Genomic DNA, 70,383 nt, shown 5'->3' with positions numbered 1-70,383 from the left:
CAGGTTAATCTCACTCTGAGCGTTGTCCGAAGCCCCAGGTGGCGCCGATAGAGACTGCGTGGTTGGGAGATGCGTGGGTGCGGGACTAAGGGTTTCCGATATGGAGGCCATGAGGGACAGTACCCCGGAGGCAGAAAGTTGGGGAAGCAGGCGAGCGTTCCAGACCGGACTTCGTGATGGGCCTGGCGCCATGGTAGAGCGCCAGGGATGGGACCCCTGCAGGCCGAGGATCCACGGGCGTTGTCCTCGCTGCAATCCATTTGTGGAGTGCCTCCTGGCGGCGATCGGGTGCGGGCACTCACAATGCCCTTCAAGGCCCCGGGGGCGGTGGCCGCCCAGCTGACGTGCGGCGCCCGAATGACTTCGCCGGGCGTTTTCCGGCCAATTCTCACGAGCGTTCTGCCCAAACCAGGATTGGTTTGGGCAGAACGCTCGTGAGAATTGGCCGGCGTAGGGCAGCCCTGCGGACCGCCCTGCTCTCCATGGCCCAGGGCCCTTTCTCGCCCAGGGCATGTTGCTGCCGCCAAGAAATGGCACGGAAAAGACACGGGACACCCGGGATCCCCGGCGCAGGAAAGCTTTTCCGGATCAGAGTTGAAGGACGGTAGTTGGCCTGGTGTGTGCCTCCGTCTTTCGGGTAGATGGGGCGGCCAAGAATGGGGATGACCTCATTTTGGTCATACAGGTTTATCTCACTCTGAGCGTTGTCCGAAGCACCAGGTGGCGCCGATAAGGACTGCGTGGTTGGGAGATGCGTGGGTGCGGGACTAAGGGTTTCCGATATGGAGGCCATGAGGGACAGTACCACGGAGGGAGAAAGTTGGGGAAGCAGGCGAGCGTTCCAGACCGGACTTCGTGATGGGCCTGGCCCCATGGTAGAGCGCCAGGGATGGGACCCCTGCAGGCCGAGGATCCACGGGCGTTGTCCTCGCTGCAATCCATTTGTGGAGTGCCTCCTGGCGGCGATCGGGTGCGGGCACTCACAATGCCCTTCAAGGTCCCGGGGGGGTGGCCGCCCAGCTGACGTGCGGCGCCCGAATGACTTCGCCGGGCGTTTTCCGGCCAATTCTCACGAGCGTTCTTCCCAAACCAGGATTGGTTTGGGCAGAACGCTCGTGAGAATTGGCCGGCGTAGGGCAGCCCTGCGGACCGCCCTGCTCTCCATGGCCCAGGGCCCTTTCTCGCCCAGGGCATGTTGCTGCCGCTAAGAAATGGCACGGAAAAGACACGGTGCACCCGGACACGCCGCCGCAGTGGAGCGTTCCCAAAGCAGAGTTCTAGGACGGGTGGTGGCCTGGTGTGCGCCACCATCTTTCAGGTAGAGCCGGCAACCAAGGATGGGGATGACCTCATTTTGGTCATACATGTTTATCACACTCTGAGCGTTGTCCGAAGCACCAGGAGGCGCCGATGGAGACTGCGTGGTTAGGAGATGCGTGGGTGTGGAACTAAGGGTTTCCGATATGGAGGCCATGAGGGACAGGACCCCAGAAGCTGAAGGTTGGGGAAGCAGGCGAGCGTTCCAGGTCGGACTTCGTGATGGGCCTGGCCCCATGGTAGAGCGCCAGGGATGGGACCCCCGCAGGTCGAGGATCCACGGGCGTTGTCCTTGCTGCATTCCATCTTGTGGAGTGCCTGTTTGCGGCGATCGGGTGCGGACACTCACAATGCCCTCAAGGCCCCGGTGGGGGGCGGCCCAGCACACGTGCGGCGCCCGAATGACTTCGCCGGGCGTTTTCCGGCCAATTCTCACGAGCGTTCTGCCAAAACCAGGATTGGTTTGGGCAGAACGCTCCTGAGAATTGGCCGGCGTAGGGCAGCCCTGCGGACCGCCCTGCTCTCCATGGCCCAGGGCCCTTTCTCGCCCAGGGCATGTTGCTGCCGCCAAGAAATGGCACGGAAAAGACACGGGGCACCCGGGATCCCCGGCGAAGGAAAGCTTTTCCGGATCAGAGTTGAAGGACGGTAGGTGGCCTGGTGTGTGCCTACGTCTTTCGGGTAGATGGGGCGGCCAAGAATGGGGATGACCTCATTTTGGTCATACAGGTTTATCTCACTCTGAGCGTTGTCCGAAGCACCAGGTGGCGCCGATAGAGACTGCGTGGTTGGGAGATGCGTGGGTGCGGGAATAAGGGTTTCCGATATGGAGGCCATGAGGGACAGTACCCCTGAGGCAGAAAGTTGGGGAAGCAGGCGAGCGTTCCAGACCAGACTTCGTGATGGGCCTGGCCCCATGGTAGAGCGCCAGGGATGGGACCCCTGCAGGCCGAGGATCCACGGGCGTTGTCCTCGCTGCAATCTATTTGTGGAGTGCCTCCTGGCGGCGATCGGGTGCGGGCACTCACAATGCCCTTCAAGGCCCCGGGGGGGTGGCCGCCCAGCTGACGTGCGGCGCCCGAATGACTTCGCCGGGCGTTTTACGGCCAATTCTCACGATCGTTCTGCCCAAACCAGGATTGGTTTGGGCAGAACGCTCGTGAGAATTGGCCGGCGTAGGGCAGCCCTGCGGACCGCCCTGCTCTCCATGGCCCAGGGCCCTTTCTCGCCCAGGGCATGTTGCTGCCGCTAAGAAATGGCACGGAAAAGACACGGTGCACCCGGACACGCCCGCGCAGTGGAGCGTTCATAAAGCAGAGTTGAAGGACGGGTGGTGGCCTGGTGTGAGCCACCATCTTTCAGGTAAGCCGGCAACCAAGGATGGGGATGACCTCATTTTGGTCATACATGTTTATCTCACTCTGAGCGTTGTCCGAAGCACCAGGAGGCGCCGATGGAGACTGCGTGGTTAGGAGATGCGTGGGTGTGGGACTAAGGGTTTCCGATATGGAGGCCATGAGGGACTGGACCCCAGAAGCTGAAGGTTGGGGAAGCAGGCGAGCGTTCCAGGTCGGACTTCGTGATGGGCCTGGCCCCATGGTAGAGCGCCAGGGATGGGACCCCCGCAGGTCGAGGATCCACGGGCGTTGTCCTTGCTGCATTCCATCTTGTGGAGTGCCTGTTGGCGGCGATCGGGTGCGGACACTCACAATGCCCTCAAGGCCCCGGTGGGGGGCGGCCCAGCACACTTGCGGCGCCCGAATGACTTCGCCGGGCGTTTTCCGGCCAATTCTCACGAGCGTTCTGCCCAAACCAGGATTGGTTTGGGCAGAACGCTCGTGAGAATTGGCCGGCGTAGGGCAGCCCTGCGGACCGCCCTGCTCTCCATGGCCCAGGGCCCTTTCTCGCCCAGGGCATGTTGCTGCCGCCAGGAAATGGCACGGAAAAGACACGGGGCACCCGGGATCCCCAGCGCAGGAAAGCTTTTCCGGATCAGAGTTGAAGGACGGTAGGTGCCCTGGTGTGTGTTTACGTCTTTCGGGTAGATGGGGCGGCCAAGAATGGGGATGACCTCATTTTGGTCATACAGGTTTATCTCACTCTGAGCGTTGTCCGAAGCACCAGGTGGCGCCGATAAGGACTGCGTGGTTGGGAGATGCGTGGGTGCGGGACTAAGGGTTTCCGATATGGAGGCCATGAGGGACAATACCCCGGAGGCAGAAAGTTGGGGAAGCAGGCGAGCGTTCCAGACCGGACTTCGTGATGGGCCTGGCGCCATGGTAGAGCGCCAGGGATGGGACCCCTGCAGGCCGAGGATCCACGGGCGTTGTCCTCGCTGCAATCCATTTGTGGAGTGCCTCCTGGCGGCGATCGGGTGCGGGCACTCACAATGCCCTTCAAGGGCCCGGGGGGGTGGCCGCCCAGCTGACGTGCGGCGCCCGAATGACTTCGCCGGGCGTTTTCCGGCCAATTCTCACGCGCGTTCTGCCCAAACCAGGATTGGTTTGGGCAGAACGCGCGTGAGAATTGGCCGGCGTAGGGCAGCCCTGCGGAACGCCCTGCTCTCCATGGCTCAGGGCCCTTTCTCGCCCAGGGCATGTTGCTGCCTCTAAGAAATGACACGGAAAAAACACGGTGCACCCGGACACGCCGCCGCAGTGGAGCGTTCCCAAAGCAGAGTTGAAGGATGGGTGGTGGCCTGGTGTGCGCCACCATCTTTCAGGTAGAGCCGGCAACCAAGGATGGGGATGACCTCATTTTGGTCATACATGTTTATCTCACTCTGAGCGTTGTCCGAAGCACCGGGAGGCGCCGATGGAGACTGCGTGGTTAGGAGATGCGTGGGTGTGGGACTAAGGGTTTCCGATATGGAGGCCATGAGGGACTGGACCCCAGAAGCTGAAGGTTGGGGAAGCAGGCGAGCGTTCCAGGTCGGACTTCGTGATGGGCCTGGCCCCATGGTAGAGCGCCAGGGATGGGACCCCCGCAGGTCGAGGATCCACGGGCGTTGTCCTTGCTGCATTCCATCTTGTGGAGTGCCTGTTGGCGGCGATCGGGTGCGGACACTCACAATGCCCTCAAGGCCCCGGTGGGGGTCGGCCCAGCACACGTGCGGCGCCCGAATGACTTCGCCGGGCGTTTTCCGGCCAATTCTCACGAGCGTTCTGCCCAAACCAGGATTGGTTTGGGCAGAACGCTCGTGAGAATTGGCCGGCGTAGGGCAGCCCTGCGGACCGCCCTGCTCTCCATGGCCCAGGGCCCTTTCTCGCCCAGGGCATGTTGCTGCCGCCAAGAAATGGCACGGAAAAGACACGGGGCACCCGGGATCCCCGGCGCAGGAAAGCTTTTCCGGATCAGAGTTGAAGGACTGTAGGTGGCCTGGTGTGTGTTTACGTCTTTCGGGTAGATGGGGCGGCCAAGAATGGGGATGACCTCATTTTGGTCATACAGGTTTATCTCACTCTGAGCGTTGTCCGAAGCACCAGGTGGCGCCGATAAGGACTGCGTGGTTGGGAGATGCGTGGGTGCGGGACTAAGGGTTTCCGATATGGAGGCCATGAGGGACAGTACCCCGGAGGCAGAAAGTTGGGGAAGCAGGCGAGCGTTCCAGACCGGACATCGTGATGGGCCTGGCCCCATGGTAGAGCGCCAGGGATGGGACCCCTGCAGTCCGAGGATCCACGGGCGTTTTCCTCGCTGCAATCCATTTGTGGAGTGCCTCCTGGCGGCGATCGGGTGCGGGCACTCACAATGCCCTTCAAGGCCCCGGGGGGGGGCCGCCCAGCTGACGTGCGGCGCCCGAATGACTTCGCCGGGCGTTTTCCGGCCAATTCTCACGAGCGTTCTGCCCAAACCAGGATTGGTTTGGGCAGAACGCTCGAGAGAATTGGCCGGCGTAGGGCAGTCCTGCGGACCGCCGTGCTCTCCATGGCCCAGGGCCCTTTCTCGCCCAGGGCATGTTGCTGCCGCTAAGAAATGGCACGGAAAAGACACGGTGCACCCGGACACACCCGCGCAGTGGAGCGTTCATAAATCAGAGTTGAAGGACGGGTGGTGGCCTGGTGTGCGCCACCATCTTTCAGGTAGAGCCGGCAACCAAGGATGGGGATGACCTCATTTTGGTCATACATGTTTATCTCACTCTGAGCGTTGTCCGAAGCACCAGGAGGTGCCGATGGAGACTGCGTGGTTAGGAGATGCGTGGGTGTGGGACTAAGGGTTTCCGATATGGAGGCCATGAGGGACTGGACCCCAGAAGCTGAAGGTTGGGGAAGCAGGCGAGCGTTCCAGGTCGGACTTCGTGATGGGCCTGGCCCCATGGTAGAGCGCCAGGGATGGGACACCCGCAGGTCGAGGATCCACGGGCGTTGTCCTTGCTGCATTCCATCTTGTGGAGTGCCTGTTGGCGGCAATCGGGTGCGGACACTCACAATGCCCTCAAGGCCCCGGTGGGGGGCGGCCCAGCACACGTGCGGCGCCCGAATGACTTCGCCGGGCGTTTTCCGGCCAATTCTCACGAGCGTTCTGCCCAAACCAGGATTGGTTTGGGCAGAACGCTCGTGAGAATTGGCCGGCGTAGTGCAGCCCTGCGGACCGCCCTGCTCTCCATGGCCCAGGGCCCTTTCTCGCCCAGGGCATGTTGCTGCCGCCAAGAAATGGCACGGAAAAGACACGGGGCACCCGGGATCCCCGGCGCAGGAAAGCTTTTCCGGATCAGAGTTGAAGGACGGTAGGTGGCCTGGTGTGTGCCTACGTCTTTCGGGTAGATGGGGAGGCCAAGAATGGGGATGACCTCATTTTGGTCATACAGGTTTATCTCACTCTGAGCGTTGTCCGAAGCACCAGGTGGCGCCGATAGAGACTGCGTGGTTGGGAGATGCGTGGGTGCGGGACTAAGTGTTTCCGATATGGAGGCCATGAGGGACAGTACCCCGGAGGCAGAAAGTTGGGGAAGCGGGCGAGCGTTCCAGACCGGACTTCGTGATGGGCCTGGCCCCATGATAGAGCGCCAGGGATGGGACCCCCGCAGGCCGAGGATCCACGGGCGTTGTCCTCGCTGCAATCCATTTGTGGAGTGCCTCTGGGCGGCGATCGGGTGCGGGCACTCACAATGCCCTTCAAGGCCCCGGGGGGGTGGCCGCCCAGCTGACGTGCGGCGCCCAAATGACTTCGCCGGGCGTTTTCCGGCCAATTCTCACGAGCGTTCTGCCCAAACCAGGATTGGTTTGGGCAGAACGCTCGTGAGAATTGGCCGGCGTAGGGCAGCCCTGCGGACCGCCCTGCTCTCCATGGCCCAGGGCCCTTTCTCGCCCAGGGCATGTTGCTGCCGCTAAGAAATGGCACGGAAAAGACACGGTGCACCCGGACACGCCGCCGCAGTGGAGCGTTCCCAAAGCAGAGTTCTAGGACGGGTGGTGGCCTGGTGTGCGCCACCATCTTTCAGGTAGAGCCGGCAACCAAGGATGGGGATGACCTCATTTTGGTCATACATGTTTATCTCACTCTGAGCGTTGTCCGAAGCACCAGGAGGCGCCGATGGAGACTGCGTGGTTAGGAGATGCGTGGGTGTGGGACTAAGGGTTTCCGATATGGAGGCCATGAGGGAAAGGACCCCAGAAGCTGAAGGTTGGGGAAGCAGGCGAGCGTTCCAGGTCGGACTTCGTGATGGGCCTGGCCCCATGGTAGAGCGCCAGGGATGGGACCCCCGCAGGTCGAGGATCCACGGGCGTTGTCCTTGCTGCATTCCATCTTGTGGAGTGCCTGTTTGCGGCGATCAGGTGCGGACACTCACAATGCCCTCAAGGCCCCGGTGGGGGGCGGCCCAGCACACGTGCGGCGCCCGAATGACTTCGCCGGGCGTTTTCCGTCCAATTCTCACGAGCGTTCTGCCAAAACCAGGATTGGTTTGGGCAGAACGCTCATGAGAATTGGCCGGCGTAGGGCAGCCCTGCGGACCGCCCTGCTCTCCATGGCCCAGGGCCCTTTCTCGCCCAGGGCATGTTGCTGCCGCTAAGAAATGGCACGGAAAAGACACGGTGCACCCGGACACGCCCGCGCAGTGGAGCGTTCATAAAGCAGAGTTGAAGGACGGGTGGTGGCCTGGTGTGCGCCACCATCTTTCAGGTAAGCCGGCAACCAAGGATGGGGATGACCTCATTTTGGTCATACATGTTTATCTCACTCTGAGCGTTGTCCGAAGCACCAGGAGGCTCCGATGGAGACTGCGTGGTTAGGAGATGCGTGGGTGTGGGACTAAGGGTTTCCGATATGGAGGCCATGAGGGACTGGACCCCAGAAGCTGAAGGTTGGGGAAGCAGGCGAGCGTTCCAGGTCGGACTTCGTGATGGGCCTGGCCCCATGGTAGAGCGCCAGGGATGGGACCCCCGCAGGTCGAGGATCCACGGGCGTTGTCCTTGCTGCATTCCATCTTGTGGAGTGCCTGTTGGCGGCGATCGGGTGCGGACACTCACAATGCCCTCAAGGCCCCGGTGGGGGGCGGCCCAGCACACGTGCGGCGCCCGAATGACTTCGCCGGGCGTTTTCCGGCCAATTCTCACGAGCGTTCTGCCCAAACCAGGATTGGTTTGGGCAGAACGCTCGTGAGAATTGGCCGGCGTAGGGCAGCCCTGCGGACCGCCCTGCTCTCCATGGCCCAGGGCCCTTTCTCGCCCAGGGCATGTTGCTGCCGCCAAGAAATGGCACGGAAAAGACACGGGGCACCCGGGATCCCCGGCGCAGGAAAGCTTTTCCGGATCAGAGTTGAAGGACGGTAGGTGGCCTGGTGTGTGCCTACGTCTTTCAGGTAGATGGGGCGGCCAGAATGGGGATGACCTCATTTTGGTCATACAGGTTTATCTCACTCTGAGCGTTGTCCGAAGCACCAGGTGGCGCCGATAAGGACTGCGTGGTTGGGAGATGCGTGGGTGCGGGACTAAGGGTTTCCGATATGGAGGCCATGAGGGACAGTACCCCGGAGGCAGAAAGTTGGGGAAGCGGGCGAGCGTTCCAGGTCGGACTTCGTGATGGGCCTGGCCCCATGGTAGAGCGCCAGGGATGGGACCCCTGCAGGCCGAGGATCCACGGGCGTTTTCCTCGCTGCAATCCATTTGTGGAGTGCCTCCTGGCGGCGATCGGGTGCGGGCACTCACAATGCCCTTCAAGGCCCCGGGGGGGGGGCGCCCAGCTGACGTGCGGCGCCCGAATGACTTCGCCGGGCGTTTTCCGGCCAATTCTCAGGAGCGTTCTGCCCAAACCAGGATTGGTTTGGGCAGAACGCTCGTGAGAATTGGCCGGCGTAGGGCGGCCCTGCGGACCGCCCTGCTCTCCATGGCCCAGGGCCCTTTCTCGCCCAGGGCATGTTGCTGCCGCTAAGAAATGTCACGGAAAAGACACGGTGCACCCGGAAACGCCGGCGCAGTGGAGCGTTCCCAAAGCAGAGTTGAAGGACGGGTGGTGGCCTGGTGTGGGCCACCATCTTTCAGGTAGAGCCGGCAACCAAGGATGGGGATGACCTCATTTTGGTCATACATGTTTATCTCACTCTGAGCGTTGTCCGTAGAACCAGGAGGCGCCGATGGAGACTGCGTGGTTAGGAGATGCGTGGGTGTGGGACTAAGTTTTCCGATATGCAGGCCATGAGGGACAGGACCCCTGAAGCTGAAGGTTGGGGAAGCAGGCGAGCGTTCCAGACCGGACTTCGTGATGGGCCTGGCCCCATGGTAGAGCGCCAGGGATGGGACCCCCGCAGGTCGAGGATCCACGGGCGTTGTCCTTGCTGCATTCCATCTTGTGGAGTGCCTGTTGGCAGCGATCGGGTGCGGACACTCACAATGCCCTCAAGGCCCCGGTGGGGGGCGGCCCAGCACACGTGCGGCGCCCGAATGACTTCGCCGGGCGTTTTCCGGCCAATTCTCACGAGCGTTCTGCCCAAACCAGGATTGGTTTGGGCAGAACGCTCGTGAGAATTGGCCGGCGTAGGGCAGCCCTGCGGACCGCCCTGCTCTCCATGGCCCAGGGCCCTTTCTCGCCCAGGGCATGTTGCTGCCGCCAAGAAATGGCACGGAAAAGACACGGGGCACCCGGGATCCCCGGCGCAGGAAAGCTTTTCCGGATCAGAGTTGAAGGACGATAGGTGGCCTGGTGTGTGCCTACGTCTTTCGGGTAGATGGGGCGGCCAGAATGGGGATGACCTCATTTTGGTCATACAGGTTTATCTCACTCTGAGCGTTGTCCGAAGCCCCAGGTGGCGCCGATAGAGACTGCGTGGTTGGGAGATGCGTGGGTGCGGGACTAAGGGTTTCCGATATGGAGGCCATGAGGGACAGTACCCCGGAGGCAGAAAGTTGGGGAAGCAGGTGAGCGTTCCAGACCGGACTTCGTGATGGGCCTGGCCCCATGGTAGAGCGCCAGGGATGGGACCCCTGCAGGCCGAGGATCCACGGGCGTTGTCCTCGCTGCAATCCATTTGTGGAGTGCCTCCGGGCGGCGATCGGGTGCGGGCACTCACAATGCCCTTCAAGGCCCCGGGGGCGGTGGCCGCCCAGCTGACATGCGGCGCCCGAATGACTTCGCCGGGCGTTTTCCGGCCAATTCTCACGAGCGTTCTGCCCAAACCAGGATTGGTTTGGGCAGAACGCTCGTGAGAATTGGCCGGCGTAGGGCAGCCCTGCGGACCGCCCTGCTCTCCATGGCCCAGGGCCCTTTCTCGCCCAGGGCATGTTGCTGCCGCTAAGAAATGGCACGGAAAAGACACGGTGCACCCGGACACGCCGGCGCAGTGGAGCGTTCCCAAAGCAGAGTTGAAGGACGGGTGGTGGCCTGGTGTGCGCCACCATCTTTCAGGTAGAGCCGGCAACCAAGTATGGGGATGACCTCATTTTGGTCATACATGTTTATCTCACTCTGAGCGTTGTCCGAAGCACCAGGAGGCGCCGATGGAGACTGCGTGGTTAGGAGATGCGTGGGTGTGGGACTAAGGGTTTCCGATATGGAGGTCATGAGGGACAGGACCCCAGAAGCTGAAGGTTGGGGAAGCAAGCGAGCGTTCCAGGTCGGACTTCGTGATGGGCCTGGCCCCATGGTAGAGCGCCAGGGATGGGACCCCCGCAGGCCGAGGATCCACGGGCATTGTCCTCGCTGCAATCCATTTGTGGAGTGCCTCTTGGCGGCGATCGGGTGCGGGCACTCACAATGCCCTTCAAGGCCCCAAGGGGGTGGCCGCCCAGCTGACGTGCGGCGCCCGAATGACTTCGCCGGGCGTTTTCCGGCCAATTCTCACGAGCGTTCTGCCCAAACCAGGATTGGTTTGGGCAGAACGCTCGTGAGAATTGGCCGGCGTAGGACAGCCCTGCGGACCGCCCTGCTCTCCATGGCCCAGGGCCCTTTCTCGCCCAGGGCATGTTGCTGCCGCTAAGAAATGGCACGGAAAAGACACGGTGCACCCGGACACGCCGGCGCAATGGAGCGTTCCCAAAGCAGAGTTGAAGGACGGGTGGTGGCCTGGTGTGCGCCACCATCTTTCAGGTAGAGCCGGCAACCAAGGATGGGGATGACCTCATTTTGGTCATACATGTTTATCACACTCTGAGCGTTGTCCGAAGCACCAGGAGGCGCCGATGGAGACTGTGTGATTAGGAGATGCGTGGGTGTGGGACTAAGGGTTTCCGATATGGAGGCCATGAGGCTCAGGACCCCAGAAGCTGAAGGTTGGGGAAGCAGGCGAGCGTTCCAGGTCGGACTTCCTGATGGGCCTGGCCCCATGGTAGAGCGCCAGGGATGGGACCCCCGCAGGCCGAGGATCCACGGGCGTTGTCCTCGCTGCAATCCATTTGTGGAGTGCCTCTTGGCGGCGATCGGGTGCGGGCACTCACAATGCCCTTCAAGGCACGGGGGGGTGGCCGCCCAGCTGACGTGCGGCGCCCGAATGACTTCGCCGGGCGTTTTCCGGCCAATTCTCACGAGCGTTCTGCCCAAACCAGGATTGGTTTGGGCAGAACGCTCGTGAGATATGGCCGGCGTAGGACAGCCCTGCGGACCGCCCTGCTCTCCATGGCCCAGGGCCCTTTCTCGCCCAGGGCATGTTGCTGCCGCCAAGAAATGGCACGGAAAAGACACGGGGCACCCGGGATCCCCGGCGCAGGAAAGCTTTTCCGGATCAGAGTTGAAGGACGGTAGGTGGCCTGGTGTGTGCCTACGTCATTCGGGTAGATGGGGCGGCCAAGAATGGGGATGACCTCATTTTGGTCATACAGGTTTATCTCACTCTGAGCGTTGTCCGATCACCAGGTGGCGCCGATCTGGACTGCGTGGTTGGGAGATGCGTGGGTGCGGGACTAAGGGTTTCCGATATGGAGGCCATGAGGGACAGTACCCAGGAGATAGAAAGTTGGGGAAGCAGGCGAGCGTTCCAGACCGGACTTCGTGATGGGCCTGGCCCCATGGTAGAGCACCAGGGATGGGACCCCTGCAGGCCGAGGATCCACGGGCGTTGTCCTCGCTGCAATCCATTTGTGGAGTGCCTCCTGTCGGCGATCGGGTGCCGGCACTCACAATGCCCTTCAAGGGCCCGGGGGGGTGGCCGCCCAGCTGACGTGCGGCGCCCGAATGACTTCGCCGGGCCTTTTCCGGCCAATTCTCACGCGCGTTCTGCCCAAACCAGGATTGGTTTGGGCAGAACGCGCGTGAGAATTGGCCGGCGTATGGCAGCCCTGCGGAACGCCCTGCTCTCCATGGCCCAGGGCCCTTTCTCGCCCAGGGCATGTTGCTGCCGCTACGAAATGGCACGGAAAAGACACGGTGCACCCGGACACGCCGGCGCAGTGGAGCGTTCCCAAAGCAGAGTTGAAGGACGGGTGGTGGCCTGGTGTGCGCCACCATCTTTCAGGTAGAGCCGGCAACCAAGGATGGGGATGACCTCATTTTGGTCATACATGTTTATCTCACTCTGAGCGTTGTCCGAAGCACCAGGAGGCGCCGATGGAGACTGTGTGATTAGGAGATGCGTGGGTGTGGGACTAAGGGTTTCCGATATGGAGGCCATGAGGCTCAGGACCCCAGAAGCTGAAGGTTGGGGAAGCAGGCGAGCGTTCCAGGTCGGACTTCGTGATGGGCCTGGCCCCATGGTAGAGCGCCAGGGATGGGACCCCCGCAGGCCGAGGATCCACGGGCGTTGTCCTCGCTGCAATCCATTTGTGGAGTGCCTCTTGGCGGCGATCGGGTGCGGGCACTCACAATGCCCTTCAAGGCACGGGGGGGTGGCCGCCCAGCTGACGTGCGGCGCCCGAATGACTTCGCCGGGCGTTTTCCGGCCAATTCTCACGAGCGTTCTGCCCAAACCAGGATTGGTTTGGGCAGAACGCTCGTGAGAATTGGCCGGCGTAGGACAGCCCTGCGGACCGCCCTGCTCTCCATGGCCCAGGGCCCTTTCTCGCCCAGGGCATGTTGCTGCCGCCAAGAAATGGCACGGAAAAGACACGGGGCACCCGGGATCCCCGGCGCAGGAAAGCTTTTCCGGATCAGAGTTGAAGGACGGTAGGTGGCCTGGTGTGTGCCTACGTCATTCGGGTAGATGGGGCGGCCAAGAATGGGGATGACCTCATTTTGGTCATACAGGTTTATCTCACTCTGAGCGTTTTCCGATCACCAGGTGGCGCCGATCTGGACTGCGTGGTTGGGAGATGCGTGGGTGCGGGACTAAGGGTTTCCGATATGGAGGCCATGAGGGACAGTACCCCGGAGATAGAAAGTTGGGGAAGCAGGCGAGCGTTCCAGACCGGACTTCGTGATGGGCCTGGCCCCATGGTAGAGCACCAGGGATGGGACCCCTGCAGGCCGAGGATCCACGGGCGTTGTCCTCGCTGCAATCCATTTGTGGAGTGCCTCCTGTCGGCGATCGGGTGCCGGCACTCACAATGCCCTTCAAGGGCCCGGGGGGGTGGCCGCCCAGCTGACGTGCGGCGCCCGAATGACTTCGCCGGGCCTTTTCCGGCCAATTCTCACGCGCGTTCTGACCAAACCAGGATTGGTTTGGGCAGAACGCGCGTGAGAATTGGCCGGCGTATGGCAGCCCTGCGGAACGCCCTGCTCTCCATGGCCCAGGGCCCTTTCTCGCCCAGGGCATGTTGCTGCCGCTACGAAATGGCACGGAAAAGACACGGTGCACCCGGACACGCCGGCGCAGTGGAGCGTTCCCAAAGCAGAGTTGAAGGACGGGTGGTGGCCTGGTGTGCGCCACCATCTTTCAGGTAGAGCCGGCAACCAAGGATGGGGATGACCTCATTTTGGTCATACATGTTTATCTCACTCTGAGCGTTGTCCGAAGCACCAGGAGGCGCCGATGGAGACTGTGTGATTAGGAGATGCGTGGGTGTGGGACTAAGGGTTTCCGATATGGAGGCCATGAGGGACAGGACCCCAGAAGCTGAAGGTTGGGGAAGCAGGCGAGCGTTCCAGGTCGGACTTCGTGATGGGCCTGGCCCCATGGTAGAGCGCCAGGGATGGGACCCCCGCAGGCCGAGGATCCACGGGCGTTGTCCTCGCTGCAATCCATTTGTGGAGTGCCTCTTGGCGGCGATCGGGTGCGGGCACTCACAATGCCCTTCAAGGCCCCGGGGGGGTGGCCGCCCAGCTGACGTGCAGCGCCCGAATGACTTCGCCGGGCGTTTTCCGGCCAATTCTCACGAGCGTTCTGCCCAAACCAGGATTGGTTTGGGCAGAACGCTCGTGAGAATTGGCCGGCGTAGGACAGCCCTGCGGACCGCCCTGCTCTCCATGGCCCAGGGCCCTTTCTCGCCCAGGGCATGTTGCTGCCGCTAAGAAATGGCACGGAAAAGACACGGTGCACCCGGACACGCCGGCGCAATGGAGCGTTCCCAAAGCAGAGTTGAAGGACGGGTGGTGGCCTGGTGTGCGCCAACATCTTTCAGGTAGAGCCGGCAACCAAGGATGGGGATGACCTCATTTTGGTCATACATGTTTATCACACTCTGAGCGTTGTCCGAAGCACCAGGAGGCGCCGATGGAGACTGTGTGATTAGGAGATGCGTGGGTGTGGGACTAAGGGTTTCCGATATGGAGGCCATGAGGCTCAGGACCCCAGAAGCTGAAGGTTGGGGAAGCAGGCGAGCGTTCCAGGTCGGACTTCGTGATGGGCCTGGCCCCATGGTAGAGCGCCAGGGATGGGACCCCCGCAGGCCGAGGATCCACGGGCGTTGTCCTCGCTGCAATCCATTTGTGGAGTGCCTCTTGGCGGCGATCGGGTGCGGGCACTCACAATGCCCTTCAAGGCACGGGGGGGTGGCCGCCCAGCTGACGTGCGGCGCCCGAATGACTTCGCCGGGCGTTTTCCGGCCAATTCTCACGAGCGTTCTGCCCAAACCAGGATTGGTTTGGGCAGAACGCTCGTGAGAATTGGCCGGCGTAGGACATCCCTGCGGACCGCCCTGCTCTCCATGGCCCAGGGCCCTTTCTCGCCCAGGGCATGTTGCTGCCGCTAAGAAATGGCACGGAAAAGACACGGTGCACCCGGACACGCCGGCTAGTGGAGCGTTCCCAAAGCAGAGTTCTAGGACGGGTGGTGGCCTGGTGTGCGCCACCATCTTTCAGGTAGAGCCGGCAACCAAGGATGGGGATGACCTCATTTTGGTCATACATGTTTATCTCACTCTGAGCGTTGTCCGAAGCACCAGGAGGCGCCGATGGAGACTGCGTGGTTAGGAGATGCGTGGGTGTGGGACTAAGGGTTTCCGATATGGAGGCCATGAGGGACAGGACCCCAGAAGCTGAAGGTTGGGGAAGCAGGCGAGCGTTCCAGGTCGGACCTCGTGATGGGACTGGCCCCATGGTAGAGCGCCAGGGATGGGACCCCCGCAGGTCGAGGATCCACGGGCGTTGTCCTTGCTGCATTCCATCTTGTGGAGTGCCTGTTGGCGGCGATCGGGTGCGGACACTCACAATGCCCTCAAGGCCCCGGTGGGGGGCGGCCCAGCACACGTGCGGCGCCCGAATGACTTCGCCGGGCGTTTTCCGGCCAATTCTCACGAGCGTTCTGCCCAAACCAGGATTGGTTTGGGCAGAACGCTCGTGAGATTGGCCGTGGTAGGGAAGCCCTGGGGACCGCCCTGCTCTCCATGGCCCAGGGCCCTTTCTCGCCCAGGGCATGTTGCTGCCGCAAGAAATGGCACGGAAAAGACACGGGGCACCCGGGAACCCCGGCGCAGGAAAGCTTTTCCGGATCAGAGTTGAAGGACGGTAGGGGGCCTGGTGTTTGCCTACGTCTTTCGGGTAGATGGGGCGTCCAGAATGGGGATGACCTCATTTTGGTCATATAGGTTTATCCCACTCTGAGCGATGTCCGAAGCCCCAGGTGGCGCCGATAGAAACTGCGTGGTTGGGAGATGCGTGGGTGCGGGACTAAGGGTTTCCGATATGGAGGCCATGAGGGACAGTACCCCGGAGGCAGAAAGTTGGGGAAGCAGGCGAGCGTTCCAGACCGGACTTCGTGATGGGCCTGGCCCCATGGTAGAGCGCCAGGGATGGGACCCCTGCAGGCCGAGGATCCACGGGCGTTGTCCTCGCTGCAATCCATTTGTGGAGTGCCTCCTGGCGGCGATCGGGTGCGGGCACTCACAATGCCCTTCAAGGCCCCGGGGGGGGGCCGCCCAGCTGACGTGCGGCGCCCGAATGACTTCGCCGGGCGTTTTCCGGCCAATTCTCACGAGCGTTCTGCCCAAACCAGGATTGGTTTGGGCAGAACGCTCGTGAGAATTGGCCGGCGTAGGGCAGCCCTGCGGACCGCCCTGCTCTCCATGGCCCAGGGCCCTTTCTCGCCCAGGGCATGTTGCTGCCGCTAAGAAATGGCACGGAAAAGACACGGTGCACCCGGACACGCCGGCGCAATGGAGCGTTCCCAAAGCAGAGTTGAAGGACGGGTGGTGGCCTGGTGTGCGCCACCATCTTTCAGGTAGAGCCGGCAACCAAGGATGGGGATGACCTCATTTTGGTCATACATGTTTATCACACTCTGAGCGTTGTCCGAAGCACCAGGAGGCGCCGATGGAGACTGTGTGATTAGGAGATGCGTGGGTGTGGGACTAAGGGTTTCCGATATGGAGGCCATGAGGCTCAGGACCCCAGAAGCTGAAGGTTGGGGAAGCAGGCGAGCGTTCCAGGTCGGACTTCGTGATGGGCCTGGCCCCATGGTAGAGCGCCAGGGATGGGACCCCCGCAGGCCGAGGATCCACGGGCGTTGTCCTCGCTGCAATCCATTTGTGGAGTGCCTCTTGGCGGCGATCGGGTGCGGGCACTCACAATGCCCTTCAAGGCACGGGGGGGTGGCCGCCCAGCTGACGTGCGGCGCCCGAATGACTTCGCCGGGCGTTTTCCGGCCAATTCTCACGAGCGTTCTGCCCAAACCAGGATTGGTTTGGGCAGAACGCTCGTGAGAATTGGCCGGCGTAGGACAGCCCTGCGGACCGCCCTGCTCTCCATGGCCCAGGGCCCTTTCTCGCCCAGGGCATGTTGCTGCCGCCAAGAAATGGCACGGAAAAGACACGGGGCACCCGGGATCCCCGGCGCAGGAAAGCTTTTCCGGATCAGAGTTGAAGGACGGTAGGTGGCCTGGTGTGTGCCTACGTCATTCGGGTAGATGGGGCGGTCAAGAATGGGGATGACCTCATTTTGGTCATACAGGTTTATCTCACTCTGAGCGTTGTCCGATCACCAGGTGGCGCCGATAAGGACTGCGTGGTTGGGAGATGCGTGGGTGCGGGACTAAGGGTTTCCGATATGGAGGCCATGAGGGACAGTACCCCGGAGATAGAAAGTTGGGGAAGCAGGCGAGCGTTCCAGACCGGACTTCGTGATGGGTCTGGCCCCATGGTAGAGCGCCAGGGATGGGACCCCTGCAGGCCGAGGATCCACGGGCGTTGTCCTCGCTGCAATCCATTTGTGGAGTGCCTCCTGTCGGCGATCGGGTGCCGGCACTCACAATGCCCTTCAAGGGCCCGGGGGGGTGGCCGCCCAGCTGACGTGCGGCGCCCGAATGACTTCGCCGGGCCTTTTCCGGCCAATTCTCACGCGCGTTCTGACCAAACCAGGATTGGTTTGGGCAGAACGCGCGTGAGAATTGGCCGGCGTATGGCAGCCCTGCGGAACGCCCTGCTCTCCATGGCCCAGGGCCCTTTCTAGCCCAGGGCATGTTGCTGCCGCTAAGAAATGGCACGGAAAAGACACGGTGCACCCGGACACGCCGGCGCAGTGGAGCGTTCCCAAAGCAGAGTTGAAGGACGGGTGGTGGCCTGGTGTGCGCCACCATCTTTCAGGTAAGCCGGCAACCAAGGATGGGGATGACCTCATTTTGGTCATACATGTTTATCTCACTCTGAGCGTTGTCCGAAGCACCAGGAGGCGCCGATGGAGACTGTGTGATTAGGAGATGCGTGGGTGTGGGACTAAGGGTTTCCGATATGGAGGCCATGAGGGACAGGACCCCAGAAGCTGAAGGTTGGGGAAGCAGGCGAGCGTTCCAGGTCGGACTTCGTGATGGGCCTGGCCCCATGGTAGAGCGCCAGGGATGGGACCCCCGCAGGCCGAGGATCCACGGGCGTTGTCCTCGCTGCAATCCATTTGTGGAGTGCCTCTTGGCGGCGATCGGGTGCGGGCACTCACAATGCCCTTCAAGGCCCCGGGGGGGTGGCCGCCCAGCTGACGTGCGGCGCCCGAATGACTTCGCCGGGCGTTTTCCGGCCAATTCTCACGAGCGTTCTGCCCAAACCAGGATTGGTTTGGGCAGAACGCTCGTGAGAATTGGCCGGCGTAGGACAGCCCTGCGGACCGCCCTGCTCTCCATGGCCCAGGGCCCTTTCTCGCCCAGGGCATGTTGCTGCCGCTAAGAAATGGCACGGAAAAGACACGGTGCACCCGGACACGCCGGCTAGTGGAGCGTTCCCAAAGCAGAGTTCTAGGACGGGTGGTGGCCTGGTGTGCGCCACCATCTTTCAGGTAGAGCCGGCAACCAAGGATGGGGATGACCTCATTTTGGTCATACATGTTTATCTCACTCTGAGCGTTGTCCGAAGCACCAGGAGGCGCCGATGGAGACTGCGTGGTTAGGAGATGCGTGGGTGTGGGACTAAGGGTTTCCGATATGGAGGCCATGAGGGACAGGACCCCAGAAGCTGAAGGTTGGGGAAGCAGGCGAGCGTTCCAGGTCGGACTTCGTGATGGGACTGGCCCCATGGTAGAGCGCCAGGGATGGGACCCCCGCAGGTCGAGGATCCACGGGCGTTGTCCTTGCTGCATTCCATCTTGTGGAGTGCCTCTTGGCGGCGATCGGGTGCGGACACTCACAATGCCCTCAAGGCCCCGGTGGGGGGCGGCCCAGCACACGTGCGGCGCCCGAATGACTTCGCCGGGCGTTTTCCGGCCAATTCTCACGAGCGTTCTGCCCAAACCAGGATTGGTTTGGGCAGAACGCTCGTGAGATTGGCCGTGGTAGGGAAGCCCTGGGGACCGCCCTGCTCTCCATGGCCCAGGGCCCTTTCACGCCCAGGGCATGTTGCTGCCGCAAGAAATGGCACGGAAAAGACACGGGGCACCCGGGAACCCCGGCGCAGGAAAGCTTTTCCGGATCAGAGTTGAAGGACGGTAGGTGGCCTGGTGTTTGCCTACGTCTTTCGGGTAGATGGGGCGTCCAGAATGGGGATGACCTCATTTTGGTCATACAGGTTTATCCCACTCTGAGCGATGTCCGAAGCCCCAGGTGGCGCCGATAGAGACTGCGTGGTTGGGAGATGCGTGGGTGCGGGACTAAGGGTTTCCGATATGGAGGCATGAGGGACAGTACCCCGGAGGCAGAAAGTTGGGGAAGCAGGCGAGCGTTCCAGACCGGACTTCGTGATGGGCCTGGCCCCATGGTAGAGCGCCAGAGATGGGACCCCTGCAGGCCGAGGATCCACGGGCGTTGTCCTCGCTGCAATCCATTTGTGGAGTGCCTCCTGGCGGCGATCGGGTGCGGGCACTCACAATGCCCTTCAAGGCCCCGGGGGGGGGCCGCCCAGCTGACGTGCGGCGCCCGAATGACTTCGCCGGGCGTTTTCCGGCCAATTCTCACGAGCGTTCTGCCCAAACCAGGATTGGTTTGGGCAGAACGCTCGTGAGAATTGGCCGGCGTAGGGCAGCCCTGCGGACCGCCCTGCTCTCCATGGCCCAGGGCCCTTTCTCGCCCAGGGCATGTTGCTGCCGCTAAGAAATGGCACGGAAAAGACACGGTGCACCCGGACACGCCGGCGCAATGGAGCGTTCCCAAAGCAGAGTTGAAGGACGGGTGGTGGCCTGGTGTGCGCCACCATCTTTCAGGTAGAGCCGGCAACCAAGGATGGGGATGACCTCATTTTGGTCATACATGTTTATCACACTCTGAGCGTTGTCCGAAGCACCAGGAGGCGCCGATGGAGACTGTGTGATTAGGAGATGCGTGGGTGTGGGACTAAGGGTTTCCGATATGGAGGCCATGAGGCTCAGGAACCCAGAAGCTGAAGGTTGGGGAAGCAGGCGAGCGTTCCAGGTCGGACTTCGTGATGGGCCTGGCCCCATGGTAGAGCGCCAGGGATGGGACCCCTGCAGGCCGAGGATCCACGGGCGTTGTCCTCGCTGCAATCCATTTGTGGAGTGCCTCCTGTCGGCGATCGGGTGCCGGCACTCACAATGCCCTTCAAGGGCCCGGGGGGGTGGCCGCCCAGCTGACGTGCGGCGCCCGAATGACTTCGCCGGGCCTTTTCCGGCCAATTCTCACGCGCGTTCTGACCAAACCAGGATTGGTTTGGGCAGAACGCGCGTGAGAATTGGCCGGCGTATGGCAGCCCTGCGGAACGCCCTGCTCTCCATGGCCCAGGGCCCTTTCTCGCCCAGGGCATGTTGCTGCCGCTAAGAAATGGCACAGAAAAGACACGGTGCACCCGGACACGCCGGCGCAGTGGAGCGTTCCCAAAGCAGAGTTGAAGGACGGGTGGTGGCCTGGTGTGCGCCACCATCTTTCAGGTAGAGCCGGCAACCAAGGATGGGGATGACCTCATTTTGGTCATACATGTTTATCTCACTCTGAGCGTTGTCCGAAGCACCAGGAGGCGCCGATGGAGACTGTGTGATTAGGAGATGCGTGGGTGTGGGACTAAGGGTTTCCGATATGGAGGCCATGAGGGACAGGACCCCAGAAGCTGAAGGTTGGGGAAGCAGGCGAGCGTTCCAGGTCGGACTTCGTGATGGGCCTGGCCCCATGGTAGAGCGCCAGGGATGGGACCCCCGCAGGCCGAGGATCCACGGGCGTTGTCCTCGCTGCAATCCATTTGTGGAGTGCCTCTTGGCGGCGATCGGGTGCGGGCACTCACAATGCCCTTCAAGGCCCCGGGGGGGTGGCCGCCCAGCTGACGTGCGGCGCCCGAATGACTTCGCCGGGCGTTTTCCGGCCAATTCTCACGAGCGTTCTGCCCAAACCAGGATTGGTTTGGGCAGAACGCTCGTGAGAATTGGCCGGCGTAGGACAGCCCTGCGGACCGCCCTGCTCTCCATGGCCCAGGGCCCTTTCTCGCCCAGGGCATGTTGCTGCCGCTAAGAAATGGCACGGAAAAGACACGGTGCACCCGGACACGCCGGCTAGTGGAGCGTTCCCAAAGCAGAGTTCTAGGACGGGTGGTGGCCTGGTGTGCGCCACCATCTTTCAGGTAGAGCCGGCAACCAAGGATGGGGATGACCTCATTTTGGTCATACATGTTTATCTCACTCTGAGCGTTGTCCGAAGCACCAGGAGGCGCCGATGGAGACTGCGTGGTTAGGAGATGCGTGGGTGTGGAACTAAGGGTTTCCGATATGGAGGCCATGAGGGACAGGACCCCAGAAGCTGAAGGTTGGGGAAGCAGGCGAGCGTTCCAGGTCGGACTTCGTGATGGGCCTGGCCCCATGGTAGAGCGCCAGGGATGGGACCCCCGCAGGTCGAGGATCCACGGGCGTTGTCCTTGCTGCATTCCATCTTGTGGAGTGCCTGTTTGCGGCGATCGGGTGCGGACACTCACAATGCCCTCAAGGCCCCGGTGGGGGGCGGCCCAGCACACGTGCGGCGCCCGAATGACTTCGCCGGGCGTTTTCCGGCCAATTCTCACGAGCGTTCTGCCAAAACCAGGATTGGTTTGGGCAGAACGCTCATGAGAATTGGCCGGCGTAGGGCAGCCCTGCGGACCGCCCTGCTCTCCATGGCCCAGGGCCCTTTCTCGCCCAGGGCATATTGCTGCCGCCAAGAAATGGCACGGAAAAGACACGGGGCACCCGGGATCCCCGGCGAAGGAAAGCTTTTCCGGATCAGAGTTGAAGGACGGTAGGTGGCCTGGTGTGTGCCTACGTCTTTCGGGTAGATGGGGCGGCCAAGAATGGGGATGACCTCATTTTGGTCATACAGGTTTATCTCACTCTGAGCGTTGTCCGAAGCACCAGGTGGCGCCGATAGAGACTTCGTGGTTGGGAGATGCGTGGGTGCGGGAATAAGGGTTTCCGATATGGAGGCCATGAGGGACAGTACCCCTGAGGCAGAAAGTTGGGGAAGCAGGCGAGCGTTCCAGACCAGACTTCGTGATGGGCCTGGCCCCATGGTAGAGCGCCAGGGATGGGACCCCTGCAGGCCGAGGATCCACGGGCGTTGTCCTCGCTGCAATCTATTTGTGGAGTGCCTCCTGGCGGCGATGGGGTGCGGGCACTCACAATGCCCTTCAAGGCCCCGGGGGGGGGCCGCCCAGCTGACGTGCGGCGCCCGAATGACTTCGCCGGGCGTTTTCCGGCCAATTCTCACGAGCGTTCTGCCCAAACCAGGATTGGTTTGGGCAGAACGCTCGTGAGAATTGGCCGGCGTAGGGCAGCCCTGCGGACCGCCCTGCTCTCCATGGCCCAGGGCCCTTTCTCGCCCAGGGCATGTTGCTGCCGCTAAGAAATGTCACGGAAAAGACACGGTGCACCCGGAAACGCCGGCGCAGAGGAGCGTTCCCAAAGCAGAGTTGAAGGACGGGTGGTGGCCTGGTGTGGGCCACCATCTTTCAGGTAGAGCCGGCAACCAAGGATGGGGATGACCTCATTTTGGTCATACATGTTTATCTCACTCTGAGCGTTGTCCGAAGCACCAGGAGGCGCCGATGGAGACTGCGTGGTTAGGAGATGCGTGGGTGTGGGACTAAGTTTTCCGATATGCAGGCCATGAGGGACAGGACCCCAGAAGCTGAAGGTTGGGGAAGCAGGCGAGCGTTCCAGACCGGACTTCGTGATGGGCCTGGCCCCATGGTAGAGCGCCAGGGATGGGACCCCCGCAGGTCGAGGATCCACGGGCGTTGTCCTTGCTGCATTCCATCTTGTGGAGTGCCTGTTGGCAGCGATCGGGTGCGGACACTCACAATGCCCTCAAGGCCCCGGTGGGGGGCGGCCCAGCACACGTGCGGCGCCCGAATGAATTCGCCGGGCGTTTTCCGGAAAATTCTCACGAGCGTTCTGCCCAAACCAGGATTGGTTTGGGCAGAACGCTCGTGAGAATTGGCCGGCGTAGGGCAGCCCTGCGGACCGCCCTGCTCTCCATGGCCCAGGGCCCTTTCTCGCCCAGGGCATGTTGCTGCCGCAAGAAATGGCACGGAAAAGACACGGGGCACCCGGGATCCCCGGCGCAGGAAAGCTTTTCCGGATCAGAGTTGAAGGACGGTAGGTGGCCTGGTGTGTGCCTACGTCTTTCGGGTAGATGGGGCGGCCAGAATGGGGATGACCTCATTTTGGTCATACAGGTTAATCTCACTCTGAGCGTTGTCCGAAGCCCCAGGTGGCGCCGATAGAGACTGCGTGGTTGGGAGATGCGTGGGTGCGGGACTAAGGGTTTCCGATATGGAGGCCATGAGGGACAGTACCCCGGAGGCAGAAAGTTGGGGAAGCAGGCGAGCGTTCCAGACCGGACTTCGTGATGGGCCTGGCGCCATGGTAGAGCGCCAGGGATGGGACCCCTGCAGGCCGAGGATCCACGGGCGTTGTCCTCGCTGCAATCCATTTGTGGAGTGCCTCCTGGCGGCGATCGGGTGCGGGCACTCACAATGCCCTTCAAGGCCCCGGGGGCGGTGGCCGCCCAGCTGACGTGCGGCGCCCGAATGACTTCGCCGGGCGTTTTCCGGCCAATTCTCACGAGCGTTCTGCCCAAACCAGGATTGGTTTGGGCAGAACGCTCGTGAGAATTGGCCGGCGTAGGGCAGCCCTGCGGACCGCCCTGCTCTCCATGGCCCAGGGCCCTTTCTCGCCCAGGGCATGTTGCTGCCGCTAAGAAATGGCACGGAAAAGACACGGTGCACCCGGACACGCCGGCGCAATGGAGCGTTCCCAAAGCAGAGTTGAAGGACGGGTGGTGGCCTGGTGTGCGCCACCATCTTTCAGGTAGAGCCGGCAACCAAGGATGGGGATGACCTCATTTTGGTCATACATGTTTATCACACTCTGAGCGTTGTCCGAAGCACCAGGAGGCGCCGATGGAGACTGTGTGATTAGGAGATGCGTGGGTGTGGGACTAAGGGTTTCCGATATGGAGGCCATGAGGCTCAGGAACCCAGAAGCTGAAGGTTGGGGAAGCAGGCGAGCGTTCCAGGTCGGACTTCGTGATGGGCCTGGCCCCATGGTAGAGCGCCAGGGATGGGACCCCTGCAGGCCGAGGATCCACGGGCGTTGTCCTCGCTGCAATCCATTTGTGGAGTGCCTCCTGTCGGCGATCGGGTGCCGGCACTCACAATGCCCTTCAAGGGCCCGGGGGGGTGGCCGCCCAGCTGACGTGCGGCGCCCGAATGATTTCGCCGGGCCTTTTCCGGCCAATTCTCACGCGCGTTCTGACCAAACCAGGATTGGTTTGGGCAGAACGCGCGTGAGAATTGGCCGGCGTATGGCAGCCCTGCGGAACGCCCTGCTCTCCATGGCCCAGGGCCCTTTCTCGCCCAGGGCATGTTGCTGCCGCTAAGAAATGGCACAGAAAAGACACGGTGCACCCGGACACGCCGGCGCAGTGGAGCGTTCCCAAAGCAGAGTTGAAGGACGGGTGGTGGCCTGGTGTGCGCCACCATCTTTCAGGTAGAGCCGGCAACCAAGGATGGGGATGACCTCATTTTGGTCATACATGTTTATCTCACTCTGAGCGTTGTCCGAAGCACCAGGAGGCGCCGATGGAGACTGTGTGATTAGGAGATGCGTGGGTGTGGGACTAAGGGTTTCCGATATGGAGGCCATGAGGGACAGGACCCCAGAAGCTGAAGGTTGGGGAAGCAGGCGAGCGTTCCAGGTCGGACTTCGTGATGGGCCTGGCCCCATGGTAGAGCGCCAGGGATGGGACCCCCGCAGGCCGAGGATCCACGGGCGTTGTCCTCGCTGCAATCCATTTGTGGAGTGCCTCTTGGCGGCGATCGGGTGCGGGCACTCACAATGCCCTTCAAGGCCCCGGGGGGGTGGCCGCCCAGCTGACGTGCGGCGCCCGAATGACTTCGCCGGGCGTTTTCCGGCCAATTCTCACGAGCGTTCTGCCCAAACCAGGATTGGTTTGGGCAGAACGCTCCTGAGAATTGGCCGGCGTAGGACAGCCCTGCGGACCGCCCTGCTCTCCATGGCCCAGGGCCCTTTCTCGCCCAGGGCATGTTGCTGCCGCTAAGAAATGGCACGGAAAAGACACGGTGCACCCGGACACGCCGGCTAGTGGAGCGTTCCCAAAGCAGAGTTCTAGGACGGGTGGTGGCCTGGTGTGCGCCACCATCTTTCAGGTAGAGCCGGCAACCAAGGATGGGGATGACCTCATTTTGGTCATACATGTTTATCTCACTCTGAGCGTTGTCCGAAGCACCAGGAGGCGCCGATGGAGACTGCGTGGTTAGGAGATGCGTGGGTGTGGAACTAAGGGTTTCCGATATGGAGGCCATGAGGGACAGGACCCCAGAAGCTGAAGGTTGGGGAAGCAGGCGAGCGTTCCAGGTCGGACTTCGTGATGGGCCTGGCCCCATGGTAGAGCGCCAGGGATGGGACCCCCGCAGGTCGAGGATCCACGGGCGTTGTCCTTGCTGCATTCCATCTTGTGGAGTGCCTGTTTGCGGCGATCGGGTGCGGACACTCACAATGCCCTCAAGGCCCCGGTGGGGGGCGGCCCAGCACACGTGCGGCGCCCGAATGACTTCGCCGGGCGTTTTCCGGCCAATTCTCACGAGCGTTCTGCCAAAACCAGGATTGGTTTGGGCAGAACGCTCATGAGAATTGGCCGGCGTAGGGCAGCCCTGCGGACCGCCCTGCTCTCCATGGCCCAGGGCCCTTTCTCGCCCAGGGCATATTGCTGCCGCCAAGAAATGGCACGGAAAAGACACGGGGCACCCGGGATCCCCGGCGAAGGAAAGCTTTTCCGGATCAGAGTTGAAGGACGGTAGGTGGCCTGGTGTGTGCCTACGTCTTTCGGGTAGATGGGGCGGCCAAGAATGGGGATGACCTCATTTTGGTCATACAGGTTTATCTCACTCTGAGCGTTGTCCGAAGCACCAGGTGGCGCCGATAGAGACTTCGTGGTTGGGAGATGCGTGGGTGCGGGAATAAGGGTTTCCGATATGGAGGCCATGAGGGACAGTACCCCTGAGGCAGAAAGTTGGGGAAGCAGGCGAGCGTTCCAGACCAGACTTCGTGATGGGCCTGGCCCCATGGTAGAGCGCCAGGGATGGGACCCCTGCAGGCCGAGGATCCACGGGCGTTGTCCTCGCTGCAATCTATTTGTGGAGTGCCTCCTGGCGGCGATGGGGTGCGGGCACTCACAATGCCCTTCAAGGCCCCGGGGGGGGGCCGCCCAGCTGACGTGCGGCGCCCGAATGACTTCGCCGGGCGTTTTCCGGCCAATTCTCACGAGCGTTCTGCCCAAACCAGGATTGGTTTGGGCAGAACGCTCGTGAGAATTGGCCGGCGTAGGGCAGCCCTGCGGACCGCCCTGCTCTCCATGGCCCAGGGCCCTTTCTCGCCCAGGGCATGTTGCTGCCGCTAAGAAATGTCACGGAAAAGACACGGTGCACCCGGAAACGCCGGCGCAGAGGAGCGTTCCCAAAGCAGAGTTGAAGGACGGGTGGTGGCCTGGTGTGGGCCACCATCTTTCAGGTAGAGCCGGCAACCAAGGATGGGGATGACCTCATTTTGGTCATACATGTTTATCTCACTCTGAGCGTTGTCCGAAGCACCAGGAGGCGCCGATGGAGACTGCGTGGTTAGGAGATGCGTGGGTGTGGGACTAAGTTTTCCGATATGCAGGCCATGAGGGACAGGACCCCAGAAGCTGAAGGTTGGGGAAGCAGGCGAGCGTTCCAGACCGGACTTCGTGATGGGCCTGGCCCCATGGTAGAGCGCCAGGGATGGGACCCCCGCAGGTCGAGGATCCACGGGCGTTGTCCTTGCTGCATTCCATCTTGTGGAGTGCCTGTTGGCAGCGATCGGGTGCGGACACTCACAATGCCCTCAAGGCCCCGGTGGGGGGCGGCCCAGCACACGTGCGGCGCCCGAATGAATTCGCCGGGCGTTTTCCGGAAAATTCTCACGAGCGTTCTGCCCAAACCAGGATTGGTTTGGGCAGAACGCTCGTGAGAATTGGCCGGCGTAGGGCAGCCCTGCGGACCGCCCTGCTCTCCATGGCCCAGGGCCCTTTCTCGCCCAGGGCATGTTGCTGCCGCAAGAAATGGCACGGAAAAGACACGGGGCACCCGGGATCCCCGGCGCAGGAAAGCTTTTCCGGATCAGAGTTGAAGGACGGTAGGTGGCCTGGTGTGTGCCTACGTCTTTCGGGTAGATGGGGCGGCCAGAATGGGGATGACCTCATTTTGGTCATACAGGTTAATCTCACTCTGAGCGTTGTCCGAAGCCCCAGGTGGCGCCGATAGAGACTGCGTGGTTGGGAGATGCGTGGGTGCGGGACTAAGGGTTTCCGATATGGAGGCCATGAGGGACAGTACCCCGGAGGCAGAAAGTTGGGGAAGCAGGCGAGCGTTCCAGACCGGACTTCGTGATGGGCCTGGCGCCATGGTAGAGCGCCAGGGATGGGACCCCTGCAGGCCGAGGATCCACGGGCGTTGTCCTCGCTGCAATCCATTTGTGGAGTGCCTCCTGGCGGCGATCGGGTGCGGGCACTCACAATGCCCTTCAAGGCCCCGGGGGCGGTGGCCGCCCAGCTGACGTGCGGCGCCCGAATGACTTCGCCGGGCGTTTTCCGGCCAATTCTCACGAGCGTTCTGCCCAAACCAGGATTGGTTTGGGCAGAACGCTCGTGAGAATTGGCCGGCGTAGGGCAGCCCTGCGGACCGCCCTGCTCTCCATGGCCCAGGGCCCTTTCTCGCCCAGGGCATGTTGCTGCCGCCAAGAAATGGCACGGAAAAGACACGGGACACCCGGGATCCCCGGCGCAGGAAAGCTTTTCCGGATCAGAGTTGAAGGACGGTAGGTGGCCTGGTGTGTGCCTCCGTCTTTCGGGTAGATGGGGCGGCCAAGAATGGGGATGACCTCATTTTGGTCATACAGGTTTATCTCACTCTGAGCGTTGTCCGAAGCACCAGGTGGCGCCGATAAGGACTGCGTGGTTGGGAGATGCGTGGGTGCGGGACTAAGGGTTTCCGATATGGAGGCCATGAGGGACAGTACCACGGAGGGAGAAAGTTGGGGAAGCAGGCGAGCGTTCCAGACCGGACTTCGTGATGGGCCTGGCCCCATGGTAGAGCGCCAGGGATGGGACCCCTGCAGGCCGAGGATCCACGGGCGTTGTCCTCGCTGCAATCCATTTGTGGAGTGCCTCCTGGCGGCGATCGGGTGCGGGCACTCACAATGCCCTTCAAGGTCCCGGGGGGGTGGCCGCCCAGCTGACGTGCGGCGCCCGAATGACTTCGCCGGGCGTTTTCCGGCCAATTCTCACGAGCGTTCTTCCCAAACCAGGATTGGTTTGGGCAGAACGCTCGTGAGAATTGGCCGGCGTAGGGCAGCCCTGCGGACCGCCCTGCTCTCCATGGCCCAGGGCCCTTTCTCGCCCAGGGCATGTTGCTGCCGCTAAGAAATGGCACGGAAAAGACACGGTGCACCCGGACACGCCGCCGCAGTGGAGCGTTCCCAAAGCAGAGTTCTAGGACGGGTGGTGGCCTGGTGTGCGCCACCATCTTTCAGGTAGAGCCGGCAACCAAGGATGGGGATGACCTCATTTTGGTCATACATGTTTATCTCACTCTGAGCGTTGTCCGAAGCACCAGGAGGCGCCGATGGAGACTGCGTGGTTAGGAGATGCGTGGGTGTGGAACTAAGGGTTTCCGATATGGAGGCCATGAGGGACAGGACCCCAGAAGCTGAAGGTTGGGGAAGCAGGCGAGCGTTCCAGGTCGGACTTCGTGATGGGCCTGGCCCCATGGTAGAGCGCCAGGGATGGGACCCCCGCAGGTCGAGGATCCACGGGCGTTGTCCTTGCTGCATTCCATCTTGTGGAGTGCCTGTTTGCGGCGATCGGGTGCGGACACTCACAATGCCCTCAAGGCCCCGGTGGGGGGCGGCCCAGCACACGTGCGGCGCCCGAATGACTTCGCCGGGCGTTTTCCGGCCAATTCTCACGAGCGTTCTGCCAAAACCAGGATTGGTTTGGGCAGAACGCTCCTGAGAATTGGCCGGCGTAGGGCAGCCCTGCGGACCGCCCTGCTCTCCATGGCCCAGGGCCCTTTCTCGCCCAGGGCATGTTGCTGCCGCCAAGAAATGGCACGGAAAAGACACGGGGCACCCGGGATCCCCGGCGAAGGAAAGCTTTTCCGGATCAGAGTTGAAGGACGGTAGGTGGCCTGGTGTGTGCCTACGTCTTTCGGGTAGATGGGGCGGCCAAGAATGGGGATGACCTCATTTTGGTCATACAGGTTTATCTCACTCTGAGCGTTGTCCGAAGCACCAGGTGGCGCCGATAGAGACTGCGTGGTTGGGAGATGCGTGGGTGCGGGAATAAGGGTTTCCGATATGGAGGCCATGAGGGACAGTACCCCTGAGGCAGAAAGTTGGGGAAGCAGGCGAGCGTTCCAGACCAGACTTCGTGATGGGCCTGGCCCCATGGTAGAGCGCCAGGGATGGGACCCCTGCAGGCCGAGGATCCACGGGCGTTGTCCTCGCTGCAATCTATTTGTGGAGTGCCTCCTGGCGGCGATCGGGTGCGGGCACTCACAATGCCCTTCAAGGCCCCGGGGGGGTGGCCGCCCAGCTGACGTGCGGCGCCCGAATGACTTCGCCGGGCGTTTTACGGCCAATTCTCACGATCGTTCTGCCCAAACCAGGATTGGTTTGGGCAGAACGCTCGTGAGAATTGGCCGGCGTAGGGCAGCCCTGCGGACCGCCCTGCTCTCCATGGCCCAGGGCCCTTTCTCGCCCAGGGCATGTTGCTGCCGCTAAGAAATGGCACGGAAAAGACACGGTGCACCCGGACACGCCCGCGCAGTGGAGCGTTCATAAAGCAGAGTTGAAGGACGGGTGGTGGCCTGGTGTGAGCCACCATCTTTCAGGTAAGCCGGCAACCAAGGATGGGGATGACCTCATTTTGGTCATACATGTTTATCTCACTCTGAGCGTTGTCCGAAGCACCAGGAGGCGCCGATGGAGACTGCGTGGTTAGGAGATGCGTGGGTGTGGGACTAAGGGTTTCCGATATGGAGGCCATGAGGGACTGGACCCCAGAAGCTGAAGGTTGGGGAAGCAGGCGAGCGTTCCAGGTCGGACTTCGTGATGGGCCTGGCCCCATGGTAGAGCGCCAGGGATGGGACCCCCGCAGGTCGAGGATCCACGGGCGTTGTCCTTGCTGCATTCCATCTTGTGGAGTGCCTGTTGGCGGCGATCGGGTGCGGACACTCACAATGCCCTCAAGGCCCCGGTGGGGGGCGGCCCAGCACACTTGCGGCGCCCGAATGACTTCGCCGGGCGTTTTCCGGCCAATTCTCACGAGCGTTCTGCCCAAACCAGGATTGGTTTGGGCAGAACGCTCGTGAGAATTGGCCGGCGTAGGGCAGCCCTGCGGACCGCCCTGCTCTCCATGGCCCAGGGCCCTTTCTCGCCCAGGGCATGTTGCTGCCGCCAGGAAATGGCACGGAAAAGACACGGGGCACCCGGGATCCCCAGCGCAGGAAAGCTTTTCCGGATCAGAGTTGAAGGACGGTAGGTGCCCTGGTGTGTGTTTACGTCTTTCGGGTAGATGGGGCGGCCAAGAATGGGGATGACCTCATTTTGGTCATACAGGTTTATCTCACTCTGAGCGTTGTCCGAAGCACCAGGTGGCGCCGATAAGGACTGCGTGGTTGGGAGATGCGTGGGTGCGGGACTAAGGGTTTCCGATATGGAGGCCATGAGGGACAATACCCCGGAGGCAGAAAGTTGGGGAAGCAGGCGAGCGTTCCAGACCGGACTTCGTGATGGGCCTGGCGCCATGGTAGAGCGCCAGGGATGGGACCCCTGCAGGCCGAGGATCCACGGGCGTTGTCCTCGCTGCAATCCATTTGTGGAGTGCCTCCTGGCGGCGATCGGGTGCGGGCACTCACAATGCCCTTCAAGGGCCCGGGGGGGTGGCCGCCCAGCTGACGTGCGGCGCCCGAATGACTTCGCCGGGCGTTTTCCGGCCAATTCTCACGCGCGTTCTGCCCAAACCAGGATTGGTTTGGGCAGAACGCGCGTGAGAATTGGCCGGCGTAGGGCAGCCCTGCGGAACGCCCTGCTCTCCATGGCTCAGGGCCCTTTCTCGCCCAGGGCATGTTGCTGCCTCTAAGAAATGACACGGAAAAAACACGGTGCACCCGGACACGCCGCCGCAGTGGAGCGTTCCCAAAGCAGAGTTGAAGGATGGGTGGTGGCCTGGTGTGCGCCACCATCTTTCAGGTAGAGCCGGCAACCAAGGATGGGGATGACCTCATTTTGGTCATACATGTTTATCTCACTCTGAGCGTTGTCCGAAGCACCGGGAGGCGCCGATGGAGACTGCGTGGTTAGGAGATGCGTGGGTGTGGGACTAAGGGTTTCCGATATGGAGGCCATGAGGGACTGGACCCCAGAAGCTGAAGGTTGGGGAAGCAGGCGAGCATTCCAGGTCGGACTTCGTGATGGGCCTGGCCCCATGGTAGAGCGCCAGGGATGGGACCCCCGCAGGTCGAGGATCCACGGGCGTTGTCCTTGCTGCATTCCATCTTGTGGAGTGCCTGTTGGCGGCGATCGGGTGCGGACACTCACAATGCCCTCAAGGCCCCGGTGGGGGTCGGCCCAGCACACGTGCGGCGCCCGAATGACTTCGCCGGGCGTTTTCCGGCCAATTCTCACGAGCGTTCTGCCCAAACCAGGATTGGTTTGGGCAGAACGCTCGTGAGAATTGGCCGGCGTAGGGCAGCCCTGCGGACCGCCCTGCTCTCCATGGCCCAGGGCCCTTTCTCGCCCAGGGCATGTTGCTGCCGCCAAGAAATGGCACGGAAAAGACACGGGGCACCCGGGATCCCCGGCGCAGGAAAGCTTTTCCGGATCAGAGTTGAAGGACTGTAGGTGGCCTGGTGTGTGTTTACGTCTTTCGGGTAGATGGGGCGGCCAAGAATGGGGATGACCTCATTTTGGTCATACAGGTTTATCTCACTCTGAGCGTTGTCCGAAGCACCAGGTGGCGCCGATAAGGACTGCGTGGTTGGGAGATGCGTGGGTGCGGGACTAAGGGTTTCCGATATGGAGGCCATGAGGGACAGTACCCCGGAGGCAGAAAGTTGGGGAAGCAGGCGAGCGTTCCAGACCGGACATCGTGATGGGCCTGGCCCCATGGTAGAGCGCCAGGGATGGGACCCCTGCAGTCCGAGGATCCACGGGCGTTTTCCTCGCTGCAATCCATTTGTGGAGTGCCTCCTGGCGGCGATCGGGTGCGGGCACTCACAATGCCCTTCAAGGCCCCGGGGGGGGGCCGCCCAGCTGACGTGCGGCGCCCGAATGACTTCGCCGGGCGTTTTCCGGCCAATTCTCACGAGCGTTCTGCCCAAACCAGGATTGGTTTGGGCAGAACGCTCGAGAGAATTGGCCGGCGTAGGGCAGTCCTGCGGACCGCCGTGCTCTCCATGGCCCAGGGCCCTTTCTCGCCCAGGGCATGTTGCTGCCGCTAAGAAATGGCACGGAAAAGACACGGTGCACCCGGACACACCCGCGCAGTGGAGCGTTCATAAATCAGAGTTGAAGGACGGGTGGTGGCCTGGTGTGCGCCACCATCTTTCAGGTAGAGCCGGCAACCAAGGATGGGGATGACCTCATTTTGGTCATACATGTTTATCTCACTCTGAGCGTTGTCCGAAGCACCAGGAGGTGCCGATGGAGACTGCGTGGTTAGGAGATGCGTGGGTGTGGGACTAAGGGTTTCCGATATGGAGGCCATGAGGGACTGGACCCCAGAAGCTGAAGGTTGGGGAAGCAGGCGAGCGTTCCAGGTCGGACTTCGTGATGGGCCTGGCCCCATGGTAGAGCGCCAGGGATGGGACACCCGCAGGTCGAGGATCCACGGGCGTTGTCCTTGCTGCATTCCATCTTGTGGAGTGCCTGTTGGCGGCAATCGGGTGCGGACACTCACAATGCCCTCAAGGCCCCGGTGGGGGGCGGCCCAGCACACGTGCGGCGCCCGAATGACTTCGCCGGGCGTTTTCCGGCCAATTCTCACGAGCGTTCTGCCCAAACCAGGATTGGTTTGGGCAGAACGCTCGTGAGAATTGGCCGGCGTAGTGCAGCCCTGCGGACCGCCCTGCTCTCCATGGCCCAGGGCCCTTTCTCGCCCAGGGCATGTTGCTGCCGCCAAGAAATGGCACGGAAAAGACACGGGGCACCCGGGATCCCCGGCGCAGGAAAGCTTTTCCGGATCAGAGTTGAAGGACGGTAGGTGGCCTGGTGTGTGCCTACGTCTTTCGGGTAGATGGGGAGGCCAAGAATGGGGATGACCTCATTTTGGTCATACAGGTTTATCTCACTCTGAGCGTTGTCCGAAGCACCAGGTGGCGCCGATAGAGACTGCGTGGTTGGGAGATGCGTGGGTGCGGGACTAAGTGTTTCCGATATGGAGGCCATGAGGGACAGTACCCCGGAGGCAGAAAGTTGGGGAAGCGGGCGAGCGTTCCAGACCGGACTTCGTGATGGGCCTGGCCCCATGATAGAGCGCCAGGGATGGGACCCCCGCAGGCCGAGGATCCACGGGCGTTGTCCTCGCTGCAATCCATTTGTGGAGTGCCTCTGGGCGGCGATCGGGTGCGGGCACTCACAATGCCCTTCAAGGCCCCGGGGGGGTGGCCGCCCAGCTGACGTGCGGCGCCCAAATGACTTCGCCGGGCGTTTTCCGGCCAATTCTCACGAGCGTTCTGCCCAAACCAGGATTGGTTTGGGCAGAACGCTCGTGAGAATTGGCCGGCGTAGGGCAGCCCTGCGGACCGCCCTGCTCTCCATGGCCCAGGGCCCTTTCTCGCCCAGGGCATGTTGCTGCCGCTAAGAAATGGCACGGAAAAGACACGGTGCACCCGGACACGCCGCCGCAGTGGAGCGTTCCCAAAGCAGAGTTCTAGGACGGGTGGTGGCCTGGTGTGCGCCACCATCTTTCAGGTAGAGCCGGCAACCAAGGATGGGGATGACCTCATTTTGGTCATACATGTTTATCTCACTCTGAGCGTTGTCCGAAGCACCAGGAGGCGCCGATGGAGACTGCGTGGTTAGGAGATGCGTGGGTGTGGGACTAAGGGTTTCCGATATGGAGGCCATGAGGGAAAGGACCCCAGAAGCTGAAGGTTGGGGAAGCAGGCGAGCGTTCCAGGTCGGACTTCGTGATGGGCCTGGCCCCATGGTAGAGCGCCAGGGATGGGACCCCCGCAGGTCGAGGATCCACGGGCGTTGTCCTTGCTGCATTCCATCTTGTGGAGTGCCTGTTTGCGGCGATCAGGTGCGGACACTCACAATGCCCTCAAGGCCCCGGTGGGGGGCGGCCCAGCACACGTGCGGCGCCCGAATGACTTCGCCGGGCGTTTTCCGTCCAATTCTCACGAGCGTTCTGCCAAAACCAGGATTGGTTTGGGCAGAACGCTCATGAGAATTGGCCGGCGTAGGGCAGCCCTGCGGACCGCCCTGCTCTCCATGGCCCAGGGCCCTTTCTCGCCCAGGGCATGTTGCTGCCGCTAAGAAATGGCACGGAAAAGACACGGTGCACCCGGACACGCCCGCGCAGTGGAGCGTTCATAAAGCAGAGTTGAAGGACGGGTGGTGGCCTGGTGTGCGCCACCATCTTTCAGGTAAGCCGGCAACCAAGGATGGGGATGACCTCATTTTGGTCATACATGTTTATCTCACTCTGAGCGTTGTCCGAAGCACCAGGAGGCTCCGATGGAGACTGCGTGGTTAGGAGATGCGTGGGTGTGGGACTAAGGGTTTCCGATATGGAGGCCATGAGGGACTGGACCCCAGAAGCTGAAGGTTGGGGAAGCAGGCGAGCGTTCCAGGTCGGACTTCGTGATGGGCCTGGCCCCATGGTAGAGCGCCAGGGATGGGACCCCCGCAGGTCGAGGATCCACGGGCGTTGTCCTTGCTGCATTCCATCTTGTGGAGTGCCTGTTGGCGGCGATCGGGTGCGGACACTCACAATGCCCTCAAGGCCCCGGTGGGGGGCGGCCCAGCACACGTGCGGCGCCCGAATGACTTCGCCGGGCGTTTTCCGGCCAATTCTCACGAGCGTTCTGCCCAAACCAGGATTGGTTTGGGCAGAACGCTCGTGAGAATTGGCCGGCGTAGGGCAGCCCTGCGGACCGCCCTGCTCTCCATGGCCCAGGGCCCTTTCTCGCCCAGGGCATGTTGCTGCCGCCAAGAAATGGCACGGAAAAGACACGGGGCACCCGGGATCCCCGGCGCAGGAAAGCTTTTCCGGATCAGAGTTGAAGGACGGTAGGTGGCCTGGTGTGTGCCTACGTCTTTCAGGTAGATGGGGCGGCCAGAATGGGGATGACCTCATTTTGGTCATACAGGTTTATCTCACTCTGAGCGTTGTCCGAAGCACCAGGTGGCGCCGATAAGGACTGCGTGGTTGGGAGATGCGTGGGTGCGGGACTAAGGGTTTCCGATATGGAGGCCATGAGGGACAGTACCCCGGAGGCAGAAAGTTGGGGAAGCGGGCGAGCGTTCCAGGTCGGACTTCGTGATGGGCCTGGCCCCATGGTAGAGCGCCAGGGATGGGACCCCTGCAGGCCGAGGATCCACGGGCGTTTTCCTCGCTGCAATCCATTTGTGGAGTGCCTCCTGGCGGCGATCGGGTGCGGGCACTCACAATGCCCTTCAAGGCCCCGGGGGGGGGGCGCCCAGCTGACGTGCGGCGCCCGAATGACTTCGCCGGGCGTTTTCCGGCCAATTCTCAGGAGCGTTCTGCCCAAACCAGGATTGGTTTGGGCAGAACGCTCGTGAGAATTGGCCGGCGTAGGGCGGCCCTGCGGACCGCCCTGCTCTCCATGGCCCAGGGCCCTTTCTCGCCCAGGGCATGTTGCTGCCGCTAAGAAATGTCACGGAAAAGACACGGTGCACCCGGAAACGCCGGCGCAGTGGAGCGTTCCCAAAGCAGAGTTGAAGGACGGGTGGTGGCCTGGTGTGGGCCACCATCTTTCAGGTAGAGCCGGCAACCAAGGATGGGGATGACCTCATTTTGGTCATACATGTTTATCTCACTCTGAGCGTTGTCCGTAGAACCAGGAGGCGCCGATGGAGACTGCGTGGTTAGGAGATGCGTGGGTGTGGGACTAAGTTTTCCGATATGCAGGCCATGAGGGACAGGACCCCTGAAGCTGAAGGTTGGGGAAGCAGGCGAGCGTTCCAGACCGGACTTCGTGATGGGCCTGGCCCCATGGTAGAGCGCCAGGGATGGGACCCCCGCAGGTCGAGGATCCACGGGCGTTGTCCTTGCTGCATTCCATCTTGTGGAGTGCCTGTTGGCAGCGATCGGGTGCGGACACTCACAATGCCCTCAAGGCCCCGGTGGGGGGCGGCCCAGCACACGTGCGGCGCCCGAATGACTTCGCCGGGCGTTTTCCGGCCAATTCTCACGAGCGTTCTGCCCAAACCAGGATTGGTTTGGGCAGAACGCTCGTGAGAATTGGCCGGCGTAGGGCAGCCCTGCGGACCGCCCTGCTCTCCATGGCCCAGGGCCCTTTCTCGCCCAGGGCATGTTGCTGCCGCCAAGAAATGGCACGGAAAAGACACGGGGCACCCGGGATCCCCGGCGCAGGAAAGCTTTTCCGGATCAGAGTTGAAGGACGATAGGTGGCCTGGTGTGTGCCTACGTCTTTCGGGTAGATGGGGCGGCCAGAATGGGGATGACCTCATTTTGGTCATACAGGTTTATCTCACTCTGAGCGTTGTCCGAAGCCCCAGGTGGCGCCGATAGAGACTGCGTGGTTGGGAGATGCGTGGGTGCGGGACTAAGGGTTTCCGATATGGAGGCCATGAGGGACAGTACCCCGGAGGCAGAAAGTTGGGGAAGCAGGTGAGCGTTCCAGACCGGACTTCGTGATGGGCCTGGCCCCATGGTAGAGCGCCAGGGATGGGACCCCTGCAGGCCGAGGATCCACGGGCGTTGTCCTCGCTGCAATCCATTTGTGGAGTGCCTCCGGGCGGCGATCGGGTGCGGGCACTCACAATGCCCTTCAAGGCCCCGGGGGCGGTGGCCGCCCAGCTGACATGCGGCGCCCGAATGACTTCGCCGGGCGTTTTCCGGCCAATTCTCACGAGCGTTCTGCCCAAACCAGGATTGGTTTGGGCAGAACGCTCGTGAGAATTGGCCGGCGTAGGGCAGCCCTGCGGACCGCCCTGCTCTCCATGGCCCAGGGCCCTTTCTCGCCCAGGGCATGTTGCTGCCGCTAAGAAATGGCACGGAAAAGACACGGTGCACCCGGACACGCCGGCGCAGTGGAGCGTTCCCAAAGCAGAGTTGAAGGACGGGTGGTGGCCTGGTGTGCGCCACCATCTTTCAGGTAGAGCCGGCAACCAAGTATGGGGATGACCTCATTTTGGTCATACATGTTTATCTCACTCTGAGCGTTGTCCGAAGCACCAGGAGGCGCCGATGGAGACTGCGTGGTTAGGAGATGCGTGGGTGTGGGACTAAGGGTTTCCGATATGGAGGTCATGAGGGACAGGACCCCAGAAGCTGAAGGTTGGGGAAGCAAGCGAGCGTTCCAGGTCGGACTTCGTGATGGGCCTGGCCCCATGGTAGAGCGCCAGGGATGGGACCCCTGCAGGCCGAGGATCCACGGGCGTTGTCCTCGCTGCAATCCATTTGTGGAGTGCCTCCTGTCGGCGATCGGGTGCCGGCACTCACAATGCCCTTCAAGGGCCCGGGGGGGTGGCCGCCCAGCTGACGTGCGGCGCCCGAATGACTTCGCCGGGCGTTTTCCGGCCAATTCTCACGCGCGTTCTGCCCAAACCAGGATTGGTTTGGGCAGAACGCGCGTGAGAATTGGCCGGCGTAGGGCAGCCCTGCGGAACGCCCTGCTCTCCATGGCCCAGGGCCCTTTCTCGCCCAGGGCATGTTGCTGCCGCTAAGAAATGGCACGGAAAAGACACGGTGCACCCGGACACGCCGGCGCAGTGGAGCGTTCCCAAAGCAGAGTTCTAGGACGGGTGGTGGCCTGGTGTGCGCCACCATCTTTCAGGTAGAGCCGGCAACCAAGGATGGGGATGACCTCATTTTGGTCATACATGTTTATCTCACTCTGAGCGTTGTCCGAAGCACCAGGAGGCGCCGATGGAGACTGCGTGGTTAGGAGATGCGTGGGTGTGGGACTAAGGGTTTCCGATATGGAGGCCATGAGGGACTGGACCCCAGAAGCTGAAGGTTGGGGAAGCAGGCGAGCGTTCCAGGTTGGACTTCGTGATGGGCCTGGCCCCATGATAGAGCGCCAGGGATGGGACCCCCGCAGGTCGAGGATCCACGGGCGTTGTCCTTGCTGCATTCCATCTTGTGGAGTGCCTGTTGGCGGCGATCGGGTGCGGACACTCACAATGCCCTCAAGGCCCCGGTGGGGGGCGGCCCAGCACACGTGCGGCGCCCGAATGACTTCGCCGGGCGTTTTCCGGCCAATTCTCACGAGCGTTCTGCCCAAAACAGGATTGGTTTGGGCAGAACGCTCGTGAGAATTGGCCGGCGTAGGGCAGCCCTGCGGACCGCCCTGCTCTCCATGGCCCAGGGCCCTTTCTCGCCCAGGGCATGTTGCTGCCGCCAAGAAATGGCACGGAAAAGACGGGGCACCCGGGATCCCCGGCGCAGGAAAGCTTTTCTGGATCAGAGTTGAAGGACGGTAGGTGGCCTGGTGTGTGTTTACGTCTTTCGGGTAGATGGGGCGGACAAGAATGGGGATGACCTCATTTTGGTCATACAGGTTTATCTCACTCTGAGCGTTGTCCGAAGCACCAGGTGGCGCCGATAAGGACTGCGTGGTTGGGAGATGCGTGGGTGCGGGACTAAGGGTTTCCGATATGGAGGCCATGAGGGACAGTACCCCGGAGGCAGAAAGTTGGGGAAGCAGGCGAGCGTTCCAGACCGGACTTCGTGATGGGCCTGGCCCCATGGTAGAGCGCCAGGGATGGGACCCCTGCAGGCCGAGGATCCACGGGCGTTTTCCTCGCTGCAATCCATTTGTGGAGTGCCTCCTGGCGGCGATCGGGTGCGGGCACTCACAATGCCCTTCAAGGCCCCGGGGGGGGGCCGCCCAGCTGACGTGCGGCGCCCGAATGACTTCGCCGGGCGTTTTCCGGCCAATTCTCACGAGCGTTCTTCCCAAACCAGGATTGGTTTGGGCAGAACGCTCGTGAGAATTGGCCGGCGTAGGGCAGCCCTGCGGACCGCCCTGCTCTCCATGGCCCAGGGCCCTTTCTCGCCCAGGGCATGTTGCTGCCGCTAAGAAATGGCACGGAAAAGACACGGTGCACCCGGACACGCCGGCGCAGTGGAGCGTTCCCAAAGCAGAGTTCTAGGACGGGTGGTGGCCTGGTGTGCGCCACCATCTTTCAGGTAGAGCCGGCAACCAAGGATGGGGATGACCTCATTTTGGTCATACATGTTTATCTCACTCTGAGCGTTGTCCGAAGCACCAGGAGGCGCTGATGGAGACTGCGTGGTTAGGAGATGCGTGGGTGTGGGACTAAGGGTTTCCGATATGGAGGCCATGAGGGACAGGACCCCAGAAGCTGAAGGTTGGGGAAGCAGGCGAGCGTTCCAGGTCGGACTTCGTGATGGGCCTGGCCCCATGGTAGAGCGCCAGGGATGGGACCCCCGCAGGTCGAGGATCCACGGGCGTTGTCCTTGCTGCATTCCATCTTGTGGAGTGCCTGTTGGCGGCGATCGGGTGCGGACACTCACAATGCCCTCAAGGCCCCGGTGGGGGGCGGCCCAGCACACGTGCGGCGCCCGAATGACTTCGCCGGGCGTTTTCCAGCCAATTCTCACGAGCGTTCTGCCAAAACCAGGATTGGTTTGGGCAGAACGCTCATGAGAATTGGCCGGCGTAGGGCAGCCCTGCGGACCGCCCTGCTCTCCATGGCCCAGGGCCCTTTCTCGCCCAGGGCATATTGCTGCCGCCAAGAAATGGCACGGAATAGACACGGGGCACCCGGGATCCCCGGCGAAGGAAAGCTTTTCCGGATCAGAGTTGAAGGACGGTAGGTGGCCTGGTGTGTGCCTACGTCTTTCGGGTAGATGGGGCGGCCAAGAATGGGGATGACCTCATTTTGGTCATACAGGTTTATCTCACTCTGAGCGTTGTCCGAAGCACCAGGTGGCGCCGATAGAGACTGCGTGGTTGGGAGATGCGTGGGTGCGGGAATAAGGGTTTCCGATATGGAGGCCATGAGGGACAGTACTCCTGAGGCAGAAAGTTGGGGAAGCAGGCCAGCGTACCAGACCGGACTTCGTGATGGGCCTGGCCCCATGGTAGAGCGCCAGGGATGGGACCGCTGCAGGCCGAGGATCCACGGGCATTGTCCTCGCTGCAATCCATTTGTGGAGTGCCTCCTGGCGGCGATCGGGTGCGGGCACTCACAATGCCCTTCAAGGCCCCGGGGGGGTGGCCGCCCAGCTGACGTGCAGCGCCCGAATGACTTCGCCGGGCGTTTTCCGGCCAATTCTCACGAGCGTTCTGCCCAAACCAGGATTGGTTTGGGCAGAACGCTCGTGAGAATTGGCCGGCGTAGGGCAGCCCTGCGGACCGCCCTGCTCTCCATGGACCAGGGCCCTTTCTCGCCCAGGGCATGTTGCTGCCGCTAAGAAATGTCACGGAAAAGGCACGGTGCACCCGGACACGCACGCGCAGTGGAGCGTTCATAAAGCAGAGTTGAAGGACGGGTGGTGGCCTGGTGTGCGCCACCATCTTTCAGGTAAGCCGTCAACCAAGGATGGGGATGACCTCATTTTGGTCATACATGTTTATCTCACTCTGAGCGTTGTCCGAAGCACCAGGAGGCGCCGATGGAGACTGCGTGGTTAGGAGATGCGTGGGTGTGGGACTAAGGGTTTCCGATATGGAGGCCATGAGGGACTGGACCCCAGAAGCTGAAGGTTGGGGAAGCAGGCGAGCGTTCCAGGTCGGACTTCGTGATGGGCCTGGCCCCATGGTAGAGCGCCAGGGATGTGACCCCTGCAGGCCGAGGATCCACGGGCGTTGTCCTCGCTGCAATCCATTTGTGGAGTGCCTCCTGGCGGCGATCGGGTGCGGGCACTCACAATGCCCTTCAAGGCCCCGGGGGCGGTGGCCGCCCAGCTGACGTGCGGCGCCCGAATGACTTCGCCGGGCGTTTTCCGGCCAATTCTCACGAGCGTTCTGCCCAAACCAGGATTGGTTTGGGCAGAACGCTCGTGAGAATTGGCCGGCGTAGGGCGCCCTGCGGACCGCCCTGCTCTCCATGGCCCAGGGCCCTTTCTCGCCCAGGGCATGTTGCTGCCGCTAAGAAATGGCACGGAAAAGACACGGTGCACCCGGACACGCCGGCGCAGTGGAGCGTTCCCAAAGCAGAGTTGAAGGACGGGTGGTGGCCTGGTGTGCGCCACCATCTTTCAGGTAGAGCCGGCAAACAAGGATGGGGATGACCTCATTTTGGTCATACATGTTTATCTCACTCTGAGCGTTGTCCGAAGCACCAGGAGGCGCCGATGGAGACTGCGTGGTTAGGAGATGCGTGCGTGTGGGACTAAGGGTTTCCGATATGGAGGTCATGAGGGACAGGACCCCAGAAGCTGAAGGTTGGGGAAGCAGGCGAGCGTTCCAGACCGGACTTCGTGATGGGCCTGGCCCCATGGTAGAGCGCCAGGGATGGGACCCCTGCAGGCCGAGGATCCACGGGCGTTGTCCTCGCTGCAATCCATTTGTGGAGTGCCTCCTGGCGGCGATCGGGTGCGGGCACTCACAATGCCCTTCAAGGCCCCGGGGGGGGGGGCGCCCAGCTGACGTGCGGCGCCCGAATGACTTCGCCGGGCGTTTTCCGGCCAATTCTCACGAGCGTTCTGCCCAAACCAGGATTGGTTTGGGCAGAACGCTCGTGAGAATTTGCCGGCGTAGGGCAGCCCTACGGACCGCCCTGCTCTCCATGGCCAGGGCCCTTTTCTGCCCAGGGCATGTAGCTGCCGCTAAGAAATGGCACGGAAAAGACACGGTGCACCCGGACACGCCGTGCAGTGGAGCGTTCCCAAAGCAGAGTTGAAGGACGGGTGGTGGCCTGGTGTGCGCCACCATCTTTCAGGTAGAGCCGGCAACCAAGGATGGGGATGACCTCATTTTGGTCATACATGTTTATCTCACTCTGAGCGTTGTCCGAAGCACCAGGAGGCGCCGATGGAGACTGCGTGGTTAGGAGATGCGTGGGTGTGGGACTAAGGGTTTCCGATATGGAGGCCATGAGGGACAGGACCCCAGAAGCTGAAGGTTGGGGAAGCAGGCGAGCGTTCCAGGTCGGACTTCGTGATGGGCCTGGCCCCATGGTAGAGCGCCAGGGATGGGACCCCCGCAGGTCGAGGATCCACGGGCGTTGTCCTTGCTGCATTCCATCTTGTGGAGTGCCTGTTGGCGGCGATCGGGTGCGGACACTCACAATGCCCTCAAGGCCTCGGTGGGGGGCGGCCTAGGACACGTGGGCGCCCGAATGACTTCGCCGGGCGTTTTCCGGCCAATTCTCACGAGCGTTCTGCCCAAACCAGGATTGGTTTGGGCAGTACGCTCGTGAGAATTGGCCGGCGTAGGGCAGCCCTGCGGACCGCCCTGCTCTCCATGGCCCAGGGCTCTTTCTCGCCCAGGGCATGTTGCTGCCGCCAAGAAATGGCACGGAAAAGACACGGGACACCCGGGATCCCCGGCGCAGGAAAGCTTTTCCGGATCAGAGTTGAAGGACGGTAGGTGGCCTGGTGTGTGCCTACGTCTTTCGGGTAGATGGGGCGGCCAAGAATGGGGATGACCTCATTTTGGTCATACAGGTTTATCTCACTCTGAGCGTTGTCCGAAGCACCAGGTGGCGCCGATAAGGACTGCGTGGTTGGGAGATGCGTGGGTGCGGGACTAAGAGTTTCCGATATGGAGGCCATGAGGGACAGTACCACGGAAGGAGAAAGTTGGGGAAGCAGGCGAGCGTTCCAGACCGGACTTCGTGATGGGCCTGGCCCCATGGTAGAGCGCCAGGGATGGGACCCCTGCAGGCCGACAATCCACGGGCGTTGTCCTCGCTGCAATCCATTTGTGGAGTATCTCCTGGCGGCGATCGGGTGCGGGCACTCACAATGCCCTTCAAGGTCCCGGGGGGGTGGCCGCCCAGCTGACGTGCGGCGCCCGAATGACTTCGCCGGGCGTTTTCCGGCCAATTCTCACGAGCGTTCTTCCCAAACCAGGATTGGTTTGGGCAGAACGCTCGTGAGAATTGGCCGGCGTAGGGCAGCCCTGCGGACCGCCCTGCTCTCCATGGCCCAGGGCCCTTTCTCGCCCAGGGCATGTTGCTGCCGCTAAGAAATGGCACGGAAAAGACACGGTGCACCCGGACACGCCGGCGCATTGGAGCGTTCCCAAAGCAGAGTTCTAGGACGGGTGGTGGCCTGGTGTGCGCCACCATCTTTCAGGTAGAGCCGGCAACCAAGGATGGGGATGACCTCATTTTGGTCATACATGTTTATCTCACTCTGAGCGTTGTCCGAAGCACCAGGAGGCGCCGATGGAGACTGCGTGGTTAGGAGATGCGTGGGTGTGGGACTAAGGGTTTCCGATATGGAGGCCATGAGGGACAGGACCCCAGAACCTGAAGGTTGGGGAAGCAGGCGAGCGTTCCAGGTCGGACTTCGTGATGGGCCTGGCCCCATGGTAGAGCGCCAGGGATGGGACCCCCGCAGGTCGAGGATCCACGGGCGTTGTCCTTGCTGCATTCCATCTTGTGGAGTGCCTGTTGGCGGCGATCGGGTGTGGACACTCACAATGCCCTCAAGGCCCCGGTGGGGGGCGGCCCAGCACACGTGCGGCGCCCGAATGACTTCGCCGGGCGTTTTCCGGCCAATTCTCACGAGCGTTCTGCCCAAACCAGGATGGGTTTGGGCAGAACGCTCGTGAGAATTGGCCGGCGTAGGGCAGCCCTGCGGACCGCCCTGCTCTCCATGGCCCAGGGCCCTTTCTCGCCCAAGGCATATTGCTGCCGCCAAGAAATGGCACGGAAAAGACACGGGGCACCCGGGATCCCCGGCTCAGGAAAGCTTTTCCGGATCAGAGTTGAAGGACGGTAGGTGGCCTGGTGTGTGCCTACGTCTTTCGGGTAGATGGGGCGGCCAAGAATGGGGATGACCTCATTTTGGTCATACAGGTTTATCTCACTCTGAGCGTTGTCCGAAGCACCAGGTGGCGCCGATAGAGACTGCGTGGTTGGGAGATGCGTGGGTGCGGGAATAAGGGTTTCCGATATGGAGGCCATGAGGGACAGTACCCCTGAGGCAGAAAGTTGGGGAAGCAGGCGAGCGTTCCAGACCGGACTTCGTGATGGGCCTGGCCCCATGGTAGAGCGCCAGGGATGGGACCGCTGCAGGCCGAGGATCCACGGGCGTTGTCCTCGCTGCAATCCATTTGTGGAGTGCCTCCTGGCGGCGATCGGGTGCGGGCACTCACAATGCCCTTCAAGGCCCCGGGGGGGTGGCCGCCCAGCTGACGTGCAGCGCCCGAATGACTTCGCCGGGCGTTTTCCGGCCAATTCTCACGATCGTTCTGCCCAAACCAGGATTGGTTTGGGCAGAACGCTCGTGAGAATTGGCCGGCGTAGGGCAGCCCTGCGGACCGCCCTGCTCTCCATGGCCCAGGGCCCTTTCTCGCCCAGGGCATGTTGCTGCCGCTAAGAAATGGCACGGAAAAGACACGGTGCACCCGGACACGCCGGCGCAGTGGAGCGTTCCCAAAGCAGAGTTGAAGGACGGGTGGTGGCCTGGTGTGCGCCACCATCTTTCAGGTAAGCCGGCAACCAAGGATGGGGATGACCTCATTTTGGTCATACATGTTTATCTCACTCTGAGCGTTGTCCGAAGCACCAGGAGGCGCCGATGGAGACTGTGTGGTAAGGAGATGCGTGGGTGTGGGACTAAGGGTTTCCGATATGGAGGCCATGAGGGACTGGACCCCAGAAGCTGAAGGTTGGGGAAGCAGGCGAGCGTTCCAGGTCGGACTTCGTGATGGGCCTGGCCCCATGGTAGAGCGCCAGGGATGGGACCCCCGCAGGCCGAGGATCCACGGGCGTTGTCCTCGCTGCAATCCATTTGTGGAGTGCCTCTTGGCGGCGATCGGGTGCGGGCACTCACAATGCCCTTCAAGGCCCCGGGGGGGTGGCCGCCCAGCTGACGTGCGGCGCCCGAATGACTTCGCCGGGCGTTTTCCGGCCAATTCTCACGATCGTTCTGCCCAAACCAGGATTGGTTTGGGCAGAACGCTCGTGAGAATTGGCCGGCGTAGGACAGGCCTGCGGACCGCCCTGCTCTCCATGGCCCAGGGCCCTTTCTCGCCCAGGGCATGTTGCTGCCGCTAAGAAATGGCACGGAAAAGACACGGTGCACCCGGACACGCCGGCTAGTGGAGCGTTCCCAAAGCAGAGTTCTAGGACGGGTGGTGGCCTGGTGTGCGCCACCATCTTTCAGGTAGAGCCGGCAACCAAGGATGGGGATGACCTCATTTTGGTCATACATGTTTATCTCACTCTGAGCGTTGTCCGAAGCACCAGGAGGCGCCGATGGAGACTGCGTGGTTAGGAGATGCGTGGGTGTGGGACTAAGGGTTTCCGATATGGAGGCCATGAGGGACAGGACCCCAGAAGCTGAAGGTTGGGGAAGCAGGCGAGCGTTCCAGGTCGGACTTCGTGATGGGACTGGCCCCATGGTAGAGCGCCAGGGATGGGACCCCCGCAGGTCGAGGATCCACGGGCGTTGTCCTTGCTGCATTCCATCTTGTGGAGTGCCTGTTGGCGGCGATCGGGTGCGGACACTCACAATGCCCTCAAGGCCCCGGTGGGGGGCGGCCCAGCACACGTGCGGCGCCCGAATGACTTCGCCGGGCGTTTTCCGGCCAATTCTCACGAGCGTTCTGCCCAAACCAGGATTGGTTTGGGCAGAACGCTCGTGAGATTGGCCGTGGTAGGGAAGCCCTGGGGACCGCCCTGCTCTCCATGGCCCAGGGCCCTTTCTCGCCCAGGGCATGTTGCTGCCGCAAGAAATGGCACGGAAAAGACACGGGGCACCCGGGAACCCCGGCGCAGGAAAGCTTTTCCGGATCAGAGTTGAAGGACGGTAGGTGGCCTGGTGTTTGCCTACGTCTTTCGGGTAGATGGGGCGTCCAGAATGGGGATGACCTCATTTTGGTCATACAGGTTTATCCCACTCTGAGCGATGTCCGAAGCCCCAGGTGGCGCTGATAGAGACTGCGTGGTTGGGAGATGCGTGGGTGCGGGACTAAGGGTTTCCGATATGGAGGCCATGAGGGACAGTACCCCGGAGGCAGAAAGTTGGGGAAGCAGGCGAGCGTTCCAGACCGGACTTCGTGATGGGCCTGGCCCCATGGTAGAGCGCCAGGGATGGGACACCTGCAGGCCGAGGATCCACGGGCGTTGTCCTCGCTGCAATCCATTTGTGGAGTGCCTCCTGGCGGCGATCGGGTGCGGGCACTCACAATGCCCTTCAAGTCCCCGGGGGGGGGCCGCCCAGCTGACGTGCAGCGCCCGAATGACTTCGCTGGGCGTTTTCCGGCCAATTCTCACGAGCGTTCTGCCCATACCAGGATTGGTTTGAGCTGAACGCTCGTGAGAATTGGCCGGCGTAGGGCAGCCCTGCGGACCGCCCTGCTCTCCATGGCCCAGGGCCCTTTCTCGCCCAGGGCATGTTGCTGCCGCTAAGAAATGGCACGGAAAAGACACGGTGCACCCGGACACGCCGGCGCAATGGAGCGTTCCCAAAGCAGAGTTGAAGGACGGGTGGTGGCCTGGTGTGCGCCACCATCTTTCAGGTAGAGCCGGCAACCAAGGATGGGGATGACCTCATTTTGGTCATACATGTTTATCACACTCTGAGCGTTGTCCGAAGCACCAGGAGGCGCCGATGGAGACTGTGTGATTAGGAGATGCGTGGGTGTGGGACTAAGGGTTTCCGATATGGAGGCCATGAGGCTCAGGACCCCAGAAGCTGAAGGTTGGGGAAGCAGGCGAGCGTTCCAGGTCGGACTTCGTGATGGGCCTGGCCCCATGGTAGAGCGCCAGGGAAGGGACCCCCGCAGGCCGAGGATCCACGGGCGTTGTCCTCGCTGCAATCCATTTGTGGAGTGCCTCTTGGCGGCGATCGGGTGCGGGCACTCACAATGCCCTTCAAGGCACGGGGGGGTGGCCGCCCAGCTGACGTGCGGCGCCCGAATGACTTCGCCGGGCGTTTTCCGGCCAATTCTCACGAGCGTTCTGCCCAAACCAGGATTGGTTTGGGCAGAACGCTCGTGAGAATTGGCCGGCGTAGGACAGCCCTGCGGACCGCCCTGCTCTCCATGGCCCAGGGCCCTTTCTCGCCCAGAGCATGTTGCTGCCGCCAAGAAATGGCACGGAAAAGACACGGGGCACCCGGGATCCCCGGCGCAGGAAAGCTTTTCCGGATCAGAGTTGAAGGACGGTAGGTGGCCTGGTGTGTGCCTACGTCATTCGGGTAGATGGGGCGGCCAAGAATGGGGATGACCTCATTTTGGTCATACAGGTTTATCTCACTCTGAGCGTTGTCCGATCACCAGGTGGCGCCGATAAGGACTGCGTGGTTGGGAGATGCGTGGGTGCGGAACTAAGGGTTTCCGATATGGAGGCCATGAGGGACAGTACCCCGGAGATAGAAAGTTGGGGAAGCAGGCGAGCGTTCCAGACCGGACTTCGTGATGGGCCTGGCCCCATGGTAGAGCACCAGGGATGGGACCCCTGCAGGCCGAGGATCCACGGGCGTTGTCCTCGCTGCAATCCATTTGTGGAGTGCCTCCTGTCGGCGATCGGGTGCCGGCACTCACAATGCCCTTCAAGGGCCCGGGGGGGTGGCCGCCCAGCTGACGTGCGGCGCCCGAATGACTTCGCCGGGCCTTTTCCGGCCAATTCTCACGCGCGTTCTGACCAAACCAGGATTGGTTTGGGCAGAACGCGCGTGAGAATTGGCCGGCGTATGGCAGCCCTGCGGAACGCCCTGCTCTCCATGGCCCAGGGCCCTTTCTCGCCCAGGGCATGTTGCTGCCGCTACGAAATGGCACGGAAAAGACACGGTGCACCCGGACACGCCGGCGCAGTGGAGCGTTCCCAAAGCAGAGTTGAAGGACGGGTGGTGGCCTGGTGTGCGCCACCATCTTTCAGGTAGAGCCGGCAACCAAGGATGGGGATGACCTCATTTTGGTCATACATGTTTATCTCACTCTGAGCGTTGTCCGAAGCACCAGGAGGCGCCGATGGAGACTGTGTGATTAGGAGATGCGTGGGTGTGGGACTAAGGGGTTCCGATATGGAGGCCATGAGGGACAGGACCCCAGAAGCTGAAGGTTGGGGAAGCAGGCGAGCGTTCCAGGTCGGACTTCGTGATGGGCCTGGCCCCATGGTAGAGCGCCAGGGATGGGACCCCCGCAGGCCGAGGATCCACGGGCGTTGTCCTCGCTGCAATCCATTTGTGGAGTGCCTCTTGGCGGCGATCGGGTGCGGGCACTCACAATGCCCTTCAAGGCCCCGGGGGGGTGGCCGCCCAGCTGACGTGCGGCGCCCGAATGACTTCGCCGGGCGTTTTCCGGCCAATTCTCACGAGCGTTCTGCCCAAACCAGGATTGGTTTGGGCAGAACGCTCGTGAGAATTGGCCGGCGTAGGACAGCCCTGCGGACCGCCCTGCTCTCCATGGCCCAGGGCCCTTTCTCGCCCAGGGCATGTTGCTGCCGCTAAGAAATGGCACGGAAAAGACACGGTGCACCCGGACACGCGGGCGCAATGGAGCGTTCCCAAAGCAGAGTTGAAGGACGGGTGGTGGCCTGGTGTGCGCCACCATCTTTCAGGTAGAGCCGGCAACCAAGGATGGGGATGACCTCATTTTGGTCATACATGTTTATCACACTCTGAGCGTTGTCCGAAGCACCAGGAGGCGCCGATGGAGACTGTGTGATTAGGAGATGCGTGGGTGTGGGACTAAGGGTTTCCGATATGGAGGCCATGAGGCTCAGGACCCCAGAAGCTGAAGGTTGGGGAAGCAGGCGAGCGTTCCAGGTCGGACTTCCTGATGGGCCTGGCCCCATGGTAGAGCGCCAGTGATGGGACCCCCGCAGGCCGAGGATCCACGGGCGTTGTCCTCGCTGCAATCCATTTGTGGAGTGCCTCTTGGCGGCGATCGGGTGCGGGCACTCACAATGCCCTTCAAGGCACGGGGGGGTGGCCGCCCAGCTGACGTGCGGCGCCCGAATGACTTCGCCGGGCGTTTTCCGGCCAATTCTCACGAGCGTTCTGCCCAAACCAGGATTGGTTTGGGCAGAACTCTCGTGAGAATTGGCCGGCGTAGGACAGCCCTGCGGACCGCCCTGCTCTCCATGGCCCAGGGCCCTTTCTCGCCCAGGGCATGTTGCTGCCGCCAAGAAATGGCACGGAAAAGACACGGGGCACCCGGGATCCCCGGCGCAGGAAAGCTTTTCCGGATCAGAGTTGAAGGACGGTAGGTGGCCTGGTGTGTGCCTACGTCATTCGGGTAGATGGGGCGGCCAAGAATGGGGATGACCTCATTTTGGTCATACAGGTTTATCTCACTCTGAGCGTTGTCCGATCACCAGGTGGCGCCGATAAGGACTGCGTGGTTGGGAGATGCGTGGGTGCGGGACTAAGGGTTTCCGATATGGAGGCCATGAGGGACAGTACCCCGGAGATAGAAAGTTGGGGAAGCAGGCGAGCGTTCCAGACCGGACTTCGTGATGGGCCTGGCCCCATGGTAGAGCACCAGGGATGGGACCCCTGCAGGCCGAGGATCCACGGGCGTTGTCCTCGCTGCAATCCATTTGTGGAGTGCCTCCTGTCGGCGATCGGGTGCCGGCACTCACAATGCCCTTCAAGGGCCCGGGGGGGTGGCCGCCCAGCTGACGTGCGGCGCCCGAATGACTTCGCCGGGCCTTTTCCGGCCAATTCTCACGCGCGTTCTGACCAAACCAGGATTGGTTTGGGCAGAACGCGCGTGAGAATTGGCCGGCGTATGGCAGCCCTGCGGAACGCCCTGCTCTCCATGGCCCAGGGCCCTTTCTCGCCCAGGGCATGTTGCTGCCGCTAAGAAATGGCACGGAAAAGACACGGTGCACCCGGACACGCCGGCGCAGTGGAGCGTTCCCAAAGCAGAGTTGAAGGACGGGTGGTGGCCTGGTGTGCGCCACCATCTTTCAGGTAGAGCCGGCAACCAAGGATGGGGATGACCTCATTTTGGTCATACATGTTTATCTCACTCTGAGCGTTGTCCGAAGCACCAGGAGGCGCCGATAGAGACTGTGTGATTAGGAGATGCGTGGGTGTGGGACTAAGGGTTTCCGATATGGAGGCCATGAGGGACAGGACCCCAGAAGCTGAAGGTTGGGGAAGCAGGCGAGCGTTCCAGGTCGGACTTCGTGATGGGCCTGGCCCCATGGTAGAGCGCCAGGGATGGGACCCCCGCAGGCCGAGGATCCACGGGCGTTGTCCTCGCTGCAATCCATTTGTGGAGTGCCTCTTGGCGGCGATCGGGTGCGGGCACTCACAATGCCCTTCAAGGCCCCGGGGGGGTGGCCGCCCAGCTGACGTGCGGCGCCCGAATGACTTCGCCGGGCGTTTTCCGGCCAATTCTCACGAGCGTTCTGCCCAAACCAGGATTGGTTTGGGCAGAACGCTCGTGAGAATTGGCCGGCGTAGGACAGCCCTGCGGACCGCCCTGCTCTCCATGGCCCAGGGCCCTTTCTCGCCCAGGGCATGTTGCTGCCGCTAAGAAATGGCACGGAAAAGACACGGTGCACCCGGACACGCCGGCTAGTGGAGCGTTCCCAAAGCAGAGTTCTAGGACGGGTGGTGGCCTGGTGTGCGCCACCATCTTTCAGGTAGAGCCGGCAACCAAGGATGGGGATGACCTCATTTTGGTCATACATGTTTATCTCACTCTGAGCGTTGTCCGAAGCACCAGGAGGCGCCGATGGAGACTGCGTGGTTAGGAGATGCGTGGGTGTGGGACTAAGGGTTTCCGATATGGAGGCCATGAGGGACAGGACCCCAGAAGCTGAAGGTTGGGGAAGCAGGCGAGCGTTCCAGGTCGGACTTCGTGATGGGACTGGCCCCATGGTAGAGCGCCAGGGATGGGACCCCCGCAGGTCGAGGATCCACGGGCGTTGTCCTTGCTGCATTCCATCTTGTGGAGTGCCTGTTGGCGGCGATCGGGTGCGGACACTCACAATGCCCTCAAGGCCCCGGTGGGGGGCGGCCCAGCACACGTGCGGCGCCCGAATGACTTCGCCGGGCGTTTTCCGGCCAATTCTCACGAGCGTTCTGCCCAAACCAGGATTGGTTTGGGCAGAACGCTCGTGAGATTGGCCGTGGTAGGGAAGCCCTGGGGATCGCCCTGCTCTCCATGGCCCAGGGCCCTTTCTCGCCCAGGGCATGTTGCTGCCGCAAGAAATGGCACGGAAAAGACACGGGGCACCCGGGAACCCCGGCGCAGGAAAGCTTTTCCGGATCAGAGTTGAAGGACGGTAGGGGGCCTGGTGTTTGCCTACGTCTTTCGGGTAGATGGGGCGTCCAGAATGGGGATGACCTCATTTTGGTCATATAGGTTTATCCCACTCTGAGCGATGTCCGAAGCCCCAGGTGGCGCCGATAGAAACTGCGTGGTTGGGAGATGCGTGGGTGCGGGACTAAGGGTTTCCGATATGGAGGCCATGAGGGACAGTACCCCGGAGGCAGAAAGTTGGGGAAGCAGGCGAGCGTTCCAGACCGGACTTCGTGATGGGCCTGGCCCCATGGTAGAGCGCCAGGGATGGGACCCCTGCAGGCCGAGGATCCACGGGCGTTGTCCTCGCTGCAATCCATTTGTGGAGTGCCTCCTGGCGGCGATCGGGTGCGGGCACTCACAATGCCCTTCAAGGCCCCGGGGGGGGGCCGCCCAGCTGACGTGCGGCGCCCGAATGACTTCGCCGGGCGTTTTCCGGCCAATTCTCACGAGCGTTCTGCCCAAACCAGGATTGGTTTGGGCAGAACGCTCATGAGAATTGGCCGGCGTAGGGCAGCCCTGCGGACCGCCCTGCTCTCCATGGCCCAGGGCCCTTTCTCGCCCAGGGCATGTTGCTGCCGCTAAGAAATGGCACGGAAAAGACACGGTGCACCCGGACACGCCGGCGCAATGGAGCGTTCCCAAAGCAGAGTTGAAGGACGGGTGGTGGCCTGGTGTGCGCCACCATCTTTCAGGTAGAGCCGGCAACCAAGGATGGGGATGACCTCATTTTGGTCATACATGTTTATCACACTCTGAGCGTTGTCCGAAGCACCAGGAGGCGCCGATGGAGACTGTGTGATTAGGAGATGCGTGGGTGTGGGACTAAGGGTTTCCGATATGGAGGCCATGAGGCTCAGGACCCCAGAAGCTGAAGGTTGGGGAAGCAGGCGAGCGTTCCAGGTCGGACTTCGTGATGGGCCTGGCCCCATGGTAGAGCGCCAGGGATGGGACCCCCGCAGGCCGAGGATCCACGGGCGTTGTCCTCGCTGCAATCCATTTGTGGAGTGCCTCTTGGCGGCGATCGGGTGCGGGCACTCACAATGCCCTTCAAGGCACGGGGGGGTGGCCGCCCAGCTGACGTGCGGCGCCCGAATGACTTCGCCGGGCGTTTTCCGGCCAATTCTCACGAGCGTTCTGCCCAAACCAGGATTGGTTTGGGCAGAACGCTCGTGAGAATTGGCCGGCGTAGGACAGCCCTGCTGACCGCCCTGCTCTCCATGGCCCAGGGCCCTTTCTCGCCCAGGGCATGTTGCTGCCGCCAAGAAATGGCACGGAAAAGACACGGGGCACCCGGGATCCCCGGCGCAGGAAAGCTTTTCCGGATCAGAGTTGAAGGACGGTAGGTGGCCTGGTGTGTGCCTACGTCATTCGGGTAGATGGGGCGGCCAAGAATGGGGATGACCTCATTTTGGTCATACAGGTTTATCTCACTCTGAGCGTTGTCCGAAGCACCAGGTGGCGCCGATAGAGACTGCGTGGTTGGGTGATGCGTGGGTGCGGGACTAAGGGTTTCCGATATGGAGGCCATGAGGGACAGTACCCCGGAGGCAGAAAGTTGGGGAAGCAGGCGAGCGTTCCAGACCGGACTTCGTGATGGGCCTGGCCCCATGGTAGAGCGCCAGTGATGGGACCCCCGCAGGCCGAGGATCCACGGGCGTTGTCCTCGCTGCAATCCATTTGTGGAGTGCCTCTTGGCGGCGATCGGGTGCGGGCACTCACAATGCCCTTCAAGGCACGGGGGGGTGGCCGCCCAGCTGACGTGCGGCGCCCGAATAACTTCGCCGGGCGTTTTCAGGCCAATTCTCACGAGCGTTCTGCCCAAACCAGGATTGGTTTGGGCAGAACGCTCGTGAGAATTGGCCGGCGTAGGACAGCCCTGCGGACCGCCCTGCTCTCCATGGCCCAGGGCCCTTTCTCGCCCAGGGCATGTTGCTGCCGCCAAGAAATGGCACGGAAAAGACACGGGGCACCCGGGATCCCCGGCGCAGGAAAGCTTTTCCGGATCAGAGTTGAAGGACGGTAGGTGGCCTGGTGTGTGCCTACGTCATTCGGGTAGATGGGGCGGCCAAGAATGGGGATGACCTCATTTTGGTCATACAGGTTTATCTCACTCTGAGCGTTGTCCGAAGCACCAGGAGGCGCCGATGGAGACTGTGTGATTAGGAGATGCGTGGGTGTGGGACTAAGGGGTTCCGATATGGAGGCCATGAGGGACAGGACCCCAGAAGCTGAAGGTTGGGGAAGCAGGCGAGCGTTCCAGGTCGGACTTCGTGATGGGCCTGGCCCCATGGTAGAGCGCCAGGGATGGGACCCCCGCAGGCCGAGGATCCACGGGCATTGTCCTCGCTGCAATCCATTTGTGGAGTGCCTCTTGGCGGCGATCGGGTGCGGGCACTCACAATGCCCTTCAAGGCCCCGGGGGGGTGGCCGCCCAGCTGACGTGCGGCGCCCGAATGACTTCGCCGGGCGTTTTCCGGCCAATTCTCACGAGCGTTCTGCCCAAACCAGGATTGGTTTGGGCAGAACGCTCGTGAGAATTGGCCGGCGTAGGACAGCCCTGCGGACCGCCCTGCTCTCCATGGCCCAGGGCCCTTTCTCGCCCAGGGCATGTTGCTGCCGCTAAGAAATGGCACGGAAAAGACACGGTGCACCCGGACACGCCGGCGCAATGGAGCGTTCCCAAAGCAGAGTTGAAGGACGGGTGGTGGCCTGGTGTGCGCCACCATCTTTCAGGTAGAGCCGGCAACCAAGGATGGGGATGACCTCATTTTGGTCATACATGTTTATCACACTCTGAGCGTTGTCCGAAGCACCAGGAGGCGCCGATGGAGACTGTGTGATTAGGAGATGCGTGGGTGTGGGACTAAGGGTTTCCGATATGGAGGCCATGAGGCTCAGGACCCCAGAAGCTGAAGGTTGGGGAAGCAGGCGTGCGTTCCAGGTCGGACTTCCTGATGGGCCTGGCCCCATGGTAGAGCGCCAGTGATGGGACCCCCGCAGGCCGAGGATCCACGGGCGTTGTCCTCGCTGCAATCCATTTGTGGAGTGCCTCTTGGCGGCGATCGGGTGCGGGCACTCACAATGCCCTTCAAGGCACGGGGGGGTGGCCGCCCAGCTGACGTGCGGCGCCCGAATGACTTCGCCGGGCGTTTTCCGGCCAATTCTCACGAGCGTTCTGCCCAAACCAGGATTGGTTTGGGCAGAACGCTCGTGAGATATGGCCGGCGTAGGACAGCCCTGCGGACCGCCCTGCTCTCCATGGCCCAGGGCCCTTTCTCGCCCAGGGCATGTTGCTGCCGCCAAGAAATGGCACGGAAAAGACACGGGGCACCCGGGATCCCCGGCGCAGGAAAGCTTTTCCGGATCAGAGTTGAAGGACGGTAGGTGGCCTGGTGTGTGCCTACGTCATTCGGGTAGATGGGGCGGCCAAGAATGGGGATGACCTCATTTTGGTCATACAGGTTTATCTCACTCTGAGCGTTGTCCGATCACCAGGTGGCGCCGATCTGGACTGCGTGGTTGGGAGATGCGTGGGTGCGGGACTAAGGGTTTCCGATATGGAGGCCATGAGGGACAGTACCCCGGAGATAGAAAGTTGGGGAAGCAGGCGAGCGTTCCAGACCGGACTTCGTGATGGGCCTGGCCCCATGGTAGAGCACCAGGGATGGGACCCCTGCAGGCCGAGGATCCACGGGCGTTGTCCTCGCTGCAATCCATTTGTGGAGTGCCTCCTGTCGGCGATCGGGTGCCGGCACTCACAATGCCCTTCAAGGGCCCGGGGGGGTGGCCGCCCAGCTGACGTGCGGCGCCCGAATGACTTCGCCGGGCCTTTTCCGGCCAATTCTCACGCGCGTTCTGCCCAAACCAGGATTGGTTTGGGCAGAACGCGCGTGAGAATTGGCCGGCGTATGGCAGCCCTGCGGAACGCCCTGCTCTCCATGGCCCAGGGCCCTTTCTCGCCCAGGGCATGTTGCTGCCGCTACGAAATGGCACGGAAAAGACACGGTGCACCCGGACACGCCGGCGCAGTGGAGCGTTCCCAAAGCAGAGTTGAAGGACGGGTGGTGGCCTGGTGTGCGCCACCATCTTTCAGGTAGAGCCGGCAACCAAGGATGGGGATGACCTCATTTTGGTCATACATGTTTATCTCACTCTGAGCGTTGTCCGAAGCACCAGGAGGCGCCGATGGAGACTGTGTGATTAGGAGATGCGTGGGTGTGGGACTAAGGGTTTCCGATATGGAGGCCATGAGGGACAGGACCCCAGAAGCTGAAGGTTGGGGAAGCAGGCGAGCGTTCCAGGTCGGACTTCGTGATGGGCCTGGCCCCATGGTAGAGCGCCAGGGATGGGACCCCCGCAGGCCGAGGATCCACGGGCGTTGTCCTCGCTGCAATCCATTTGTGGAGTGCCTCTTGGCGGCGATCGGGTGCGGGCACTCACAAAGCCCTTCAAGGCCCCGGGGGGGTGGCCGCCCAGCTGACGTGCGGCGCCCGAATGACTTCGCCGGGCGTTTTCCGGCCAATTCTCACGAGCGTTCTGCCCAAACCAGGATTGGTTTGGGCAGAACGCTCGTGAGAATTGGCCGGCGTAGGACAGCCCTGCGGACCGCCCTGCTCTCCATGGCCCAGGGCCCTTTCTCGCCCAGGGCATGTTGCTGCCGCTAAGAAATGGCACGGAAAAGACACGGTGCACCCGGACACGCCGGCGCAATGGAGCGTTCCCAAAGCAGAGTTGAAGGACGGGTGGTGGCCTGGTGTGCGCCAACATCTTTCAGGTAGAGCCGGCAACCAAGGATGGGGATGACCTCATTTTGGTCATACATGTTTATCACACTCTGAGCGTTGTCCGAAGCACCAGGAGGCGCCGATGGAGACTGTGTGATTAGGAGATGCGTGGGTGTGGGACTAAGGGTTTCCGATATGGAGGCCATGAGGCTCAGGACCCCAGAAGCTGAAGGTTGGGGAAGCAGGCGAGCGTTCCAGGTCGGACTTCGTGATGGGCCTGGCCCCATGGTAGAGCGCCAGGGATGGGACCCCCGCAGGCCGAGGATCCACGGGCGTTGTCCTCGCTGCAATCCATTTGTGGAGTGCCTCTTGGCGGCGATCGGGTGCGGGCACTCACAATGCCCTTCAAGGCACGGGGGGGTGGCCGCCCAGCTGACGTGCGGCGCCCGAATGACTTCGCCGGGCGTTTTCCGGCCAATTCTCACGAGCGTTCTGCCCAAACCAGGATTGGTTTGGGCAGAACGCTCGTGAGAATTGGCCGGCGTAGGACAGCCCTGCGGACCGCCCTGCTCTCCATGGCCCAGGGCCCTTTCTCGCCCAGGGCATGTTGCTGCCGCCAAGAAATGGCACGGAAAAGACACGGGGCACCCGGGATCCCCGGCGCAGGAAAGCTTTTCCGGATCAGAGTTGAAGGACGGTAGGTGGCCTGGTGTGTGCCTACGTCATTCGGGTAGATGGGGCGGCCAAGAATGGGGATGACCTCATTTTGGTCATACAGGTTTATCTCACTCTGAGCGTTGTCCGATCACCAGGTGGCGCCGATAAGGACTGCGTGGTTGGGAGATGCGTGGGTGCGGGACTAAGGGTTTCCGATATGGAGGCCATGAGGGACAGTACCCCGGAGATAGAAAGTTGGGGAAGCAGGCGAGCGTTCTATACCGGACTTCGTGATGGGCCTGGCCCCATGGTAGAGCGCCAGGGATGGGACCCCTGCAGGCCGAGGATCCACGGGCGTTGTCCTCGCTGCAATCCATTTGTGGAGTGCCTCCTGTCGGCGATCGGGTGCCGGCACTCACAATGCCCTTCAAGGGCCCGGGGGGGTGGCCGCAAAGCTGACGTGCGGCGCCCGAATGACTTCGCCGGGCCTTTTCCGGCCAATTCTCACGCGCGTAAAGACCAAACCAGGATTGGTTTGGGCAGAACGCGCGTGAGAATTGGCCGGCGTATGGCAGCCCTGCGGAACGCCCTGCTCTCCATGGCCCAGGGCCCTTTCTCGCCCAGGGCATGTTGCTGCCGCTAAGAAATGGCACGGAAAAGACACGGTGCACCCGGACACGCCGGCGCAGTGGAGCGTTCCCAAAGCAGAGTTGAAGGACGGGTGGTGGCCTGGTGTGCGCCACCATCTTTCAGGTAGAGCCGGCAACCAAGGATGGGGATGACCTCATTTTGGTCATACATGTTTATCTCACTCTGAGCGTTGTCCGAAGCACCAGGAGGCGCCGATGGAGACTGTGTGATTAGGAGATGCGTGGGTGTGGGACTAAGGGTTTCCGATATGGAGGCCATGAGGCTCAGGACCCCAGAAGCTGAAGGTTGGGGAAGCAGGCGAGCGTTCCAGGTCGGACTTCGTGATGGGCCTGGCCCCATGGTAGAGCGCCAGGGATGGGACCCCCGCAGGCCGAGGATCCACGGGCGTTGTCCTCGCTGCAATCCATTTGTGGAGTGCCTCTTGGCGGCGATCGGGTGCGGGCACTCACAATGCCCTTCAAGGCCCCGGGGGGGTGGCCGCCCAGCTGACGTGCAGCGCCCGAATGACTTCGCCGGGCGTTTTCCGGCCAATTCTCACGAGCGTTCTGCCCAAACCAGGATTGGTTTGGGCAGAACGCTCGTGAGAATTGGCCGGCGTAGGACAGCCCTGCGGACCGCCCTGCTCTCCATGGCCCAGGGCCCTTTCTCGCCCAGGGCATGTTGCTGCCGCTAAGAAATGGCACGGAAAAGACACGGTGCACCCGGACACGCCGGCGCAATGGAGCGTTCCCAAAGCAGAGTTGAAGGACGGGTGGTGGCCTGGTGTGCGCCAACATCTTTCAGGTAGAGCCGGCAACCAAGGATGGGGATGACCTCATTTTGGTCATACATGTTTATCACACTCTGAGCGTTGTCCGAAGCACCAGGAGGCGCCGATGGAGACTGTGTGATTAGGAGATGCGTGGGTGTGGGACTAAGGGTTTCCGATATGGAGGCCATGAGGCTCAGGACCCCAGAAGCTGAAGGTTGGGGAAGCAGGCGAGCGTTCCAGGTCGGACTTCGTGATGGGCCTGGCCCCATGGTAGAGCGCCAGGGATGGGACCCCCGCAGGCCGAGGATCCACGGGCGTTGTCCTCGCTGCAATCCATTTGTGGAGTGCCTCTTGGCGGCGATCGGGTGCGGGCACTCACAATGCCCTTCAAGGCACGGGGGGGTGGCCGCCCAGCTGACGTGCGGCGCCCGAATGACTTCGCCGGGCGTTTTCCGGCCAATTCTCACGCGCGTTCTGCCCAAACCAGGATTGGTTTGGGCAGAACGCTCGTGAGAATTGGCCGGCGTAGGACAGCCCTGCGGACCGCCCTGCTCTCCATGGCCCAGGGCCCTTTCTCGCCCAGGGCATGTTGCTGCCGCCAAGAAATGGCACGGAAAAGACACGGGGCACCCGGGATCCCCGGCGCAGGAAAGCTTTTCCGGATCAGAGTTGAAGGACGGTAGGTGGCCTGGTGTGTGCCTACGTCATTCGGGTAGATGGGGCGGCCAAGAATGGGGATGACCTCATTTTGGTCATACAGGTTTATCTCACTCTGAGCGTTGTCCGATCACCAGGTGGCGCCGATAAGGACTGCGTGGTTGGGAGATGCGTGGGTGCGGGACTAAGGGTTTCCGATATGGAGGCCATGAGGGGCAGTACCCCGGAGATAGAAAGTTGGGGAAGCAGGCGAGCGTTCTAGACCGGACTTCGTGATGGGCCTGGCCCCATGGTAGAGCGCCAGGGATGGGACCCCTGCAGGCCGAGGATCCACGGGCGTTGTCCTCGCTGCAATCCATTTGTGGAGTGCCTCCTGTCGGCGATCGGGTGCAGGCACTCACAATGCCCTTCAAGGGCCCGGGGGGGTGGCCGCCCAGCTGACGTGCGGCGCCCGAATGACTTCGCCGGGCCTTTTCCGGCCAATTCTCACGCGCGTTCTGACCAAACCAGGATTGGTTTGGGCAGAACGCGCGTGAGAATTGGCCGGCGTATGGCAGCCCTGCGGAACGCCCTGCTCTCCATGGCCCAGGGCCCTTTCTCGCCCAGGGCATGTTGCTGCCGCTAAGAAATGGCACGGAAAAGACATGGTGCACCCGGACACGCCGGCGCAGTGGAGCGTTCCCAAAGCAGAGTTGAAGGACGGGTGGTGGCCTGGTGTGCGCCACCATCTTTCAGGTAGAGCCGGCAACCAAGGATGGGGATGACCTCATTTTGGTCATACATGTTTATCTCACTCTGAGCGTTGTCCGAAGCACCAGGAGGCGCCGATGGAGACTGTGTGATTAGGAGATGCGTGGGTGTGGGACGAAGGGTTTCCGATATGGAGGCCATGAGGGACAGGACCCCAGAAGCTGAAGGTTGGGGAAGCAGGCGAGCGTTCCAGGTGGGACTTCGTGATGGGCCTGGCCCCATGGTAGAGCGCCAGGGATGGGACCCCCGCAGGCCGAGGATCCACGGGCGTTGTCCTCGCTGCAATCCATTTGTGGAGTGCCTCTTGGCGGCGATCGGGTGCGGGCACTCACAATGCCCTTCAAGGCCCCGGGGGGGTGGCCGCCCAGCTGACGTGCGGCGCCCGAATGACTTCGCCGGGCGTTTTCCGGCCAATTCTCACGAGCGTTCTGCCCAAACCAGGATTGGTTTGGGCAGAACGCTCGTGAGAATTGGCCGGCGTAGGACATCCCTGCGGACCGCCCTGCTCTCCATGGCCCAGGGCCCTTTCTCGCCCAGGGCATGTTGCTGCCGCTAAGAAATGGCACGGAAAAGACACGGTGCACCCGGACACGCCGGCTAGTGGAGCGTTCCCAAAGCAGAGTTCTAGGACGGGTGGTGGCCTGGTGTGCGCCACCATCTTTCAGGTAGAGCCGGCAACCAAGGATGGGGATGACCTCATTTTGGTCATACATGTTTATCTCACTCTGAGCGTTGTCCGAAGCACCAGGAGGCGCCGATGGAGACTGCGTGGTTAGGAGATGCGTGGGTGTGGGACTAAGGGTTTCCGATATGGAGGCCATGAGGGACAGGACCCCAGAAGCTGAAGGTTGGGGAAGCAGGCGAGCGTTCCAGGTCGGATTTCGTGATGGGACTGGCCCCATGGTAGAGCGCCAGGGATGGGACCCCCGCAGGTCGAGGATCCACGGGCGTTGTCCTTGCTGCATTCCATCTTGTGGAGTGCCTGTTGGCGGCGATCGGGTGCGGACACTCACAATGCCCTCAAGGCCCCGGTGGGGGGCGGCCCAGCACACGTGCGGCGCCCGAATGACTTCGCCGGGCGTTTTCCGGCCAATTCTCACGAGCGTTCTGCCCAAACCAGGATTGATTTGGGCAGAACGCTCGTGAGATTGGCCGTGGTAGGGAAGCCCTGGGGACCGCCCTGCTCTCCATGGCCCAGGGCCCTTTCTCGCCCAGGGCATGTTGCTGCCGCAAGAAATGGCACGGAAAAGACACGGGGCACCCGGGAACCCCGGCGCAGGAAAGCTTTTCTGGATCAGAGTTGAAGGACGGTAGGGGGCCTGGTGTTTGCCTACGTCTTTCGGGTAGATGGGGCGTCCAGAATGGGGATGACCTCATTTTGGTCATATAGGTTTATCCCACTCTGAGCGATGTCCGAAGCCCCAGGTGGCGCCGATAGAAACTGCGTGGTTGGGAGATGCGTGGGTGCGGGACTAAGGGTTTCCGATATGGAGGCCATGAGGGACAGTACCCCGGAGGCAGAAAGTTGGGGAAGCAGGCGAGCGTTCCAGACCGGACTTCGTGATGGGCCTGGCCCCATGGTAGAGCGCCAGGGATGGGACCCCTGCAGGCCGAGGATCCACGGGCGTTGTCCTCGCTGCAATCCATTTGTGGAGTGCCTCCTGGCGGCGATCGTGTGCGGGCACTCACAATGCCCTTCAAGGCCCCGGGGGGGGGCCGCCCAGCTGACGTGCGGCGCCCGAATGACTTCGCCGGGCGTTTTCCGGCCAATTCTCACGAGCGTTCTGCCCAAACCAGGATTGGTTTGGGCAGAACGCGCGTGAGAATTGGCCGGCGTAGGGCAGCCCTGCGGACCGCCCTGCTCTCCATGGCCCAGGGCCCTTTCTCGCCCAGGGCATGTTGCTGCCGCTAAGAAATGGCACGGAAAAGACACGGTGCACCCGGACACGCCGGCGCAGTGGAGCGTTCCCAAAGCAGAGTTGAAGGACGGGTGGTGGCCTGGTGTGCGCCACCATCTTTCAGGTAGAGCCGGCAACCAAGGATGGGGATGACCTCATTTTGGTCATACATGTTTATCACACTCTGAGCGTTGTCCGAAGCACCAGGAGGCGCCGATGGAGACTGTGTGATTAGGAGATGCGTGGGTGTGGGACTAAGGGTTTCCGATATGGAGGCCATGAGGCTCAGGACCCCAGAAGCTGAAGGTTGGGGAAGCAGGCGAGCGTTCCAGGTCGGACTTCGTGATGGGCCTGGCCCCATGGTAGAGCGCCAGGGATGGGACCCCCGCAGGCCGAGGATCCACGGGCGTTGTCCTCGCTGCAATCCATTTGTGGAGTGCCTCTTGGCGGCGATCGGGTGCGGGCACTCACAATGCCCTTCAAGGCACGGGGGGGTGGCCGCCCAGCTGACGTGCGGCGCCCGAATGACTTCGCCGGGCGTTTTCCGGCCAATTCTCACGAGCGTTCTGCCCAAACCAGGATTGGTTTGGGCAGAACGCTCGTGAGAATTGGCCGGCGTAGGACAGCCCTGCGGACCGCCCTGCTCTCCATGGCCCAGGGCCCTTTCTCGCCCAGGGCATGTTGCTGCCGCCAAGAAATGGCACGGAAAAGACACGGGGCACCCGGGATCCCCGGCGCAGGAAAGCTTTTCCGGATCAGAGTTGAAGGACGGTAGGTGGCCTGGTGTGTGCCTACGTCATTCGGGTAGATGGGGCGGCCAAGAATGGGGATGACCTCATTTTGGTCATACAGGTTTATCTCACTCTGAGCGTTGTCCGATCACCAGGTGGCGCCGATAAGGACTGCGTGGTTGGGAGATGCGTGGGTGCGGGACTAAGCGTTTCCGATATGGAGGCCATGAGGGACAGTACCCCGGAGATAGAAAGTTGGGGAAGCAGGCGAGCGTTCCAGACCGGACTTCGTGATGGGCCTGGCCCCATGGTAGAGCGCCAGGGATGGGACCCCTGCAGGCCGAGGATCCACGGGCGTTGTCCTCGCTGCAATCCATTTGTGGAGTGCCTCCTGTCGGCGATCGGGTGCCGGCACTCACAATGCCCTTCAAGGGCCCGGGGGGGTGGCCGCCCAGCTGACGTGCGGCGCCCGAATGACTTCGCCGGGCCTTTTCCGGCCAATTCTCACGCGCGTTCTGACCAAACCAGGATTGGTTTGGGCAGAACGCGCATGAGAATTGGCTGGCGTATGGCAGCCCTGCGGAACGCCCTGCTCTCCATGGCCCAGGGCCCTTTCTAGCCCAGGGCATGTTGCTGCCGCTAAGAAATGGCACGGAAAAGACACGGTGCACCCGGACACGCCGGCGCAGTGGAGCGTTCCCAAAGCAGAGTTGAAGGACGGGTGGTGGCCTGGTGTGCGCCACCATCTTTCAGGTAAGCCGGCAACCAAGGATGGGGATGACCTCATTTTGGTCATACATGTTTATCTCACTCTGAGCGTTGTCCGAAGCACCAGGAGGCGCCGATGGAGACTGTGTGATTAGGAGATGCGTGGGTGTGGGACTAAGGGTTTCCGATATGGAGGCCATGAGGGACAGGACCCCAGAAGCTGAAGGTTGGGGAAGCAGGCGAGCGTTCCAGGTCGGACTTCGTGATGGGCCTGGCCCCATGGTAGAGCGCCAGGGATGGGACCCCCGCAGGCGGAGGATCCACGGGCGTTGTCCTCGCTGCAATCCATTTGTGGAGTGCCTCTTGGCGGCGATCGGGTGCGGGCACTCACAATGCCCTTCAAGGCCCCGGGGGGGTGGCCGCCCAGCTGACGTGCGGCGCCCGAATGACTTCGCCGGGCGTTTTCCGGCCAATTCTCACGAGCGTTCTGCCCAAACCAGGATTGGTTTGGGCAGAACGCTCGTGAGAATTGGCCGGCGTAGGACAGCCCTGCGGACCGCCCTGCTCTCCATGGCCCAGGGCCCTTTCTCGCCCAGGGCATGTTGCTGCCGCTAAGAAATGGCACGGAAAAGACACGGTGCACCCGGACACGCCGGCTAGTGGAGCGTTCCCAAAGCAGAGTTCTAGGACGGGTGGTGGCCTGGTGTGCGCCACCATCTTTCAGGTAGAGCCGGCAACCAAGGATGGGGATGACCTCATTTTGGTCATACATGTTTATCTCACTCTGAGCGTTGTCCGAAGCACCAGGAGGCGCCGATGGAGACTGCGTGGTTAGGAGATGCGTGGGTGTGGGACTAAGGGTTTCCGATATGGAGGCCATGAGGGACAGGACCCCAGAAGCTGAAGGTTGGGGAAGCAGGCGAGCGTTCCAGGTCGGACTTCGTGATGGGACTGGCCCCATGGTAGAGCGCCAGGGATGGGACCCCCGCAGGTCGAGGATCCACGGGCGTTGTCCTTGCTGCATTCCATCTTGTGGAGTGCCTGGTGGCGGCGATCGGGTGCGGACACTCACAATGCCCTCAAGGCCCCGGTGGGGGGCGGCCCAGCACACGTGCGGCGCCCGAATGACTTCGCCGGGCGTTTTCCGGCCAATTCTCACGAGCGTTCTGCCCAAACCAGGATTGGTTTGGGCAGAACGCTCGTGAGATTGGCAGTGGTAGGGAAGCCCTGGGGACCGCCCTGCTCTCCATGGCCCAGGGCCCTTTCTCGCCCAGGGCATGTTGCTGCCGCAAGAAATGGCACGGAAAAGACACGGGGCACCCGGGAACCCCGGCGCAGGAAAGCTTTTCCGGATCAGAGTTGAAGGACGGTAGGTGGCCTGGTGTTTGCCTACGTCTTTCGGGTAGATGGGGCGTCCAGAATGGGGATGACCTCATTTTGGTCATACAGGTTTATCCCACTCTGAGCGATGTCCGAAGCCCCAGGTGGCGCCGATAGAGACTGCGTGGTTGGGAGATGCGTGGGTGCGGGACTAAGGGTTTCCGATATGGAGGCCATGAGGGACAGTACCCCGGAGGCAGAAAGTTGGGGAAGCAGGCGAGCGTTCCAGACCGGACTTCGTGATGGGCCTGGCCCCATGGTAGAGCGCCAGGGATGGGACACCTGCAGGCCGAGGATCCACGGGCGTTGTCCTCGCTGCAATCCATTTGTGGAGTGCCTCCTGGCGGCGATCGGGTGCGGGCACTCACAATGCCCTTCAAGTCCCCGGGGGGGGGCCGCCCAGCTGACGTGCAGCGCCCGAATGACTTCGCCGGGCGTTTTCCGGCCAATTCTCACGAGCGTTCTGCCCATACCAGGATTGGTTTGAGCTGAACGCTCGTGAGAATTGGCCGGCGTAGGGCAGCCCTGCGGACCGCCCTGCTCTCCATGGCCCAGGGCCCTTTCTCGCCCAGGGCATGTTGCTGCCGCTAAGAAATGGCACGGAAAAGACACGGTGCACCCGGACACGCCGGCGCAATGGAGCGTTCCCAAAGCAGAGTTGAAGGACGGGTGGTGGCCTGGTGTGCGCCACCATCTTTCAGGTAGAGCCGGCAACCAAGGATGGGGATGACCTCATTTTGGTCATACATGTTTATCACACTCTGAGCGTTGTCCGAAGCACCAGGAGGCGCCGATGGAGACTGTGTGATTAGGAGATGCGTGGGTGTGGGACTAAGGGTTTCCGATATGGAGGCCATGAGGCTCAGGACCCCAGAAGCTGAAGGTTGGGGAAGCAGGCGAGCGTTCCAGGTCGGACTTCGTGATGGGCCTGGCCCCATGGTAGAGCGCCAGGGAAGGGACCCCCGCAGGCCGAGGATCCACGGGCGTTGTCCTCGCTGCAATCCATTTGTGGAGTGCCTCTTGGCGGCGATCGGGTGCGGGCACTCACAATGCCCTTCAAGGCACGGGGGGGTGGCCGCCCAGCTGACGTGCGGCGCCCGAATGACTTCGCCGGGCGTTTTCCGGCCAATTCTCACGAGCGTTCTGCCCAAACCAGGATTGGTTTGGGCAGAACGCTCGTGAGAATTGGCCGGCGTAGGACAGCCCTGCGGACCGCCCTGCTCTCCATGGCCCAGGGCCCTTTCTCGCCCAGAGCATGTTGCTGCCGCCAAGAAATGGCACGGAAAAGACACGGGGCACCCGGGATCCCCGGCGCAGGAAAGCTTTTCCGGATCAGAGTTGAAGGACGGTAGGTGGCCTGGTGTGTGCCTACGTCATTCGGGTAGATGGGGCGGCCAAGAATGGGGATGACCTCATTTTGGTCATACAGGTTTATCTCACTCTGAGCGTTGTCCGATCACCAGGTGGCGCCGATAAGGACTGCGTGGTTGGGAGATGCGTGGGTGCGGGACTAAGGGTTTCCGATATGGAGGCCATGAGGGACAGTACCCCGGAGATAGAAAGTTGGGGAAGCAGGCGAGCGTTCCAGACCGGACTTCGTGATGGGCCTGGCCCCATGGTAGAGCACCAGGGATGGGACCCCTGCAGGCCGAGGATCCACGGGCGTTGTCCTCGCTGCAATCCATTTGTGGAGTGCCTCCTGTCGGCGATCGGGTGCCGGCACTCACAATGCCCTTCAAGGGCCCGGGGGGGTGGCCGCCCAGCTGACGTGCGGCGCCCGAATGACTTCGCCGGGCCTTTTCCGGCCAATTCTCACGCGCGTTCTGACCAAACCAGGATTGGTTTGGGCAGAACGCGCGTGAGAATTGGCCGGCGTATGGCAGCCCTGCGGAACGCCCTGCTCTCCATGGCCCAGGGCCCTTTCTCGCCCAGGGCATGTTGCTGCCGCTAAGAAATGGCACGGAAAAGACACGGTGCACCCGGACACGCCGGCGCAGTGGAGCGTTCCCAAAGCAGAGTTGAAGGACGGGTGGTGGCCTGGTGTGCGCCACCATCTTTCAGGTAGAGCCGGCAACCAAGGATGGGGATGACCTCATTTTGGTCATACATGTTTATCTCACTCTGAGCGTTGTCCGAAGCACCAGGAGGCGCCGATGGAGACTGTGTGATTAGGAGATGCGTGGGTGTGGGACTAAGGGGTTCCGATATGGAGGCCATGAGGGACAGGACCCCAGAAGCTGAAGGTTGGGGAAGCAGGCGAGCGTTCCAGGTCGGACTTCGTGATGGGCCTGGCCCCATGGTAGAGCGCCAGGGATGGGACCCCCGCAGGCCGAGGATCCACGGGCGTTGTCCTCGCTGCAATCCATTTGTGGAGTGCCTCTTGGCGGCGATCGGGTGCGGGCACTCACAATGCCCTTCAAGGCCCCGGGGGGGTGGCCGCCCAGCTGACGTGCGGCGCCCGAATGACTTCGCCGGGCGTTTTCCGGCCAATTCTCACGAGCGTTCTGCCCAAACCAGGATTGGTTTGGGCAGAACGCTCGTGAGAATTGGCCGGCGTAGGACAGCCCTGCGGACCGCCCTGCTCTCCATGGCCCAGGGCCCTTTCTCGCCCAGGGCATGTTGCTGCCGCTAAGAAATGGCACGGAAAAGACACGGTGCACCCGGACACGCGGGCGCAATGGAGCGTTCCCAAAGCAGAGTTGAAGGACGGGTGGTGGCCTGGTGTGCGCCACCATCTTTCAGGTAGAGCCGGCAACCAAGGATGGGGATGACCTCATTTTGGTCATACATGTTTATCACACTCTGAGCGTTGTCCGAAGCACCAGGAGGCGCCGATGGAGACTGTGTGATTAGGAGATGCGTGGGTGTGGGACTAAGGGTTTCCGATATGGAGGCCATGAGGCTCAGGACCCCAGAAGCTGAAGGTTGGGGAAGCAGGCGAGCGTTCCAGGTCGGACTTCCTGATGGGCCTGGCCCCATGGTAGAGCGCCAGTGATGGGACCCCCGCAGGCCGAGGATCCACGGGCGTTGTCCTCGCTGCAATCCATTTGTGGAGTGCCTCTTGGCGGCGATCGGGTGCGGGCACTCACAATGCCCTTCAAGGCACGGGGGGGTGGCCGCCCAGCTGACGTGCGGCGCCCGAATGACTTCGCCGGGCGTTTTCCGGCCAATTCTCACGAGCGTTCTGCCCAAACCAGGATTGGTTTGGGCAGAACGCTCGTGAGAATTGGCCGGCGTAGGACAGCCCTGCGGACCGCCCTGCTCTCCATGGCCCAGGGCCCTTTCTCGCCCAGGGCATGTTGCTGCCGCCAAGAAATGGCACGGAAAAGACACGGGGCACCCGGGATCCCCGGCGCAGGAAAGCTTTTCCGGATCAGAGTTGAAGGACGGTAGGTGGCCTGGTGTGTGCCTACGTCATTCGGGTAGATGGGGCGGCCAAGAATGGGGATGACCTCATTTTGGTCATACAGGTTTATCTCACTCTGAGCGTTGTCCGATCACCAGGTGGCGCCGATAAGGACTGCGTGGTTGGGAGATGCGTGGGTGCGGGACTAAGGGTTTCCGATATGGAGGCCATGAGGGACAGTACCCCGGAGATAGAAAGTTGGGGAAGCAGGCGAGCGTTCCAGACCGGACTTCGTGATGGGCCTGGCCCCATGGTAGAGCACCAGGGATGGGACCCCTGCAGGCCGAGGATCCACGGGCGTTGTCCTCGCTGCAATCCATTTGTGGAGTGCCTCCTGTCGGCGATCGGGTGCCGGCACTCACAATGCCCTTCAAGGGCCCGGGGGGGTGGCCGCCCAGCTGACGTGCGGCGCCCGAATGACTTCGCCGGGCCTTTTCCGGCCAATTCTCACGCGCGTTCTGACCAAACCAGGATTGGTTTGGGCAGAACGCGCGTGAGAATTGGCCGGCGTATGGCAGCCCTGCGGAACGCCCTGCTCTCCATGGCCCAGGGCCCTTTCTCGCCCAGGGCATGTTGCTGCCGCTAAGAAATGGCACGGAAAAGACACGGTGCACCCGGACACGCCGGCGCAGTGGAGCGTTCCCAAAGCAGAGTTGAAGGACGGGTGGTGGCCTGGTGTGCGCCACCATCTTTCAGGTAGAGCCGGCAACCAAGGATGGGGATGACCTCATTTTGGTCATACATGTTTATCTCACTCTGAGCGTTGTCCGAAGCACCAGGAGGCGCCGATAGAGACTGTGTGATTAGGAGATGCGTGGGTGTGGGACTAAGGGTTTCCGATATGGAGGCCATGAGGGACAGGACCCCAGAAGCTGAAGGTTGGGGAAGCAGGCGAGCGTTCCAGGTCGGACTTCGTGATGGGCCTGGCCCCATGGTAGAGCGCCAGGGATGGGACCCCCGCAGGCCGAGGATCCATGGGCGTTGTCCTCGCTGCAATCCATTTGTGGAGTGCCTCTTGGCGGCGATCGGGTGCGGGCACTCACAATGCCCTTCAAGGCCCCGGGGGGGTGGCCGCCCAGCTGACGTGCGGCGCCCGAATGACTTCGCCGGGCGTTTTCCGGCCAATTCTCACGAGCGTTCTGCCCAAACCAGGATTGGTTTGGGCAGAACGCTCGTGAGAATTGGCCGGCGTAGGACAGCCCTGCGGACCGCCCTGCTCTCCATGGCCCAGGGCCCTTTCTCGCCCAGGGCATGTTGCTGCCGCTAAGAAATGGCACGGAAAAGACACGGTGCACCCGGACACGCCGGCTAGTGGAGCGTTCCCAAAGCAGAGTTCTAGGACGGGTGGTGGCCTGGTGTGCGCCACCATCTTTCAGGTAGAGCCGGCAACCAAGGATGGGGATGACCTCATTTTGGTCATACATGTTTATCTCACTCTGAGCGTTGTCCGAAGCACCAGGAGGCGCCGATGGAGACTGCGTGGTTAGGAGATGCGTGGGTGTGGGACTAAGGGTTTCCGATATGGAGGCCATGAGGGACAGGACCCCAGAAGCTGAAGGTTGGGGAAGCAGGCGAGCGTTCCAGGTCGGACTTCGTGATGGGACTGGCCCCATGGTAGAGCGCCAGGGATGGGACCCCTGCAGGCCGAGGATCCACGGGCGTTGTCCTCGCTGCAATCCATTTGTGGAGTGCCTCCTGGCGGCGATCGGGTGCGGGCACTCACAATGCCCTTCAAGGCCCCGGGGGGGGGCCGCCCAGCTGACGTGCGGCGCCCGAATGACTTCGCCGGGCGTTTTCCGGCCAATTCTCACGAGCGTTCTGCCCAAACCAGGATTGGTTTGGGCAGAACGCTCATGAGAATTGGCCGGCGTAGGGCAGCCCTGCGGACCGCCCTGCTCTCCATGGCCCAGGGCCCTTTCTCGCCCAGGGCATGTTGCTGCCGCTAAGAAATGGCACGGAAAAGACACGGTGCACCCGGACACGCCGGCGCAATGGAGCGTTCCCAAAGCAGAGTTGAAGGACGGGTGGTGGCCTGGTGTGCGCCACCATCTTTCAGGTAGAGCCGGCAACCAAGGATGGGGATGACCTCATTTTGGTCATACATGTTTATCACACTCTGAGCGTTGTCCGAAGCACCAGGAGGCGCCGATGGAGACTGTGTGATTAGGAGATGCGTGGGTGTGGGACTAAGGGTTTCCGATATGGAGGCCATGAGGCTCAGGACCCCAGAAGCTGAAGGTTGGGGAAGCAGGCGAGCGTTCCAGGTCGGACTTCGTGATGGGCCTGGCCCCATGGTAGAGCGCCAGGGATGGGACCCCCGCAGGCCGAGGATCCACGGGCGTTGTCCTCGCTGCAATCCATTTGTGGAGTGCCTCTTGGCGGCGATCGGGTGCGGGCACTCACAATGCCCTTCAAGGCACGGGGGGGTGGCCGCCCAGCTGACGTGCGGCGCCCGA

The sequence above is a fragment of the Mustela nivalis genome, assembly GCF_964662115.1.
Source record: "Mustela nivalis genome assembly, contig: HAP1_SCAFFOLD_712, whole genome shotgun sequence".
NCBI lineage: Eukaryota > Metazoa > Chordata > Mammalia > Carnivora > Mustelidae > Mustela > Mustela nivalis.
The sequence above is the reverse complement of the archived record's forward strand: the minus strand, read 5'-3'. Positions refer to the sequence as shown.